Here is a 72,089-nt window from a genome sequence, read left to right on the forward strand (position 1 = left end):
AAGAGGTTTCTGGGGACAGGTACCGTTTCTCCTGACAGAAAACGGAAATGTGGGCGAAAAAGGAAAAGTACACTTACTCAAGATCGTTTACTAGTTAGGAAATGCAAAATAAATCCAAGATTGTCTGCTGTAGACTTAAATAGACATTTAGCAGCTAGTGGGATTAATGCTTCTGACATGACAGTCCGTTGAAGATTATTGGAAGCAGTGAGAAGTGCCCACAGACCAAAAAAGAAATAACTGTTGACGAAAGCTATGCAGAAAATGGGGCTGCAGTGGACAAAAGTTTACAAAGATTGGACTGTTGAAAAGTGGAAGAAGGTCATATTCTCAGATGAGAGCCATTTCCTTCTCCAAGGAGAGCGAGTACCCTGTGTACACAAATCAGCAGCTGAAAAGAGTTCTCCTACCCACCTTCAGCAAGCTCCTAAACACCCAACTAAAAAGATTTCTGGGGCTGTTTTACACATGATGGCCCAGGATCACTTTTGCCTGTTGACAGTATGATGAAAAGTGACCATTACATAAAAATATCGGAGAAACGAGTGGTCCCACATATCCAGAAAGACAAAAAAAAAAAAAAAACATTTTCCAATAGGATCTCGCTCTATGCTACACTTCGAAAAAAAGTTAAAGAGTTTCTCAAAACTTACAACATTCATTGGCCACTTAACTCTCCTGACATTAATCCAATAGAAAATTTGTGGGCCATAGTAAAAAAGAGATTTGGAAAATTAAATTGTGATACAAAGGATAAATTAATACAATGTATTATAAAATTATGGTTTTGAGATGTAGAAACAAGAAAAATATGTTCTACGTTGGTAGAATCCATGCCTAAATGAATTAATGAACTTATTAGGAACAGAGGAGCAGTTATAAATAATTAGTTAAAGTTGGAGTTTAATTTTTGTACTTATTTTCTTGCGAAATAAAAATTTTTCTTTAAAATGTGTGTTTTAAAATGTAATTTGTTCGCTACTGTATTTTAACTCTCTAACTTAACTTTTTAACTTACGAACTTTTTATTATACCCTCTAATAAAGTTTAGTTCATCCAAATGCAACAAATGCATGTTACATATTTATGTCTTGAATTAACTTATGAACTTCAATTAAAACTCCTCTATTTTTCCTGTTACATAATTCGTCAAATTTTAACTTAACTAATCGATTCTCAATTGTCATGATAAAACCATTCATTCCATATACTCTGAATACCTTCGATTTTCTTTACAACTACTAACCTTGTTGAGTAAAGTTGAAAACAGAAATCCAGTATTTGATTGACTAAAGACTTATATAATGGTAGCATTACTTTCTTTCTCCTATTAATATGGTTTCTTTTAACTAATCAATCTGCCGAACTTTACTACTTGTCTTACCCATATGATTTCGAACCAAAACTAGGTATCAAACAAAATGTTAAAATTTTTGTATTCATCAACTTTTTTAATGACTGTTTATTTAGTTTATATCTATCTAATAGTATGTTCTTCGTGAATCAAAATTGTGCATTGGCTCACATTAAATTTTAAACCCGATATTTCCTTCCACTTTTCCAATATCTTAAGATTGTCCTTGAATTATTTGTTGTACAAACAATTGACTACGATGCCCAGCTTTACATCATCGGCAAAGGAAGAAATTTTACCCTTAATGTTTGAGCCTAAGAGCCTATGTAGCTCAGTGGATGTGGCGGTTGCACACCACAGCGCTTGACCGCACGAAGGAAGTTTCGTCTAGTCGGTGACTAGAGGAAATTTTTGTAAGCCTTTTTTCGACCGATTCCCGAGTTGGTCGATCTCTGGCATGGGCAAGCGGGTTTTTTCGTCCCATAAACTCAAGAAAATCAACCTAGAACCCACACTATTTCAGACATTATATTGTATTTTTTCTCTTCACTAGGTACCGTTTAATTAGTGAGAGCCTTGGGCCAGCTATTTCTGATTGGGTACCAGTGGAGATTGAACTGCTCACTCAGTCTCCAAAAGTTAGAGGGCTAAAACGGCATCGCCTACTCCCTATATCGGAATAAAGACGTTAGATGATTTTTTTATTTTTTATGTTTGAACCTAGCTCATTTATGACTACGCTGACCATATTTTGATTTTCCCAAACCGGGATGCTTGTATTTCCATGTTTCAGTAATTTCCTATATTTCACTTCCGCAAAGTCACAAAAATCTTTCAGCTGAGATACGCGAACGGTATAAATGTAAAAATACTTGTATACTTACGATGTATATAACGATCAAAGCGTCAATGTCTATTGGAAGAACATCTACTGCAGTTTGTAGACAATTGTGGACAATGTGTGCTCCAAAGCCAACACCAATAATGTTTCTCCCCAAGTCTTTCTTCAAACGTGCGAAAACATTATTTTCACCTTGGCGTTTTACACCTCCAAAGTTGGTGTTGCAATTATCGCCACAGAATCCAACAATTTTAGTAGACAGTAATTGTGACAAAACTACATTTCTCTAAGTCCTTATAGAGTTCATCAATTACTATGGGTCCGATTCAAGTCAAGTTCACGTCGTGAACAGCATTTGAATTACTACTGAAATGGACGAACAGCGTTGTAAACACGTACAACGCTATATTATGGACACATGATTTGCACACCTGTATAGATTCTGCGTGCGCATAATTTTATAGTTAGTAGTGGTCTAGCCACAATCGAAGTGGCTTGATGCAGATCGATTACACATATTCTAGAGTTTAGCGCAGCATCGTTATTTTTATAAACTTATTTGTTTTTCTGTTTTTACTTCCCTCCCACTCATATTAATGTACAATTGCAATAGTAATAATATGTAATATTATCTTTTCCCGGGACAGTTCACAAATCGACCGGGACAGGACCTTCAAACCTAGACCGTCCGATCAAATCGGGACGTATGGTCAGCCTATTTATGACTATAATAAACAACACGGAATCCTGTGGTACTATGCTCTGTACACCCTGGATTTTTGAAGACTCTACTCTAGACATCACTCCTTGTTTTCTTTCATTCAACCAATTTCCTGCCGGTCTCATCATAAAGGTGGTCTATAATTCTATTCTTTGCGTGATAAAGTTACTATTTATCTTCACAAGTGTTGTTCAAAATTTAGTTAGGGCTGGAGGAGATCCACTATTTTCTTTGAGAAATAAACGGATTATTATTTTTTTTTTTTACTTCTCATTCTGTTAACTATATGGAAATAATTGCAGCTGTTGAAATTGTAACCCAATTCCTTATTGTTTTAAAATATTGAGAATGTGTTGTGAACTGTTTTCTGAATCAAGAGAAAAGTTTCTCGATTCAGTTTCTTTCTTGAGAAAAAAGAAAATAATTTATTGAAGTAAAAAATAAACTAAAAGAGAATACAAATTTAAATATACAGTTTAAAACAGAGGATTTTATAAATGATTATTTCTGTTTCCAAAAATTGAAAAACATGAGTAAAAAAACTCAAAAAACGCACTTCCAACCTTAAGAAATTCAGTGCAATAATAAACCGCATTAAGTATTGAAAAAAAAAAAACAACAGAAAAATCTGTTAGAGTGCTACAAATAACAAAGAGATAAAATTTGTATATCTTTTCCAGAATTGTAGGCGATTATCTTAAGAGTAGCAGACATGAGATTACATGCTTCAGGTTGGTTGATGATGTACTTATAAAAAGTAAAGTAAAAGACGTATATCCTCAACTTCTGATAGCTAAGGAGAAGGTTTGTTATTTTATTTTATTTTATTTTATTTTATTTATTTTGGTATATTATTTCACTGTTAACGTTTCAATTTTTTTCCCCTGTCTTTAAATATATTACTTTTGAATACTTAGGTCTTTCTTAACTTTTTAATGATCATTTCTGGAGTATGTTCCAACAGTAAACTGAAAACCGTCACTGAATATTACGTTGTATGTAGTAACTTATCCTTCAATGAATATTAGCAGTCTATTATTGTCTTCAGTGTTAGGAGCAAGCTCTTAGGAGCAAGTTGGAAGTACATGGAAGTTTTTGCATCCCTCTTTCATATTTCCACTAAATATAGAGTTTATATTTAGTGGAAATCCATTAAATATATTATATTTAATGGATTTATATATTTAATGGAATTTAATATATAATTTAATGTAATGCATCCTACTTACCTAATGTAATACATCATATATTTAATGGAATGCATCCTACTAAATATGTTTCAGAGAAGCAAGAGGGATTAAAAAATACTATTCAATGATTTAGAAGCACAAATTTTGTAATTTCAACAGATTATGTTTATAGCTTCACTATGCTATGCTGGATTGGATTTCCTTCGTGATACAAGGAGGAATATCTGAATGACTTAAATAGAATGGCGATATAGCCGATAATAACACTGTATATGGAGATGGTAGCAGTTTTGTTAAAACATACAAAACTGTCCAGAAGGAGACACAGTATACATGAAGATTAGAAAATTTATTTGACTGTCTTCCACTATAAACCTATTTGAACTGCCCCATTTCCAGTTCTTTATCATATTGATATTTGTATGTGTTCTACTGTTGATTTTGCTCGTTGCGGATAAACCAGAATTTACTTGCACTAAAGACGACTTAACATTTTAAAACCTTTTTCTAGTCGTTGATGTGTGTGTGTGTGTGTGTGTGTATGTGCATGCAGATTAATAATAAATTCACTGTGAATACTATTAGAAAGTTAAACTAAATGATATATAAACAACTAATGCCTTTTATTCCCTTACAGGGAGTAGGCAAGGCCTTTTAACCCTATCTAGCTTTTTGAAAACTGAGTGGATAGTGCAATCTCTATTGGTAGCCAATCAGAGATAGCTGGCACATGACTATCACTAATTATAAGCGGCAACCGAGGAAGAGACGGACAAACAAGTGCTGCCATCTTGTTACCTAATCCTAACAAGATGTGTTACTGTCCAAAATGATGTGGGTTCTACGGTCAATTTTCTTGAGTTTATGGGACGAATAAACCGAGTTTTCGGGAGAAAAAATCCGCTTTCTCGTGCGAGAGATCGACTAACTCGGGAACCGGTCGAAGAAAGGTTTAGAAAAAGTTCCTCCAGTCGGCAACGACTTGAACTTAAGTCTATTTTCTGGTGGCATAGCGCAGAGGATGCAAGCCACTTCCACTGAGCTACACAGCTATTAGAACGTTAATTATTACAAAGTTAATAGTATATTGATTTCTTTGTAATATATTCATTTATTTTATAGTCAGTTTTATGATTTCCAAATCATAAAACTGACTATAAAAAAACTAAATAAAAAGTTTTTATTTTTGCCAACTAAATTTGCAAAGTCACGCTTAGCTATGAAATGAGGTTGAAATGTGAAAACATGACACATCAGCTTAAAAATCAGAAACATTTTAATAATCTCGATTATAATAATAAACTCTACCTTGTATCCGTTAGTATTCCGCTTTTGTACCACGTTTGTACCTGTATTCCACTAAATATATGAAATATATTTAGTGGAATGCATCATCAGATGCATCCTACTAAATATGTTTCAGGGAAGTAAGAGGGGGTTAAAATAACTGAGAAATTGATACTATAATGCTTTTTTGTTGAATAAGGTCGTATTGAATATAAAATTTAGAGTATTGAACCTCGCTGAGTTTAAGACAGCATTAAGAAGTCGGTTGTAATCATTTCTTTAACATCATTCTCAAGAAGCATTTGCAGGTATGTTTCCAACTCGGACAATCGCATGCTATTTTACTCAACTAAGCGTTATTATCTGCCATAATTTATATTCTTCAAGTATTGTCTATGTTGCGATTCTTAGGTTTGATTTCTGTGAAGCATATTTGTTATTCTTTAGAATTAGAGCCGAAACAAGCAAAATAAGAGACAGTATATTATATATGATAATTGCGAGTGTTCTTCTGTTCTGTTTTGCTGTTTGGTGGGAAGAACGAAAGGAAAACTTCTACTTCCCTGTGAGACCGACTAACTCACATTTAGTTGAAAAGATAGGATTCAACCATATCTCTCCATCCAAAGGTATCGTCGATAACGACTGAAGTATTGAACTATTGTATTGTATTGAAGTATTGAACTACGGCGGCACATCAGTACTGAGTATCGCTTCTAAAAACAATAATCAATATTGCTTTATTGTTATATTTGGCCACACAGATTCATAATTCTTGATTCTGCGATTAAATTTTAATGATCGTTTCTTTTCTTTCAGATTACAAATTCTCTTGACAGTTTAAAGCAAGAACTGGAGGAAATTAGAGAGGAAATAAAGAAATATGTTGATAAATATAACATTCATATGGATAGTAAACTAGCTTCATCCAATGTGATGGCGAAACGTTATACACCAATAGATCTATATGTTGCATTTAGAAAAAAATGAAGCTATCCAGTACTTCAAGCATTCTCAATGCTAGCAATGAAAGAAATTTTGCTACTAAATTTTTTTACTTAGTTTTTGTTTTACATGCTATTTTGCTTTAAAAAATATGTATATTTTTGTTAATTTTGCCAGCTAGTGAATAGCTGCGGAGTGGACGAAATATGTTTTTTAATTAATAAAAAAATATAGGCAAGATATTTTAAGAAAACACAGATGCAACAAAATAACATTAAATAAATTCACTGACACCTTTTATTCTCCCAAAGGAGTATGCGAGGCCGTTTAGTCCTACAAATTGGGAAAGTGGGGGAGAGCAAATCTCCACCCCTTAGCCAATCTCAGATAGCTGGCCAATCCATGATTGATTTTCATTAGTATCCGAACCAGGGGACGAGAATATGTCAATGTAGTCACCTTATTGTAAATGCTTGAATATAATAAATGCAAAGATCGACATACTGTATGTACCTATAGGTCCAGAGTTTGGACCGTTTTCATGTTAAATATATTTTACTATAGTTTGATACTGTTCTTATTTAAATGCATCAGTAGAAATTCTACTGATATTTTTAAGCTCACTTAGAAAACACCTTTAACTAGACAAAAATGTATGATATAAATAACATTTAGTCCTAAACCTTAATTTAGTTCATGAAATCCATAAAAGATTGAATGAAATGTGAAAACTAGATCATTTAGTCCAGTTTTCTTTGCATATTTCTGGACTTATAGCAATTTAATTAACAAAATTCAAGCCGAAACCAATTTTATTGCTCAGCCCATGATAACGTTTAAAACTGTAGAACACAAAAATATATTAATTAAATAAAACATGAAATTAAAAAATAATAATAATTGATATCTTAAGTCCTAAACAGAATTGGTTTTCTTGAAATTACCAGAATGAAAACACCATCTACCAAGATGGCGACAGAATACGAAGAAACTTAAATGCGTATTTCGTTTCAAAGAGAAACGAAATGTTCGTTCCTAAATTATTAAGAGAATGTAGAAACCAGGAAACTTGCTAAGACTTTGGCCTAAGTTTCTGTTATCACAAATTAGTTTTGACATATAACACAATGCTCATGAATTTAATTTGAAAAATTCATTGATGGATATATAGATATCCCTGGATGTGTAATGATAGCAACTAATTTGTCCCTCTACTCAGAAAAGTGATCCTCCGCATTCCAATCTTGCAAGCAATTGGATTTGCTAAAATCATGCCTTAACAATCGAGTGGATAATGTCACAGCCCATTTCTCAAGAACGTAACCATGTTCTATTTTTCCTGTCATTGAACGATTAATCAGTAACGATCACTAGTTCACTCGTTCCTATCTGGTTGACTACTAGTCATTATCAGTCAATAAGCATTTCGCTCTTATTCTACACAAGACGAAGAACAAGTGAAATATCTACATAATACTGCAGTCATTTGAAATGTTTCGTCTTAAATGGCAGATTAAAAGAAAAGAAATAACCGAGTGATGATAATATTCATTTGAACACTTACTAGACCGAAGTCATACGGATTTTTAACTCTAAGAAGTAAGAAAATAATTGTAGACAATCATAAAAGAATGGTCAAGTTTGTATTCATCGTTCTTGTAGCGATACAATTCTTTATCACGGACAATTGAACCTAGAACCGTTTTGAAAGGAGTGTATCCGCTCTAGATATCACTTTATTTGACTTAATTTTTCCTATATTGCATATTTATATTACATCGGTGCTGAGATTGTTCCAAACAGATATTAAATATTTGGTTAGCAAGTCTCTGACTCCCTGGAGGTCTCTCTTAATAATAATAATAGTGGTGCAAAACTATATTAAATGTAATAATTTAAAGTTTACTCAGAGTATGTTTTGAAAGATACATTAATGTGCAGACATACCTCACCATCATTAAAAGAAAAGATGATAATAATTTTGTAGTATCTTCTAATTTAATTTCTGAAAAGTTTTGAGTATTAAATTTAATAATACGATCTAAAATCAACATAAAATGAGAAGGAAGTGATAAACCAAAAATGTATAATGAGATAAAGTATAAATGAGAAACCTGAAATAATATGAATATATGGGGGGTGGGGACTGGAAAGTTCTGTTAAACACCTAGAACAAAAATGGTATTAAAACAACTGATATTACCACAACAAGGAACATACGAGGATATAAGAACATAAGTTGCCTTCATAACTGTACTATTATGTTCTTTCTTGTGGTGATATCAGTTGCTTTAATATCGTTTTTGTTCTAGGTGTTTATCAGAACTTTCCAGACTCCTCTCGTAAATATTATCAAACTAAACAAAGTATGCAATAAATGGTATGCAATGATATTTCAGTTACAGATTTTTGCTATTTGCTGCGTTGTTTTTTTTATTTTATTTTATTTTTATAAACCTTTGTGATTTTATATCACTGATCGGATATGGAGATATTGTAATCACGGTAATGATCACGTGAACGTTATCTGAGACAAAGAACTATGTACCCGATCTCTCCGGTATAAACATTATTACATTATAATGTTTATGTTACAATATATTATTACAGGCAAGGATGTGAAATGCTAGCGATTTATGTTGTTTAGTGGGATATCAAAAACAAACGAGCAAAAGCTGGTATTGCTTAATCAAGTAACAGAAGTTCAACCGGATCATATTCAAGACTAGAAATTAATCAGTGAGCTTTTAATGACGATTATTGTAAGGAAAATGTCGGATTTACCATGATTATAACACACGGGCCAACTGAAAATGAGACTCGTGTACGTTTTGAACAAATGCAAAACATATGTGACGCAACTTTTGTTAAGAACATCCTCCCAGGGGAGATTTCAAGTCAATAGTAGGAAACAGACCAAAACTGTATCGAAATGTAATTGGAAAAAAAATGACTAAGAAATACAAATAATTGGAAAATATGGCTAGTCGTTTGCTTTGATAACAATCAAATAATCACAAATACCAATTTTTTTTTACACAAAGACGTAGATTTACACCAGAGTAGAATCTGGTAGAAAGGTAAAGTCAATCTTCTTCTTTCACTATGCTTTATCCCATGTTAAACGGGGTCGGCGCACCGATCTTTAACCTTCCTCTTCCAAGTTCTCCGGTCCAGGGCGTCCTTCGGACTCCATCCTTTCTCCCTAAGATCCTCTGTCACCTTATCCCTCCACCTGAGCTTGGGCCTGCCTCTTTTCCTCCTTCCCTCCAACTCCACATACTCCACTCTTTTACCAACATACTCCTCACCCTTCCTCTCTACATGTCCAAACAACTTCAGCCTACTTTCTTGTATCTTCTTGCCAGTTGGTCCCACCTTAACCTTCCCTCTGATGTAGTCATTCCTTATCCTGTCCTTTGTCACACCACTCATCCATCTCAACATCCGCATCTCCGCTACCTCCATCTTCCTCTCCTGAAGTTATAGGCCACGTCTCCACACCATGGAGCATCGCCAGCCTCACCACCATCTTATACAGCTTTCCTTTCCTCTTACAACTCACTCTCTTGTCACACAGGACCCCGCTCATCTTCCTCCAATTCATCCAACCGCATGTTATTCGGTGCTATATTTCCTCATCCAAGTCACTATTCCTCTCGACAACCGACCCAAGGTACTTGAATTTCTTCCCTGAAATTAGCCTTTCACCCTGGAGTCGTATGACCATATACTTGTCACTCCCCATTGACATATATTCAGTCTTCACCCGGTTAATTCTCGTGCCTCTCTCTTCCAATGCTTTTCTCCACTCTTCCAGGGTATTTTCAAGCTTCTCTCAGGATGATTCGCATAGAACAATGTCGTCGGCAAACAGCATGCTCCATGGTACCCCCTTCTTGACATCCTCCACTAGTACATCCATGACCAGGTCAAAGAGGTAGGGGCTCAGAGCTGACCTTTGGTGTAGCCCTACGACAATGGGGAACCCTTCTGTCATGCCGACACTAGACCTGACTGGAGTTTTTGTTCCCTCATACATCTCCACCAACCTCACGTACTTCTCCGACACTCCCATACCTCCTGCCTGGCCACTCTGTCGTATGCCTTTTCCAGGTCTATAAACACCATGTGCAGATCTACTTGCATCTCTCTATATTTCTCCATCAATCGCCTTAGCGTAAATATCGCATCCGTTGTCCCTCTTCCTGGCATAAATCCAAACTGCTCCTCACCAATTTTCGTTTCCTGCCGTATCCTTCCTTCAATTACTCTTTCCCATATCTTCAGTGTGTGTGACATCAGCGTGATTCCTCTATAGTTGCCACAGTCTTGAAATCTCCTCTTCCTTTGTAGATTGGGACGAGAATACTTTTCCTCCATTCCTCTGGTATCTTTTCCTGTTGGGCTATTTTCCTCATCAGATCCCATAACATATCCACGCCCTCACTGCCCAAACATTTCCACACTTCCCTAGGTATAATACTACTCCTGAGGCATCCTTTATCTGTTTGACTGATGTTATGTCTTTCGAGGCCTTATCTCTGGCTTTCGCTATTCTCAACAACTGAGCTTCACCACCGTTTCTCTCCAGTTCTTCATAAACCTCATCAACTGCCCTCGCTTTCGCCCTTGCCACAGCTCTCTTTGAATTTTTCTTCGCTAATCTATATGCCTCCTTGTCGGCTCTAGTTCCAGTCATGTCCCATTTTTTCTTTGCCTCTTTCTTTTCCTTGATCTCCAACGGCACCTCCTTATTCCACCACCATGCCTCCTTATCCTCAGGCGGTCCCTTTCCTGATGTTATACCAAGCACCTCTTCTCCAATTTTTCTAATATTCCGACTATTAAAGTCCCACCATTCTTCCAGATCCTCTGGTAACTTCATTTCTTTCAACACCTTAAAGGTAAAGTCAATAATCGATTATAATAGTCAGGTATGAAGCTGTGAAGTAAGGGAGAAATGGTAGAGTCGTGAGAGAACCAGAACTAAGAAATAAGAGATATTTCTTACTAGATATAAGAGAGCACTGTTTTGGTAGAATTCTTGTGGGACACTACCAAAATATCCCGAAGAATATCAAGGGAATCGATTTCGAACATTATTTATGGAAGATCTTGAAGCTTGGAATATTTTAGTCGTGGTTGTCAAATGAGTATAAAGAATAAAATGTTCTGTCATTCATGAACAAAACTCTGAATATGATTTTTGTTAAGTGAATGTAGGAAAAAAAACCTCATGGACGTACGGAGCCTCTGGGGTACTTCATCATTCGCAGCGAAATCTGAAGGGAGGGGACCATCTAGCTGGACACACAGTAAAAACCGAAGAGGAAATTAGAGATATATTTGCAAAGAATAGAAAGTACACCGTAAGTAGTAATTTGGTAACTAGATCTCCGTGCTAAAGACTGTCCAATTGTCTTAAAAACGTTAGAAGCGATAATAGCATATTTTCTATCCTGGCTAGGAGATATGCTGTGGATGGCCAGTGGCAAGACGCCTATTCATCGCGACTAAATGATGGTAGGTCTCCAGGTGAGAAGTTGGATGTCAAAGACTTCCATTATTTTCTAGAGGAATGAGGTGAAGATAATCTTCCTTTTTTGGGATAGTTGAATGCTGGCTTCCTTTCAAGCTGCAGGATAAATGCCACAAAAAAGGCTATCTGCAGCAAAAAATTGTTCCCAATTAGAAATAACATCAGGCTTTCAGAAACCTTGTATCTATGCTATTCAAGATTTTACTGATAACTCACTGGGAAAGACTGTAAGAGGTATACAGTGAGTTGTTCTTGATATTGAGGAAATAATCTGCTTGGACATTTATGCTGGAGCTCTAGGAGAAGAATAATGCCAAAAGATAAGCCTTTTCTATCGCTGATGTTAATACCAATCTGGATGTGATAGAGGTGGTAGGGTGAAACAGAAAATAGTTGTTCCCAACAGTTTCGCTAGGAACTACAAATCCACCAGTCGATTGATGAGGCAAATTTTCTGCATTTCTTCATTTCAGAGTTGGATTTTATAGTCCTTCGTGCAAGACTGATTGCAAAACTGTAATTTTGTATTCATCCATTTTAATTAGTTGTTATTTCTCAATAATTATTTCGGGTATTTGGTCAGATAAGTTTGAATTAAGAGGATAGACGCTGTAATCAGACCAGGAAAGGCGGAATAAAAATCACAGGATCATCTCACTTAGCATGACTAGCAAGAATGGATAGTAGGTGACAAAGAATGTCTGTAGAAAATCAAGAGAGGACAGCATTAGTCTGAGTTACTAATGATAGAGCTGTATATACTGTATGTTTGGAGGGAGTTTTTCCAAGGTGGGGAGAGAGAGAGAGAGATAGTCAGTATTATCTGGTATTCTGGTGGGTAGATATGCCATTTGTGTTAAATCAATCAGCAAATACTTCGGCATCTCTTCCAGTTTAATCAGTCGGATTAGAGAGAAACAAGTTTGAGTTGTAAACTAGAAGTGGAAAGCGAAAGTGATCTCAATGTTTGGTTACTTTAACTGCAGAAAATAAAACTTCTGAATTAAATCATCAAAGAACTCTATAGGATTATCAGAATTTAGAGAGTAACAAAGATAGAAAATGGATGCAACAAAGTGTGTCAGTGAAATTTTGAGCCAGAGTAGATTAAAAAAAAAAAAACGATTTCTTTGACGTTTGATATGAGATACTGGGACCGCCTTAGTGAGAAAAGTAATTATGATGTGTGTCCTTCAGATAGTTGAGGTCATGTCGTGGGTAGTTATTGAGGCTTTCAGATGAGATTCTATAAGAAATAACATGCCTGGTTTAGCCGTCTGTAAGTGATGGTGCACACTGTTTATATTTGTGTTAAAGCAAATTTCATGTACGGGTGGGCTGAAAAGTTCTCGGGCTCGACCATAGATGGTAAAACTATCTGCACGATTTTTTTTCTAAGTTGATACATCTGTCATAAGCATCCATGTGAAATTGCAAGTCATTCTACCAAGTAATTTGTTTTATACAACTGTCTGAAGAAAAAGCGTTGTCTGTATCCCTTGGTATGGATAAAATTGAGTATCGTGCGTTTTATTATAATACAATTCTTTGTAAAAGAAGGTTTAAACCCAAAAGAAATTCAGTCGAAGTTCATACAAGTTTATGGGCACTCTTCTCCTTCGTTTTCGACAATTACGAAATGGGCTGCCGAATTTAAACGTGGCCGTACCAGCCTTGAAGGTGATCCCGCGTGAAGGAAGGACGTATGAAAATGGTAACAACACCAGAAATCATTGATCAAATGCACGATATGGTACTGCATGACCGGCGAGTCAAAGTTCGTGAAATTGCTGAGACTATAGGCATTTGAAAAGAACGTGTAGGTTATATTTTGCATGAAGAATTGCATATGAAAAAGCTTTGAGCAAGATGGGTGCCTCGCTTCCTCACAGCAGTGGACAGAAGCCGGTTGTTCAGCGCCAAAGAAGACAAAGTCGGTTCCATCAGCAGGAAAGGTCATGGCATCGGTGTTTTGAGAAGCTAAAGGCATTTTGTTTATTAATTATCTTGAAAAAGGTAAAATAATAACCCGGGAAAATATTATTCCGATCTTTTAACCAGACTGGACGAAAATATTCGTTAGAAATAACCCGGTTTGCATAAGAAAAAAAATCGTCTTTCATCAGGACAATGCACCTGCCTACAATGGTGTTTTGGCAATGGGAAAAGTAAGGGATTGTACTATGAATTGTTGGAACATCCACCGTATTCCCCAGATTTGGTTCCCTCTGACTTCTATCTCTTCCCAAAACTAAAACTCTTCTTCGCTGGTCAGCGGTTTTCTTCGAATCAAGAGGTGATTGCAGCTTTTACTGAGAACCATTACAGGGACGGGATAATAGCGCCCAAGCATCGCTGAAATAAATGTATTAGTCTTAAGGGAGATTATGTTGAAAAATAAAAAATAATTGAAATTATAAATTCACTTTTTCATTGTTAGGCCGAGAACTTTTCAGACCACCTTCGTATTGGTTTCTCAACATCTGCGCTGCGAAGTCGCATTTTGTGAATTTTTCTGAGTACTTAAAAAAGGATATGATTAATATCATAGAATTTTGATTTAATTATACTTTTAATTGAGACTTAATCAGTCTAGTATTTTTATGTGAACACATCAAGCATCTTCTTTTTATTAAATACAGTACATCTATTTTAATTTCACATTTTTTCTTTCCTTAATTTAATCCATGAAGTAATTGCAGTAATAAAAAAAAATCTTTTGAAAACTGAAAATATGTATCTGGCAGTGCTTCATCATTGCTTATATATATATATATATATTTAATTATAGGTATGCTTCCTTCTTGAATATTTTGTCATTTTTGCTGTTGAGTAATTTTACGAATAATAAATCTTGTACTATGAAGGGCAGCTTTTCTCAAGAGAGCGAATTTTTTTTTATTGTTGTGTGTTTGTTGAAATATTGTTGATTGTTTTGAAAGTTTTTGAATGCATTATGCAACTAATTTTCCACGAATAAATATAAAAGTACAGTATGTCTACCCATCGAATAACACAAAAGAACGTCACAGGAAATTTTTACGCATAACATGAAGCCGATAATAGCCTATGTTTCCTAGAAAAGCCGGATGTTGCAAACTCTCACCTGAAACGCCAGTAATTCTACTCGTGAAATATGTATATAAGAACAACAAGACTGCTGTGTAAAGCTGCGAACCAAAAAAATCTGTAGACACGTCGTTAGAACAAAAGATATCAAAATGTATGTATTGTTTTTAATTTTATCAAACATTTCTTACCATGTCTAGCTCTGCGCTACTAGTTATGATATAGGTACAGTACGAGGTATAAAGTAGGTGTGTGTGTGTTTCGAGAAGGGGGGGGTTGTTTTTATTTCGACAGTACGTAAAACTTGAATTAAAAAGTTTCCATAAATTAGGCTTTGTTTCTGTAATATTAACCTACTATATGACAATGACGGGTGTCATTCACTGCTTCAGAAAACTATCCTATCCTGCAGGTTCGAATTCGCGAACTTTTCTCTGTTATCCTTGTATCAGGTGCTCTTCACGTAGATATCCTATTAACTAGAATTGGGGGATCGCTTAAGCAGCGATCCCCCCAGTAGATGCTGGGATCTACTGGCTTCTGCTTCGTGGCGAACATCAGACACTGGTTAAATGTCAAGTTCACAATGCTCTTAAATCCTGGACTGCTGTACCAATTTTCCATACACGGAAAGAAACTTTTGAAGCTGTAGACTGTGCACCTTATCCTCTCGCACTCGATTTCTGTCATTTCTGAAGTAAATTCGATTTTTTTTTTTCAATGATTATTCTGCTTCTACTAGCACCTTCTTAGTATTTGCCACCGAAACAAGTTGGAGGTTGATTATCCATACTCACACCAAAGAAGGCCATTTCTTTAGTCTGTATACAACTCCGGAAGCCAGTTCTGTTTGTTCTAGATTAGATGACTCTAATGCTGGACGTCTTTTTTCCCCTTTTTCATGGTTTTAAAATGCACACGTGCGCGCACGCACACACACACACACACACACACACACACACACACACACACACACACAAACTAAAAATAAATTGAAAATATTTATTAACTGGCTGTTATCACATTAAGCTGTCAAAAATTTCAGAAACCGTCATCTTCAGCTTCAGTCTAACAACCAAAAGCGTGGATAGGCAAGTTCGTAACTGAGTGCTCTGCAACTAGCGGACTTCTGACACCGGCACTTTTGGCAATTGCTTCAATGACAAAGAGTCCCTATGCTTCTCCCGATAACTGTAAAATCTTCGTCTCTACAACTCAGAGGGTGCCAAATTACGACTTTAGATCTTTGTCAGTTACAATTCGAATAGCGTCCTTTGATACTTTTCGCATGACAAGTAGTTGTAACGAGTAATTGTGCTGTGAAGATGCTGGCTTGAAATCCAGAGCAATATAAGCCAGTTAATAAATATTTTTCTATGAATTCGCGCATATGTGTGTGTGTGTTTAATAATCTGAATTTAATATTCTAATTCATCTTTTATGAAACTAATTTCTATGTATTATTAATAATCAGTCTACTTATTATGGTGACTTGAAGTATGTTTATGTGCTAAATTACATCTTTTGTTACAGGACAAATCGACATCTGCTATTCGAATTGCTTATTCTTTCATGTGCAGTAATTCCTTTGTAAGTATGAAACATATTCTCTTTTAAGTGTGTGTGTGTGTGTGTGTGTGTGTGTGTGTGTGTGTGTGTGTGTGTGTGTGTGTGTGTGTGTGTGATTCCTACATGCTCCATCGCATACAATGCATATATTACATGTAGCTTCCAAGTACTGATTAACATTTATATTTATATTTTTTGTATCAACATTCATATTCGTATTTATATTTTTACGTCTCATATGTACGTATTCCGATCTTTACAAATCCATATTTATATTTATATTTATATTTTTATACTGTATGTACACATATTTACACTATAATTCACACAACATCAGTAATTTATGTTATATTACAACGACTAGAAGCTGAATAATACTTTTCGATAAGTCTCTGTTATGACACTGGCCACTTGTCTCCGGAAATGATGACGTGTTGTATTAGGGCATCCGGATGGAGCCCAGTAGCTGATAGTCGTAAAGTATGTGATCGAGTGTCTGTTGAAGATGTGGAACAAATGCATGATGGGGATTCCTGGATATGGAATCTATGTAGGTAGTGGAAACCACGCAACTTGGTTAAACCTTTTGTTTTCTTTTTTTTTTTAAGCCAGTGTCTGCTTCTGATACTATTTCTGCGCTAATGGGAGACAGATGGAGAATTTGTCCAACCTCAGAATCAAAATGATGCATTTAAGAAGTTTTAATTTACAAAATATAATAAAGAATTATGTTTACCATAATTGCGAGAAACCAACATGAATGCAAACTTACGAACACAGTTTTTGATATAATTGAATTAATTGTACTGCATTTTCATTCTTTCATTTTTTTTTTTGGATTTTTCTGATGAAACCGAGGTTCTTAAATGCATAGGCTTAAATGAACATAGAGATTTTGTGGGGGGAAAAAAAAAACGAACGAAATGTAAATATTTTGCCACTCATACTTTCTTCTTCTTATGTTTAAATTGCAGGTATTCTGTTACATATTATTTTTCTATTTTATATCCCACATTATCTTTCAGTATCCTCACTTTCACTTGTCCTGCATGCGATCAGTTACCACCATGTGAGAAACCAATCAATTGCACAGCGGGTATCGTTATGGATCCTTGCAACTGTTGCAGAGTTTGCGCCAAAGTAAGTACACATTCATTTAGTTAATGATCTTGCAATTAAATAACTGATTTACCTACACTGTATGAAGCATGATGTGTTTCATTTCATTCTGGGGATGAAGAAAGTTTTTACCCACTACTCAGTCCCCGCCTGTAGCAAATGCCGGATCCAATTGGAATAGTTTTGGTGGAGCTCGCAATGTAAGATACTTTGGCATCTGGAATATATGCGCGTAAACAATCTTAAAAATTAAACAATACATTATGCTTTTACAAATAAATAATTAATTATAATCAAATATTTCTTGCTGCTTCTTAAACAAATCTTATAAAATTTAAATTGTCTAGGTTCGGGACCCGATTATGCCAAATCTGTTCAATCGGTTTCAGATCCATCCTTCTACTACTGCAAATATAATTTTATTTTGCTTCGTTTTGTCATTGAAATAGTCCAGCTGCAACAGCAGATTTTATAGTGATTCTAAATAGGAAATTTCATTCAATTCCCGAGAGTAATTATTATCAGTATTTCGAATGTTTTTTTCCAATTTATTTCGTCATTGTAATTTTATTATTATATCTTGTTATCATTACAATAATTAAATATGTTATTATCATAATTTTAATTTTTTAATAAAACGATGTGAGGAACCTTTATCTGGTCTCTTTCGACTAAAGGTGAGTCAGCTAGTCTCATACGCAGGTAGGATTTTTTTTTCACCCAAAAACTCGAGTTTTTCGTCCCCAGAACAGACAAACCGACCCTGTGAACACACACACACACACATCGACAGACATAGGAAACACCAGAAGGCGTAGGGCCAACCACCTTATCCTCGAGACGATCGCGGTTGTGAAGTCCACAGCTAAAGAACCTGAATGGTTCGTGAAAAAGCTTAAGACAAGACAAGAGAGTATCTTATATAACTAAGTTTTGCAATTCTGTAAATTGAATTTTTGATTCGTAATTTTCTTTCTTTGTTTATTTATTTACTTTTATTCTCAAGAACTGATGCTGTAGAAAAATTGTTTGTATTGAAAGCAAGCGATTTAATGTTGGTACTTTTGTACAAAAAATATCGGCAATAGAAAATTTTCGACTCTGGCCGATTTGAAACTATCTTTTTATAAATAATTATAAAATCCTGCTCGGTCAATGATTAATTTGTCATGTGGAGACGTTAAGGTACGATAATCTTCATCCTTCAGGTAAAAGACTAAAAAAGTAATTAAACGCTATTTGAAAAAAAAAAAAAAAAGGATTTTTTCGCGTTATGATTTCGTTTTCATTAGCAAAAGATTTGAAATTCCATATTATTTTTTTCGCTATAATTGGATTACTTTTATTGATAGTTTTTTTTTTTTGTTTTTTTTTTTTCTCAACTGAAGGTGAGTTAGCCGATCTCATAGCAGGGGATTGTTCTCCCCCTGAAAGTCAGGTTTTTCATTACACGTACAGCCAAATCGGCCATGAAAACACAATTTACAGACAAAAATACTCTTTGTGGTGGGCAGTAGAAGACATTGTGTGTTGATGAGGGTAGTGTCGTGTAGGTGGTGAATCAAATAAAGGAGATGGCGAGTTGAATGTAGTGGAGTAGTGTGCCCTCCCGTGATAAGTCCTTCGATTCTCTGTAGGTTTACGTAATAATAATAATAATAATAATAATAATAATACAGTTTAAATTATAATAACAATAGTTCTTCCTTCAAAATTTAACGAAGTTGAATATTTACATATTAAAATTTATCGGATTGTTTCAATTAGGCAATTTTATTTACAAAATTAGGAAACATATAGTTCGTATAGCATAAAAAAAGGTTTTTGAGTTTCAATTGTTATGAAAATAGCAAGATAAAAAATGGCAAGAATGTTAGCGAAGTACGAAGGTTTGCCAAGCCAATACTTTCTTCATTTTATGTCTGTGATCATTTCTTTATTTAAACTTTTTATACAGATCTCTTTTGCTTTTAGGCACACCATGAAGAATGTGGAGGACTCGGTGATTCATATGGATTATGTGGAGAAGGTTTAGTATGCTTTAAAAGGAACCCCTCCGAAGAAGAACCAGATCCAGAAATGTTCCCAGGGATATGCGTTTTCATTTAGAGACTTGCGAATATTTCTTGTAGCTGTATCTCAGTTGCATGAAGAATAAAATAAATTGTTTCTGTGTGAATTCAGTTTCATCGTTTATCCACATATACTAAAATAAACGGAGGAACATAAGGTAATACTTTAAGTAATAAATATAATATTATATTCACAAAGAAAAAATAATATCGGAAACTACAAGATAGTTAACGCTAGCTTATGATTTTTTTATATTTTTGCACAGCCTAATCTTTGATAGGAAAGATCTGAGGATCAATAGAATTGCTAACCTGGTATAAGGTAATTTTTTTACATAATCAATATACACTGCTTGGAAAGAAGTCAACTGACACCCCCCCCGATGGGCAAGGTGCATCGTGCCATGTAACGAATAACGTGCTTGTACCCGGTATAAATTGGAGGCATGATACACTCAAGTCAGTGCAACTGTGTCCGTGTAAAAATGGCTGCGAGAAAGGAACTGGCGGAATTTGAGAGAGGCGTTGTGATAGGATGCCATGTTGCAGGCCTATTTGTTGGGCAATCTGTTGACAAATTGGGCCATCACAGGACAGCAATCAGCAATACTCTACTGAGATGGAAGCGCAGAGAGTCAACTGCAAGTTCCATCCGCGGCGGATAACAAACCACTCACTGAACATAACCGTCGAATTTACGAAGGATAATATGATTTAAAAAAATAAAAAAAAACTTTTGTCGGCGACACGTTAAACGTGTAGTTCCAGGCATCGACTAGAACAGGAATCTGTACAAAAACATTCAGAACCGAGGCTCACAACATGTTTCCATAACAGGACTTCAACATATGTCTCACATTGCCATAGCCAACATGCAGCGTCGTCTTCAGTTGTGTAAAGAGCGTGTACAGTGGGACGTGGAAGCTTGGTAAAGCTGTGTTATGCAGCGACGAATCACGCTATACCCTTTATCGAGCAGATGGACGTGGATAGGTGTGGTGGATGGCCGGTGCAGTCTCTTACCAGATTGTGAACTATGAAATTCAGAGATTACGGTGTGATGTTTCTTCATGATTTGGCCTCGGACCTCTGTTTATAGTGCAACGAGCGCTGAGAAGTATCTGAACATTCTGGACAATGCAATGCTTGCTATTTTCTCCGGAAGTGATCATTGTCTCTTTCAACAAGACTATGCACCGCGTCTTAATGTTGCTGCTGCTGCAACTGCCTGGTTTGTAGATATGAACGTCATCGGACTTGACTGGCCTCCGCAGAGCACTGATCTTAACTCCATCGAACATCTGCAGGATGAACTAATGAGGTCAAGGGACGTCTGTCCCACAACAGCCCAGTACCTCGTTACATGCCTGCAGGAAAAATGGTCCAAAATTCCCATTGATCGCTATCGTACGCCTGTGAAAGGTATGCCCCCATTCGATTGCTGCAATCATCGCAGCGAAAGGTGGTCCTACATGCTATTAACGTGGGCGCCACGGTTGTTTGTTTCTCACACTATGTTGTCCGTTGAATTTCTTTTCAAGCGTGTATTCTAAAAAATAAGAAGTTTCTGGTATGACATTTGTTGCACTATTGGACAATATTGGGGTAAATATTGACTGTGAGTTGGAATTTAGATTGAGGAATTAATTTGGAAGAGTCAATAACTTTCCTATTTTGTGCCAAAAGGAACGCGCTCGCATTTTTTGAAATACCCTACAGCCTTTCTTTCTCTCTGTGGGACCTGCTAAATCCCATTCTGTCGAATATGCCTAGAATGCGTGTATGTGTGTTGGGGGGGGGGGGAATAGCCCGAGGAAAGGGAGGGGAGAAACAATGGAAACAAGCTGGAAAAATTATTAAAACTCTTGATTAATTAATAGTCCTAATTAACGAAGCATCTTTTGTTTGTCATATACCAAAGGAATTTATTATTCAAGCTTATGCATTTAATTATGCTTATTCTCAACATTTTGAAAGTAAGCATTACCCACAAACTATATTGCGGAGGATTGAAATCAATGCTTCGTACTTGAATAATTCCTTTGGAAAAATTATTTTCAGACCGAGAATGAAAGCTGTGGAAGTCCTTCGAATATTTCGGGAACATGCGGAGATGGGTTGACCTGCGAAAGGAGACGATTCTTATAATATTGCTTTTCTGAGCCACGAAGATGTATATATACGAAAAACAAACAAAAAAATAAATAATAAACAAACCCATGAAAGTAAGAAAAGTTATGTGAACATATGAAATTTCAAATGTCAACTGTGGAAACAACTATGGAAAAAATTGGTGAGTATTTTATTTTCTTTCCACAAATAGTCTCTTCTAAAGTCATAAACTCTGAAATATAGCAAACGCGTCCGATGTAACTAATACTTCCTATAAAGAGAGGTCCGATTATTTCAGCGCTTTTGGACGTAAGGCCCATGCAGTAATGTTAAATAAACAAAGGACTATATTTTGGTTATAACGAGAGGTCTATTTCATAATATAAAATGCACGTGAGAGTATCATCTTACTAGAAGTTTAATCGGTGACATAAAGCATTCGTTATAGCAATGACCATCGCGAACTGTGGTATCTCCATCTTCTGTTACATACGCATCTGATCAAAAACGCGTTGCCATCAACTCTTTCTCCTTTAAGGTTGTAATATAGTGATGTGTATGAACTGTTACTGTTCTACTCATTTAGATAAAATCGCATGTTGTGGGATTATTACACTGACGAAGTCAATAACAAAGTTTTTCTCTTTCTTTCATGCAAAAGAAATCGAAGGTGAGAAGTAAATTGGTTATTTGGATTTAGAACCGAAGCGAGTAACGATATGAAACCAGAACATTACTTGTATGTCTGTTAAATATATATCTTTCTCTGTAAGATTTGTTTGTTTGTTCCGAAGAAAAACTCTGCATTCTGTATGACCAGCTATCAAACTTTCATTTAAAAAAAAATCATAAAAATGATTCTTCTCGTCACAGACCAGATTTGCACCTAGGTTCATTTTAACCAAAGGCATCGTTGACCGACTGAGCTATCTCACGTGGAAAATTCGTTCGGTTAGGTTAAATGATCAGCAAAATCATTCTGTTTGAATTGTAGCAAAGATAAAATCGAGTTTAGCTTTATATTAGAACAGATTTGTTTTCCCAGTGAATGGCTATGGAATAATAAAAATATTGGCAAACGTGGCTTTTTGTTAAGAAGATTTTCTTAGGAACAACTGCCACATTTTCCGCGTGACGTCTTTTTGTTTTCAAAATTTAAAATAACGCTTAAAGAAACAATTATAATGTCGGTTTTTATAGAAGAAAAACATTAACGTGGTAACCTTTTTTAAAACAGCTTTTTGGTTTAAATTTCAAGAAAATAAAGTCCCTAGCTGAACGAAATGCCAATTAGACCACAAGTGTAGATGATTTTAACCATCCATTAATTAATGTCATGTTTGGGTTTCTAGAGTGGTGGTGGTGGGGGGGGGGATCTACCTGAAGTAGTCCTGGTCAGAATATACCTGACGCAGAGAACGCTGTAGAGAATTATGACTGATTTTAGAGGTATCGGGGAGAGAGTACGGGAGGAAATTGTCGCCATCTCGTGGTACTAAATCCTAACACTCATAATACGGAGTTAAAACCAGAGTTTCCTGGAGAAGAGAATCCATACTTGCATGTTTTAAAGATTGGCTGCTTTTGAACCTGCAAGAAAGGCCTGGAAAATGTTGCCCCAGTCTCGTCGACTACAGTCGAGTCCATTACTTTCTTCCTAAAAGTCTAACATAATCTTACATAAAACGTTTCCACAAGGTTTCTCCAACACCATCATACTCCTCTCTTTACAACTACAGGGTGTTCGGGATAAATTTGACAGTTTCGTAAGGAAAAAGAAAATCTTCTTTGTATCTATTAAATTTAATGAATTGACAAAAAAACATTACAGGCAGAGTTAATTACAATACTATCAACAAGATTTACTCAAAATAACCACCATTAGCATCGATCACAGCTTCAATTCTGCTTCGGAACCTCGAACAAGCTGATGCTACAGTCTCCCTGGGAAGGGCCGCAAAAACTGTTTTAATTTTATCCATTAACTGGGCTTTTGTATTACTGGAAGTGCGATTGGTGTCTTTTTCAACTGCGCCCCATACAAAATAATCCATGGGGTTAAGGTCTGGGGAGTTTGGAGGCCAAACATTTGGACTGGTGAAGTCGTAGAAATTTTCAGACAACCATTTTTGACTTTTCCCAGAGGTGTGGCAAGGGGCCGAATCCTGCTGCCATACATACGGCCTACCATTGCCTACCCTTGTTATCCAGGGCTTGACTACAGTTAGCAACTCCACGAACAAAGCCCGAATTCCAATGCCAGGGTTCTTCAACACCTGTTCCTGCAGATTTGCGAGGAATTCTGCTGTACGAACGCAATCAGATCGTCTGCTAGGGATCTTTCTTCTTGCTACATCCTCGTAGTCACCATTGCAAGTCTCTAGTTCATGCCTGATTGTTTTTACTGTATTCAGGGAGCATTGGGCAGCAGTCGTAATATCCTTATTTTGATGGCGGGCACGAATCATCATGATACAAGTTATTCTCTTCCATGATTCAGGTGGGTTCCAGCTATCCATCCTTTCTGACATCTTGTATGTGAATGAAGAAGGGTCCAAACTTTTAAATGAAGAGAAGTGTGTGTTAATACATGTAACTTACGGAAAAATATAATTAATTATAAATATGTCAAATTTATCCCGAACACCCTGTATAAACAAATTACATTGGCCCAGCATCCGTTCACAAAACAATAATCATGATTTTTAGTTCAGTATCTTACTTTGAAAATCTCATTAAACTGTATTGGAAGTCTCTTATGAATACTTCGATATGAATACCTAATATTCCAAGCTTATATTAAGCCTAACTTTATATGTATGCGAATCCTACTTATGGAATGGCTATAAATAAACCATTTTAAATTCGGTATTGTGAATAGTATAAGAATTACCTAATCCTTAGGCCGCTCACAGTAATAGCAATCCAGTAACTCTGTTTTGGATACAGAATAGAGTTACTGGATATTTTGCATGGTACGTTACAAGCCATTTCAGGCCTCTAGCAAGCAGGATAGTTTGTTTCAAAATTGAAAATAAGATTAGCGCCTGGGTAGCTCAAGAATCACATACGACACATAACAATCAGAAAAAGCATCTAACATGGTATACTTCCTACCCATTTCGTTTTCCAATTACACATCTCATTTATTACATCCTCAATGTTACATCCCCACGAAGGATGACCAGTCAGTGACGGAGTTGTTCCATCTAGTTCATCGAAGAAGGTTCGGCTTGTCTACAATGCGTAGCTAGAGGGGGGGGGGACCTTCCCGAGCGGCACTTTGAACTTTTTTGAACTTTTAGAGTTAATTCTAAAATACAGTCTCGAGAACTCAGTTCCAAACATTGTAATACTACTGCGAATTTTCCTCACCATTGCTGTTAGCGTTGCTAGTTGTGAAAGGAGTTTTTCTAAATAAAATTGATTAAGAATTACCTACATTACTATGAAATAGACTTCGCTAATGTCATCGACGATTTAATAGAAATTTCTCGTATTTTGAAATTAATTTGTCTTTTAGTACTTAGTAATGGAAAATGTCAAATGGGTAATAGGAAATATTTTGACACAATGCAACGCCTTTATTAAGTACTAAAAGACATTGTATTTATATTGAAACCAAGTATAAATCATCTCTTAAAAAATATTGCGAAAATTTTCAAAAATTAATTTTAAAAAATTTCATTTTTAATATTATAAATTTTATTAATTTTTAAAAAAAATCTAAATATAAAATACAAAAATTAACATATTAACGACGTCCCGTTTATTTTATATTATACGCTATTTTATATTTTATATCACTGTACATTTATTGTTTAAATCAATAGAGTTTAAAAATTGTATAATACATACAAAATACTGATTTCAGTAAATTATTTCTTTGCCATAAATTCTTAAAATTGTAACAACGTAGTTTTGTTGGTTTTTTTTAGACTAGACTTCTAAAAATATGTATTTAGCACGAATAAATGAAATCTGAGAAGATCCAACTAGCAGTGCGTGAGGAACAGGAAACCTATCAAGATCCATTCTTCGAGCAACAAATTGAAATCTCCAGTTTCCAAGTATTTCTAAGAAACAAATAGGCTGCTCGGAAGTGTAGAAGGATGACTTGCTTGCCGTAAGTAATAATTATTTCATAAAATTAGTATTTAAGATAAATTCTAAGTTTATCTCAGCCTTTATTAGGACGGTGAAAATGCTACTATTTAAATAGTATTCTCTTTCCTAATTCTGTTTAGTCAAGCAACATAGTTAATTGATAGTAATACTGATTTAAACTATATTATCAGAATATTTACAGAGAATATATTTGACGTTTTTAATCTCCTTCAAATCTGTTTTCAGGAAGAAGATGAGTCTGGTAATTTTGTGGGTGTTGTTGTTTGATTGCGTTCAACGGTAAGTCACTTCTGGGAGCATTTTTTTTTTTTTTTTTTTTTTAGATTTAGATAATATCTATTTAGATCCAATTGCTAAAAATAATAAAAATAGAAACTAATTCTACTCTAATTTTCAAAAATAACAGCTCTTGTTGTTAGTTGTTTCTAATGAACGCGTTCTCAAGGGTTCTAGTTGTAGCCACACACCGCCATTTTGGAAAAAAGTGAACAAAACGATTATCCCAAATGTTTACAGAGATATTTTTCTCTGTAATTAATAACGAAATAGCGTTTAAGTAGGCATATATAAATATTTCATGTTATTCCATATAAACGTTTTTTGAAAGAAAGGATAAAAATGACATTAGTCTAACTCCTTTACAGATTTTTTTTTGTCCGTAGCCATCATTTGCGTATAGTGAGAAATGAACTTTTTTTAATTAATGCATACCTGGAGACATGTAGGACGTTAAAGAATTTAGAATTGTTTTACAAATATGTTGCATCCGGCAGGGAAAATATTTTAGGTACAAAACGACAGTAATTATTCCGGCCATTTTAATGGACGCAAAGTAATAGAGGTGGATATGTGACAAACAAATACGAGCTTGCAAAAACCTTTCAAGGTTCTCCCACTCTCCACTTTGAGAATTAAAGTTCACAGTCCGAAATTATATTTTGTACATCCTTTCACCATATGTATTCCGCTCAGTTTTATTTTATCTATTGGTAGTTAATGTGTGTGTGTTTTCTTCAATCCCATGGTTGGTGGAGCAGCAATACAACATTACTAGGGAATTATAAAGCAAACTGGTTTGCCGTTGCCTTCCTTGTCTAATACAGGGTGTTTCGAAGAGAATGTCCCGATTTGAAATTGTACATGTCTGCAACCACGAACCACAAATCAATGCGACTTGTACCATGTGCCATATTATACCATAGTTTATTATATCATAATAACATATATTATATTATAATATATTTTATTATATTATATCATATCATACCATTTTATACCCAATTACCTTTCATTGTTTTTGAAACACCCTGTAGTATTTTCTCTCTCTCTCTCTCTCTCTCTTTCTTTCTCTAAGTGTGTATAGTAGTAGCATGCACAACGCTTCTGATATGAATGTAATTTTTAAACAAAATACCGGATAGAGAACACTGACACACACACACACACACACACACACACACACGGAAATATTTATTTTTCTATTCACTTTTCACTTGCATTCAGTTCACTCTCCTCTACCTACATGAAATTGTCCCATAATGTTGTTCAAGAAGAAAACCGGTTCTCCGTTTTATTTTTAGATGGTGATTCCCTTAACACATATCAGTTCTATGGTTTCATGGGATCTGTAACAAGTAACTGCAACAAAGCAGGACTTCCTATTGAGAAGACTACATTCTGGCAAGATATTGCATACAACCACGCATAAATTATGAAATTATAATACATTTCATTACAACAGTGATTACGTAATCAGAAATCATCCCAAGAGTAGAACTGTAAAAAAAATACTGCTTCCATGTGGTGCTTACTCACGAACGCTCTTAAAATTGACTGCTTCACATTGCAAGAGATATATATAGTCGGATGTGGTGGTGATCGTAAAGTAGGTTTTAACTGCTCTGCAGTTTTTCACTTGATGTTTTTAGATATGCATCCGATAGCATGTTGTTTTTGAAATGTCGACAATCTACTAAAAGTTTAAAAAATTGCACTGAAGGCTGTCCTGGAAAACAGAAAATCTTAATTGGATAAATTCCACTGCCAAAATACTTTCTTCCACTAGAGATTTTGACGACCTACCGAACACAAGCAATGATGCCGAAAACGAAATACAGTTTCTCATGTATAAGACTTTAAATTAGCATACGCTGTAGAACTGTGAGTGTGATTACATATCAAACCATCAAATATCATAAACCTATAGTAAATTAGTCCTGGTGGTAAGCTAATTCTTTCCAATTATTTTATTTTTTTTTATTTATTTTATATGATCCAAAAAACATACTCTAGAAACGGACATCAAACGTTTTTCAAACCTATTCAGACATTTAAAATTGAGGCGATGTTCTTCCGCCGAACAATGAAATTCATCTTGGACAGGAGTCTAATACACGGCCTCATGTTCCTGGATTTTATTATAATACCACTACCACTATCACATCACACTCCTTCCAGATTTTTCCAAAATGACTCAAATCCATTTCGATTCGAGTAATAATTTTCCAAACTGCATGAATTATTTCGTCCCCCCGATAAAAAAAAATTATGTTGATTTAGTTGATGAATATTAATTTTAACGTACGTCAAAACATGTGCATTTTCTGAAATAAAATTGATTTGTAACTGCCATAATGAGAAGCTCACTCGTGTTGTATTAAGCCAATCAGAGGTTTTTAAAAGAGCTTCAATGATAACTATAATAATAACTGTCGTTTAATTTCTGTCATTTTTTTTTCTGTAGTATCCACTTATTATCATCATGTGAGTGCACTGGTAAATGTATAGAACCTAAGGGCTGCAAAGCAGGAATTGTCCAAGACGCATGCAATTGCTGCAAGGAGTGCGCCAAGGTATGTATCTCTCTCTCTCTCTCTCTCTCTCTCTCTCTCTCTCCCTGTGTGTGTGTGTGTGTGTGTGTGTGTGTGTGTGTGTGTGTGTGTGTGTGTGTGTGTGTGTGTGTGTGTGTGTGTGTGTGTGTGTGTGTGTGTGTGTGTGATAGCAACAACTAATTTAGAACTTAAAATGATTTTTTAATTATTGGTACAATTTTAGCTAAAATTAAGATGAAAATGTGGTTGAAGGCCATAGAATTGCATTGTCATGTGGGAAACCACTTTATTTATTTATTCGTGCGGGATTCCACACTTTCCTCAACCGTCCCTTAGGATTGGTTGAGCCCTCCTAATTTAGGCATGTATTATTGATTAGGCATGTATTTTATGACTGTAGATCCGTGTGTGTGTGTTCACGGGGCCGGTTTGCCTGTTTTGAGGGACGAAAAACCCGAGTTTCCGGGTGAAAAAACCCGTGCCTCCGTATGAGAACAGCTAACTCACCATTAGTCAAAAGAGACCAGATAAAGGTTCCTCACTTAATGGACAGGAATAGAACCCAGGTCTGTCCGACCAAAGGGCTCAGTCAGTATAGACTGAGCTACTAAGGATTTTGCGAAATCACTAATCTGTTTTTTGGAGAATTGAAATGTCTTAAAAAAGTTCCGCTTTTTTTATTTGTCTGTAGAGCAGGGTTTTATGATTGTCTAACATTTAGCATAGTCAGGGTATTAATATTAATGTACTATATACGTTTACACCCTTTCATGAGGTATCCAAATAAACAAACTCAACTGGATACGAGTTTCACAAAATTGTGCCTAATAACACTTGAATTTAGATAAAAAGCCAAACGGCTATTTTTTCTGGCGAAGTTAATTAAATTAAGGCGATAAAAATCCCTTATTATTAGCATACTGGCTGTAAAATAATAAGGGATTTTTATCCCCTTAATTTAACACTTGAATTTATTAGTGCTAACATTTTGCTTTCTTGTCTTGATTCATAAACTATGAGTTTTTCCCCATTGTTTAAGATCAATTATTTTATAACGTTAAAACATATTTGATTAGAAATTTCTATTCCTTATCCAATTTTAAATATTTCTGTCTTCATGAATTATCACGCTTGCTCGGAATTGTGATCCATGCCGGAAACCAACAACCAACATATAATAGTTTTCAAGTGCGCAGCTAAATCGAAATAATGCTTATCTGCGCATCTTCACTGTATATTTGCTTTTTAATCAAACTTTCGTAAACACCTGAATTTTTTCGTTTAAATAATTAGTTGCGGATATATTTCTTTATTGAATTGATTGTCGGTCCTTAAACTACATAACTACAAAAATACAATTTGCTTTATAGTAGAACCTTTTTTAATTAATTTTTTTTTACGTTGTAATAATCTCTTTATTAATATTTATTTTCAGGCCGAAGGTGAGAGCTGTGGAGGTGTTGGTGGACTTGAAGGGAAATGTGGATGGGGAATGAAATGTGATACCGGAACTGGTAGTAATGAATTTTCACAAGCCAACACAAAAGGAGTTTGTAGAAAACAGTAAATGACGCAAATATTGATTGCACGACCATGTATTGAATTCTCCTTAACTATAACAAAATAAACAATTCCATGTAAATTGTGCTATTTTTGCTTTCTTCCTTCTGACACCTTTCTCTGGGTTCATCAACGGTTAATTGTTGAAGTACTTCATAGATATTTTTCATGGGGACTTCACGAGTCTATATGCTAAAAATCAGCAAGTAATCTCACAATAAAAGACATAGACAACTTTAAAGTTGTCTATGTCTTTTATTCACGAATTAGTGAATTTATTTCACTGGGAAACAGTTAAATAGAAAAATGGAATATTTATTGAAGATTCCTATAAGATGGCGGTGTAAAGACGAACTACTACTGTGCAATAGCAGGACTTATTGTTACTATGGGAGCATGATTATACACTCGTCTTTGTACACTTTTTTTCTGTACACTTTGTCAACAACGGACAAGTGTACAGACATAAGGTATATTTCTCAGTGGAGTAAAAAAATTTTCATTGGGGAAAGAGATATTTAGGTTATGCCATCCACAGAGAGATGGTGTGTAGCTTGTATTATATTATATTATATTATATTATATTATATTATATTATATTATTTCTAAATTTGTCTTCGCGAAATGAGGCCCCGTGGACTCTTGCTATGTTTCTTAAAGAGTTAGAGGTTGTACTTGGTGGGAAAGTATGGGGAGACTGGTCCAAAGAACAGAGATGGATGGAATAAAGGAAGATGATGAGAAGTTTGTTCCGTGTGTTTCCAGTTGGACAGTGTACGGATGTTGGCCAATGGCTGCTCTAGTTCTTCTATGGTTTGACGGAATGATAGCAGTCAATTTAGAGGACCAATGCCCATGGAAGTACCTATAGAAAAGGCAGAGTGCCAACGATAAAGTGATTGAAGGGAGTCAGTAAGGGAGGAGGTCGTCTATTAAGCGGATTGCCTTGTTCTGAACATTATTAAGAATTATTAGAGAGGTCTTCGGTACACCACTACAAATGTGGGAACAATATTCCAAGACTGGTTGGATCTGATACTTAAAACGGTTTTCTGTTTAAAACGGAAAAGAATATCAAGCCTTTGGGAGACTGGGGAGGTTATATAAGTATAGTTTATGGCAGGAAAAACTGGATGTGATAGTCAATCCAAGAAGAGAAAGCTGCATTTGAAAGAAAGTTGAAACATTATCAAAAGTCAGAGGGAGTGAAGTAGGATCTTTCTTGTGGATAATAAGGCAGGCCTGAGTTTTTATGGCATTGAAAGTTACTAATTTACTAATTGAAATTAAGTTGTATTCGAGGATGTTGAGAAGATTAGTTTTTTAAGTCATTCTTTATGTAGCATCTTCAGACTTCTATCGTTTGAGTACTTAAGATTATCTTGAGTGAGGAAGAGGAAAGAAGAGTACTGTCATAATGTTCAACATGAGCTTCATAAATCCAATATTCACAATAAACATCTGATTACTAAAAACGTTTGGAGAACACCCAAGGAAGCCTACCGTCCGGAATGTGTGGTTTCAGCAGTAAAGGAACGGGTGCGTTCTGTGATGGTCTGGGCAGCAATATCGTGGTATTCTGATGGTCCCATTATATACTCTTCACGGCAGAATTACTGCAAGTGATTATTTGGAGTCCGCGCGGTTAGCGTAGTGGCTATGCGCTTCGCAACCACATGTCTGGGGAAGGAGTGTCCTAGATTCGATTCACGTCGACGACGTGAGGGGGCTTCAGGATTTTCCTCGGCAATAGCCAAGTTAGCAGGTCTTGGGCGTGGACAGCAAGGTTTTTTCCCCCAGCATATCTAGGGCTTTCATCCTCCCACAAGCAGGCAAACAGGCCGCGTGAACACACACGGATTACAGTCATCAATATCGTCATTAGAGGATGCAGCAGAGGAGTGGCGAACCGGTTATATTAATACACCAGTAACACCTCATTAGCAGGGGACTCAACCCGTCCTAGACGGATGAGAAGGATAGGATAGGAGGATTATTTGGACATTTTGGGTAATCGAGGGAGTACCATGATTCAAACGTTATTTCCAAACAACTATGCAGTATTCCAAAATGACAATGCACCCATTCACACAGCTTGAACTGTGCAGTCATGGTTTGAAGAAGATGAAGGCGAACTTCACCATCATCTCTGACCAGCAGAATCACCAGATTCGAAAATTAGGTAACCACCATGGTCAGTTTTGAAGACTAGCATAAGAAACAGATTTCCACTTCTGTCTTTAAGACAGTTTGTGGAAATCTGTTCTGGTGGAATGTTGTACCAAGATGTTGGTACAACATTCCACCAGAATCTATTCAAAATTTGAGTCTATTCCAAAAAAAAATTCGGGCTATTCTGATAGCAAAAGGTGGTCCAACTCCATATTAATAAAGAACAATGTATGCATAATATGCGCTTCCATTATTTTGTCCAACCCCTGTATCTATTTGTAATTTTTATACATATTTTATTTACATATATTTCACTTTAATTGACATAGATATTGTCAATTGTCGTTAATTTATAATATTATGTAAACTAATCTATCTCCGTTATAATCTTTCTCCGTTAATGACACATGCAATGTAATTTCATTGTAATATTATATCTATATTTTTATATAAAGAGGAAAGATTTAGATATTTAACGATATCCATCTCGTCGTCCGGTAGCATCCTCTCGCAAGAGGGTTGCAGCAGATGAGCAGCTCTTCTCCATTTTTCTCGGTCTGTCGCCTCCGTCATTCTTAAACCAGTCCATTCCACGATGCCATTGAACCACTCTCTAGTTGGTCTTCCACGTCTTCTCTTCCCCTCAACTTTCCCTTGTAATATAGTTCTTGTCATGTGTCCCGAAGAACCTCTCAGAAGATGTCATGCAAATCTGGTCTTTCTTTGCATAATATTCTTGAGCAGTGTTCTTTCCATCCCAACTCTTCTTAGAACTTCTTGATTTGATATTCTCTCTGTGTAGCTAATCTTTTCCATCTTTCTATAACAACACATTTCCAATGCATTAATTCTTTCCATATCTCTCTTTCTGAGTGTCCATGACTCACTTCCATAACTTGTAATACTCCAAACTGTTGCTTTAACTATTCCAACTCTAACACCTATTTTAATATTCTTGTTTATTAAAATTCTCTTCATTTCCATAAATGCCAATTTAGCTTTGCCAATTCTATTTCTAATGTTCAACTCTGAAGTTCCTTTCTCTGAGATCCAGCTACCCAAAAATTTAAATCTTATTACATCTTATCTTTGCATTATCTCCTATTTTTCTGTCCATTATCATTATCTCCTATTTTTCTGTCCATTATCATTATCTTGGTCTTCTTTGTGTTAATCCTTAGTCCGTACTCTTTACAGGAGTTTTCAATTCTTTGAAGAAATTGTTATAATCCATTTTCACTTTCTGCCATCACCACTACATCATCCGCATGTCTTGTTATTAATGATTCTTCCATTTATTTTTATTCCTTTTTCTACATCCTCAAGTGCCTCTCAAAGCATTTGTTCACTATAAAGGTTAAACAATAATGGTGATAACTTGAGTCCTTGTCTAACTCCTCTCTCCACTGGGAATTCTCCTGGTTCCTCTCCATTAACACATACTGACGCTGTTTGTGTCCAATATAATCTCTTTAAAATTTCCAAGTCATAAGAGTCAATATCAGTATTTTCTAGAATGTCAAAAAGCCTTTCATGTTTCACTGTATCAAATGCCTTTTCAAAATCTAGAAATCCCCAAAACAACTTTCCACCAGGGTTTAGTGTATTCTCCCCAATAATTCTTAGACACGTTGTAGCCTCTCTAGTTTTTCTGTTGGTTCGGAATCCAAACTGTTCCTCATTCATTTCTTTTTCTATTTTGCTCTTAATTCTCTCCAAAATTATTTGTGCCAGAATTTTTGCTGTGTGAGTTATAAGACTTATCGTTCTAAAATTGTTACAGTTCAAAACTCCGGCCTTTTTTGGAATGGGGATAAAACTTGATCTTCTAAACTCCTCTGGTAATTCTTGTCCCTCATAAATTCCGTTAATAATTTGCCATACCACTTCCATACCTTTTTCACCTATATTCCTTATAAGTTCTATGTGTATACCATCTATTCCAGGGGATATCTATCGATCAAGTTAAAAAAAAAATTACTGCTTAAAAATTATTATGTACTGATATGAAGATTGGTCATTACTGATTCTTCCAATATAATTTTATTATAATATTATGATATAAAATATTTAATGGCCTTTTAAATATTTAGAAATTATTTTTATATACATTTAAAATTTTTGAACTTTCTTTTGTAAATCAATGTCTTCTTATTAGTGAAATACGAGTTTCATCATTATTTATGGAAATAAGGAAAAAAATTAAATAAAACTGACTCTAATTTCTTCTCAAACAAATTTCCAAACGAAACGGTTTCTATAGGAAGCCAAAGAAAATGAACTTATTTGACAATTTTGTGCTTTTTTTAACTTTTCCAGAAAATATTTCTACTTTTGTGTTTTTAATAATCATAAATAATATCCACGCAACTAGACTGTAAATAATTTCATTTAAAAATTGTAAAATATCCAAGAAAATGATTTGAATATTTTGTACCTCCATGATGAAGATATATTTTAATTGAATATCTTTGTCCGATCTTTTTCACAATTTATTTATTTTATTTTATCTTATTTTTTTAAATATTTTTGCTAAACTACAAACTGGTCAAGATTATATGTATAATAAGCAATGAACAGTCATAAAAAGAAGATAATACATCCAAGTACGAATATATAGCATTAATGAGAAGTAAAAAAATTAATTCCTTACAGTAAATGATTCGTGTAACGTATTCCTTGATCATCAATAAATTCTCACTGAAGAACGTAATGCCTATATGTATACAATATTAAATGTGGGCAAAGTAATCCATGTTGAATGAAATACATTAGCAATCCTAGTGATATGTGTCAAGCAGCTGTTTTGTAAGTAAAAGACAGCTTGTTTCCAAAAGACAATATTTCAGTTTAAGTGTGTAAGCTAATGAGCAAAGTTCCGGACATGAGCAAATTCGCACTTCGGATGAGAGTGGAAACCAGACGTGTATTAAGATATCTGGGAAACAATCGCTCTGCATTATGGGTACGCACGAAAACAGAAAATATGAAATCCATGTAGGCCATGTAACAAGAAACAATCTGATTGACTCGACAGGATTACGAAAGCTCACTTAGAAGCAAGCAACAGCAGTTTGTGAAACGGAGTACCGACATTGCAATAGAGGTATCTGAATGCTCAAAATATTCCACTCTTCCAGATGGAGTACGATTACAGCCCATCGAGTCCACGGCAGCTGCCCAACAAAGCAAAACACTGCCCTAAGATGGGAGAGTGGAACATTAGCTGTACATTAGAACAGTGTACAAGCCAGGCTGAGGCCTGTACCGGAGCCCTGGCATCAATTATACATCAACGCGAAAGGTTCTTCTGGAATTTATCATTTTAGTTTTCTAAGCATTTTTCATGAATAAATATGGGCTTTCTGATGACCGAATAACTTAGCTGTCTGCTACTGAATAATGGCGAGATTACTATTTTTATTATTATGTTTTCTCAGTTCTATTTTCACGTGCAGTTTTCCACTATTACATGTGAAAATTTACCATAAAAATCAGGAAAATACATTATTGGCGATTGTAAAAATTACGTTCTAAGTGCTTGATACGAAATAGTAAAACTTACAAACATTAAAGTTTGGTATTTTTCAATCCCTTTTATTTAGTTATTTTTGGGAGTGCGATGGTATACTGTGAGCAATTACCACTAGCAAACTGATTTCGCTGTATGCGGTATGGGGAGATTAAGAACAGCTGGGACAAATAATATATGCTTTAAATAATACACCACACATTAAAATTTAAGGTTTATAGAGAATGGCATGAAATAGGAAGAAAACACTTGAATATATGCTTTTTCATATAATCACGAGATGCGTCATACATGGAGATCGTGCAGCGTTTTATCAGTTCCATAGATTTATATATATATATATATATATATATATTTTTTTTTTTTTTGCACATTATAGACATCTGCAGCTTGAAGATAAGTACAGTATATTTGAGAAATATAAAAATTAGCAAATCAACTATGCGTATGCTCAGTTTTGCATATTATAGTTGCTTGAATACTCACAAAATGAGGTGCATTGAAGTAGAAAGAAGTTTGAATGATAGTCTTGAAATATCTCTTTTCTTACACACCCACTTCTTGTTTTAGCAGGAAGTAGGCTTTTCACCTGCATACATAATCCGGTAATGATATACAGTAATTTCACGTCATTAGCGCATCATTATCATCTTATTATATCGTATGATATTATACAGGACATCAAGAACATTGAAAATAGAAAATAAACATTACACTATATTTAGAGCGGGTACCTTTACTTATAGAAATATTATTAAATTAAAAACTAGAAATGTAATATAATATGAAAAGATAAATATTTTATTTAAGCTTTGTTATATTTTAATTAAAAGGTGTAAAAAGAATTAATGTATAAATTGAGAAATTAAAAAAAAAAATTATTATATTTTCTCGTAAATCTACAAGGTTATTTTCTTTCCTAAAATTTTCTTAAAATGGTCTTTTCATAAAATCTAGCTAGAATGTAGAGCACAAACATCCATTAAATTTGTAACACGATAAAATTATCCAACACAACGGACAACTGCGGATAAAAATCAATACAATTAACTAGCAAAGTGATAATCCTAATTTTTCTCCATAAATGAATAAAAGTGCATTGAAATGTGAGTGTTTTGCATGGAACCATAAAAAAGTATGGCAGCTATAAAGAAATCTTTATTATTGACCTGTAAAATTCTAACTTAGTTTCATGACATCCAGGGCTCTAATCTTTTTTTGAATATGCTTTCCTATAAGGCATTTACGATGTTGTAATATTTTTACATATTCCTTCTCCGTTGACGTCTGCGTAGTAATATTTACCATATGGAGAGGATGATCGTTGTCTTGTATCACATGCAAGACCGTTTCCACATTTTCCAAAAACACCCCAAGGACCTCCACATTTCTCACCCTCGGCCTGAAAATAAAGTTGAAATTAATAAAAAAAAAAAAGGGGGCGGAAGAAGTATTAAAAGATTGGAAATTAATCATAGCTAGCTATATAATAACACATCTGATTTTTTCTACGAGGTTTAATGTGTAATCAACCCAAACAGCCAGAAAAGAATTTAAAAGTAAGAAAAGATGTCATGTAAAAAAAATTAGTAGATTACATTACAAAACAATAACACTATTATTGAAAATGCTGTGAAAACAAGAGTACCACAGAGATTTAATTTTTATATTTCCTATTTTATTTAACAAAAGGTCTCAGACAAAAAAAGCAAGCAAGCCATAATGACTTCATAATTAAGAAAATTTTGATTAGCTTTTTTTTTTAATTTTGACTTTTTTTAAATATGTTTATTTAAAATAAGCATAAGCACAGTTGCCATAATAAAAGCTAAGGTTTTGAGTCAATAGCCGGAAAGAATACTATACATACTTTGGCACATACTGTACAGCAACGGCATGGGTCTTGAGTTGTGCCTGCCGGACACTCAGGAGAATCAGGACAGTTCACATCTTCGCATGGTAAGCAAGATAGCGACTGGATGCTGATATAAAAAGAAGACGTCAATAAGAATGGTACATAAGGAAACAAAGATGTAAAGAATAACACACACACACACACACACACACACACACACACACACACACACACACACACACACACACACACACACATTTATATAATAACTTTAATGTATTGATGCGTCGCTGAACTGGAAGCCTGAACGAATATATTGTGTGTCATTAAGTTTGTATGGTATTTTGGGTGCGTGTTTCTTGTTCATAGTATGTCCTTAGAGCTCTTTTCAAGCTATTGTAGTTCGTAAGGTTTCTGTATTCAAACGGTAATTTGTTTATCATGTCTGGGATGTAGAAGTTTCGCGTGGCCTTTCCGTAGTGATTATTGTATTTATATGTGATATAATTAGATTAATTATTTATATGTGATTATTAGATTATTTATATGTGATTATTAGATTATTTATATGTGATTATTAGATTATTTATATGTGATTATTAGATTATTTATATGTGATTATTAGATTATTTATATGTGATTATTAGATTATTTATATGTGATATAATTAGATATAATTATTTAAAATAATGTTTTAGCAAAGCTGCATAGTGGCATAAATGTTTTGCTGTCAGTATTTTGTGTTCTGACATTGCAGTGTATATAAAGTCGATATTGTCTCTTTGTTCCCAAAAGTTCAGTTTTATCATTTTGTACTGTAGCGACATTAATCTATTTAGTTTGTAGGGTGTACCGAAAGCATACGTTGTCATGGCGTATCTTAGTATATTTTAGCATAGCGCTTTGTATATTAGTGTTTTTAGGCATGTGGGAACTATGTCTTTTAATCTGTAGAGTTTGCCCGTTATTGTTCGGAGTTTCTTGTGTAGATGGTTTATGTGGCTATTCCAGTCCATATCTGCATCGAAGTAAATTCCAAGGTATCGTATTGTTTCAATCTGAGTGATTGTAGTGGTTTCGCGGTTCTGTGTTTTTTTTATGTGTTGGAGAGTGGATGTTGGATGGTTATATGTTTGTTATCAACTGGTCGAGTCAGTGGATTTCTGAATACATTAATTTTGTCTTATCTGAGTTTAGGTGAATGGAGTTTTTGGTGAGCCAGTCTATGATTAGATTTATGTCATGTTGCATATTTGTTTGGGTTATGTTTGTGTTATTATGGATGGATATTATCGCTGTATCGACTGCGAATTGGAAGATCTTACCTTTGAGAGGTAGCTGAGTAATATCGTGCGTGGAAATGTTGAATAGAGTTGGGGAGAGTACAGCTCCCTGTGGTACTCCACAGGTTACTGGTAGCTCTCTGCTTCGGTTTGACCCGATACGTGTGATATGCTTTCTATTTTGAAAGTAGTTTGTAAACCACCTGTGAAGAGTCCCGTCTATTCCAACATGCCTCAGCTTTTCTAACAAGGTTTGATGTGTGAGTGTATCAAATGCTTTAGTTAGATCAATAAAGACTACCATAGCAATTTTGTTTTTGTCTAAGGCGGTATTAATTACGTTTGTAAAGTCTTCCAAGAGAGATGTTGTTCCCTTATTTTTCTGAAAACCATATTGTGTTTTGGGGATAATATGAAAGATCTCAGTGTATGCTGTGAGTTTCTTCAGTATGATCTGCTCCATAATTTGATTGATAATTGGTAATGTTGTGATTGATAATTGGTAATGTTGCTATGGGTCTGTAATTGCTAATTAAATTTCTTTTTCATGTTTGTATATGGGTATGATTATGGCGGTCTTTAGCATACTTGGCATCTGTCCTGTTTTAAATATTTTATTTATTAATTTTAGTAGGATAGGACTAAACTAGTTGCATGTTGCTTTATATCTTTAGGTCTGATACCATCAATTCCTGGACCTTTTTTTGGTTTGATTTGATGTATTACAGAGAGAAGTTCTGCTTCTTTTATGGTCGGGAACCATAATGTCTGTTTTGATTGTGGTCCAAGTGGAGGGTCTCGTTTTGTGATTCGGGGAATATTTCTGTGCAGTTCTTGGATGAAGTCTGCAAAATATTGGTTAAAGTCATTTGCTAGTTGTTGGATAGGTTTTGTCTTTCATGAAGCTGTGTTTTATGGTTTCGGAGGCGGTGGTGTTTGGAGCAAAATCTAGCATCTCATTGATCAGACGCCAGGTTTGTTTCACGTTGTTTTGTGCAGAGGTTAGTTTGTCTCTGTAGTAGCTTCTTTTTGCATTTCTGATTTGTGTTGTAAGGCGATTCCTTGTTATCTTATATTCAGTTTTTAAAGCTGTGTTATTTGGATATCGCTTTAATTCTTTCCATAAAGCGTCCTTTCTGTGTATTTCTAGGATTAAGTTTAGTGTTATCCAAGGATATTGTGTTGTTTTTGAACGAATTCTGACTTTCTTTGTAGCTTTCTTATATATTTCCTCCAGTGTGAGTTTAATGTTGTTGTATAAGATATCTGCTGAATCTGATGCCAGCTGTTCCCAATTGGTTTTTCTTATTTCGTGGTTGACTACTTCTTCGTCTATTATTGTTTTGCGTTGCTTTTCTTCTGTGGGGAGTTGCATGGATATTGTCTTAGTACGCAGGTTTAGAGCTGTGAAGTAATGATCTGATACTTTGCATTTTATGACTGACGCAGTGTAACTATTTGGTGGTGCTCGGACGTTTATATGATCTAGGCAGGAAGCAGTGATAGTATTTCCGAATATTTCTTCCTAGTACATGATGTTATTGTTGGTATTAGATTATACATGGATAGCGTGTCTAGGTATTTTACAGTGTTGTTCTGGTTTTCGTTTGCAATATTAATGTTTATGTCGCCGATTATCATTAGGTATTCGGTTGAGCATATTTCTTGGCTTGAAAGCCAGCAATTGAGTTCGTACAAGATTTTTATCATGTTTAAGTTTGATGGCCTGTAAATAGCATTTAGTATTATGGGATGCTGTCTGTTTGTTGTATTAGTGATTTCGAGGCAAAGGGTTTCAGCATGCTCAAATTGATAGGCAGTTTCTTTTGCTATTCATTTATGTTCATATAATATCAATATTCCACCCCCTCTTTTTGTTTGGCGGCATGATCTATGTTGTTGGAAGCCTGGAATTTCGAAAGCAGTCGCTTCGTCCTTAGTTATGGATACTTCTGTTAGGACCAATATATCAATAATACCGGTGTAATTCCTCAGATAAGCCTGTAACAATAACCAATGTTTTCGGATGCTTCTGATGGTAATATGCAAGATTGAGAGACCTCTCGCTTCTACTGTGCGTTGTCTCCATGCATCAAGCGAGTCGAAAGTACAATTGCTGTTGTATTCTGGTGTGATTACATCTATCCAATAGTTCACATTCATTTTTGTTGTGTTGAGGTCTTCTTTGTGAACTAAATTGGAGTCTTTTATTTCACTCTGGCAGCCTATCTATGTCTTCCGAGCTTTTTATTTTTATAGACTTTGAAGTTTGTGACTTTCTCAAGAGTATCTTGCAGTCTTTGATCCACACACATTGATAATTTGTTTCTGTTTTTGCTTTTCTTGCTTGGTACATCAGATTCAGATTGAAAGGTGTTTAATACTCAGATAGAAAGAGTGGTGTATTGTCGTGCGTTGCGTTTAAGTCCTTGACAACTGGTTTTTTTCAGGCTGCCGGCTTTTATGAGATTATCTCTTGTAGCCTTGCTTGTCAGACGATCTATATAATAATAATAATAATAATTTATCATACTATAACTCGCTTCCATACATCTCAGACCAGATAGCATGTTATTACAATAATTTAAGTTTGCTTTCGTCTAGTTATCAAAAATATAAATTTTCTGAAGATAAAATCCTTCGAAATTTGTATGAGAATGGTTAACTTATCTTCATTTGACAACCTCTTAAGTATAAGTTATCTTATAATAGAGGTTGAGTGGTGATGACATTCAAAACGATACGTGTGTGTGTGTGTGTGTCATGCTCTTTCAAATCCTGTCTAGGAAACGTGCATGTACATGAATAGTTCTGAATGTCATAATGAGGTGCTTTTCCAGAAAACATGACAACCCTCAAATTTATTTTTAAACCATTCTTTCAGTAGCCAGTCCCCTAAAACACTCGTGACCTGTATAATAGTTAATAATAGTTATCGTTCAACGAATACATTGCCGATCATTCAAAAATTACATAATTCATTAAATCTTAAAACGAAGATGCATACATTAACGCCTGTATACTTTATACAGGCGTTAATGATAACAGTGGGACTTCGTTTTCTAGATATGACGCTTCTTAGCCTCGGCACAAATTGATGCGAAGGAATAGAGAATCTAAAATTTATTTTATGTAACTCAAAACTGAAATAACTAAAAAAAAAATAATTTTCAAGAAATACTAAATTTCATTAAAATCCATCAAGCTAAACCTCGGCACTTTTATTTATCGACGTATCAATAAATCGGCCTCAACTAGTGCTTATTTATAATTACAAATTACAAATTAAATTTCCACCCTCCAACTATAAACATTTCTCTCTCTATATATCTGTCTCTCTCATTTTAGAATTATGATTAAAGAAGAATGAATGAATGAATGAAGAACAATTTCCACCCATTTAAAATGTAGGAAATATCTCTTTTACATAATACTCACCCTCGAAGATTGATTAAAATGAAAAACATGCAACATACTAACACTGTCTTCTTCCTGTAATGAGAATAAAAAAATATTACTGCATTGGTTCATTTAAAATTAAAATAATAATAATAATAATAATAACAACAACAACAATAATAATAGCTTTAAGGTTTGTATCGGCTGGCTCTCTTTCAACGTCTCCTTTGATTCCCTCCAATCTTTTCTTTCAACGGCCAAGTAACTTGAAATTCTAAAAGCCTGCAACTACTTATATGATGCCAATTAATTAATGCTATCTGTATTGTCTGCTGTAGCTGTAACCTGCATTTTCCTCCTGAGTTTCGAGGAGGAAAAACTTTTTTCCCACCTCCGTATGAGACCGGCAAACTCATCTTCAACTGAAATGTTCCGATGAAGGTTCTTCGCTTCATAGACAAGAATCAAACCCTTTTCTTTCTAAAGTAATAGTTTCGTCTGATATACAGAGGCTGCGCCTCATTTGATGTTTATTAAAAAATACATTTCTTTAATAACTCGAATTAAAAAAAAAAAATCAGCTAACGCCTTTACATCCAGAAAACTCTTGGGAGACTTTGTCATGTAAGTTTTACGTAACAGTATTCATAACAGTGCTTCACAGTAAAAACAACTAAATGAAAAAATAACTATTGAGTAGTTGATTCTACTTTCTAATGTTTCGCTGTTTTCCCAACCAGTATCATAAGAAGACAAATTAGAACTGTGGTGACACGCAGCACTCAGTCAGAATGTTATAGATACAATTCAAATTGCGACTAAAAAGGAGGTCCTGGAACTCATGTCCTAGGAGGAACCCTCTAGGTAGGCTCCTTTTAGGAGATTACTTCCAAAAAACAGTGAAGTAATTCTGATAAGGGCGTACTAATATGGTCTTAGAATGACTATCTCCCAGATTTATGGATTTATTGCAGGCATATAAAATGTGAGGGTTAAAACTGAGGGGTCTATCTAGTTGTATACCTAGATATTTGATCTTGGTTTGCCATGGAATAGCTGCATTGAACACTTTAACTTCTCCGCAGTGGGATGTTTTCCGTCTTGTAAAAAGTATGACCGTGCTTTTTGTCAGCATTAACATCTATCTTCCATTTCTTAAACCATTTTTCTAAGTTTGTTGCTGCATTTTGTAATTGCTGCGTAACTAAGTGCGGCCTGAGAGATCTTGTCAAAATTGCAATATCGTCGGCGTAGCAAGCCATGGTTGATGCAGTGCTTGGGACGTCTGCAACGTAGATGTTGAAAAGCAGCGGGGATAGCAGCGAGCCTTGGGGTACACCTGCAGCGATTATTTTCATAGAGGATCTGAGTCCACGAAGCTTAACTTGGAATTTCTGGTCTTTTAGATAAGAGTCAATGAGTTTAGTAATCTAAAGTGGAATGTTGGCTGTAAATTAATTTGTAAATAAAGCCTTTGTGCCAAACCTTATCAAGACTTTTGCAACATCAAGAAAGATAGCTCCTGTATGTTGTCTCCAATTAAAACCATTTGTTATAAACTGTATCAATCTGTGGACTTGCCGAGTTGTGCTGTGCCCAGTACGGAACCCAAACTGCTCTTCTGGGATAAGGCTGTTTTTGTTCACATCATCTTGCAGACTGTTTAGAATAATTTTTTCCTCAATTTTCCCCAGGCATGACAAGAGGTTGATGGGCATATAATTCTGAGGCACTTTCCCGGCTTGTAACAAGGATTATATCTGCTTGTTTCCAGCGAGTGGGAAAATAACTGAATCTGAGCATTGAGTTCATAATGGCTACCAGATGCATAACTGCTTTATGTAGGAGTGCCTTTATAGTTTTGTTAGTAATCTCATCAGGACCTGGAGCCTTTTTGTTGTTGAGTTTTTTGATGATAGAATAAACTTCCCTGACGGAGCGCGCAGCGAACATGCCTGTGGATTTTCTCGACGAATGGCAAATCCGCATGCGTGTAGTTAGGACTACATTGAAGCTCCAGGGCGTCCGCGAAAGTTTCTGCCTTTTCATCATCTCTGTAAGCTATGCCTTTTTCACCGTGAATGGACTGGATGTTGGAACAATCCATGCGGAGAGCTTTAGCTAATTTCCACGAGTTATTCTCAGCCTTTACGGAACACAGCTTTCTTCCCCACTGTTGGCTCCTGTGATCTTTCAGCGCATAACGAATTAAATTGGTTGCCCTATTTAGCTCTTCACGGTCTTGGGGAGTAATGTGTTATGATAACGGCGTCTGATTGTGTTATTATTACGGATTAGATCTAGAATTTCTTCCGGAAGCAGGTTGGCTTGAGCTGGAGTAGTAACGGTGGAGGCTGCTGCCCAGCCAACATGAATTGAACTTTCCAGATTATTGACCGCTGCGTCTATTTCTTCAAAGGAGGAGATACTTAGTACTGAGCCTATAAGAGTACGGAGTGCGACATTGAATTTAGTGAAGCTTGTGCAGGTCTGACTGGGGATGAGCTCAGGGCCCCCTCCTAGGCTAAGTAGTACTGGGTTGTGGTCAGAACTAAGATCGTTAATCACGTGTAGCTGGAATTGATGAGAGGTGTTCTTGAAGATGGCTGTATCCAGTACATCAGGTCTACCTTGCTGTTCCGTAGTGCGTTGGTTCAACCGGACCTGCAATGACAAGGTTTCTTAGCAAAGCAAAGTTGTAAAGAATCATCCCGTTATTATTGAAGCTTTTACTGTTCCGTAAGGGATGTTTTGAGTTGAGATCTCCCTCCACGTTTCTTGCTTCATTAGTATCGAGCAGTTGAGAGAGGTTGGAATTTAGGAGAGGTTTGCGAGGAGGGTTATAAACTGAGTATAGTTTTAGGCTGTCTGCATTATTGGTATAGATTTCAATACCAGTTTCTTCCAGATTTTTTATAGTGGTCTTCTTGATTTCGTTATAACGGATGTTTTTCTTGGCAAAAATAGCTGTGCCGTCACTTATGCCATTGAGTCTATCATTTCTAAGTAGCGAGTAATATCTAAGTTTAGGGTTGTCGCTGGGCCAAAGATGCATCTCACTGATTCGCAAATCCGCAAATTCTTGTAGCTCCAGGAGTTTGTTACTGAGACCGTTAGCATTCCAGAATGCAATCTGTATGGAATTGGGGTAGTCGGATTATCCATTAAGCATTAAGAATATGGCTTGGATATTTTTCAAGAATTTGTTTGTATCACTCTGGTTGGGGGTATCATTTGCTGAAAGCACATGTTCGTCCATGAGTTTAGTAAGCCGACGGTAGTCCGATGCTCATTCTGGTTGAATGCGGACTCCTTAAATCGGAGTTTATAGCCGATGTGAACTTAATTTCGGAGTTTTTCATCATCTCCGGAACTGTTGACCATTTTTCTTTGGCTCTTAGAATCACCGGTGGGACTTTCTCTTTGGGCTGTGCCGCAGTGTTCATCGGTGCTTCAGGCTCTGCGGCTGGAGCATTCCTACGCTTTTTCCTGCTGACTACCTGGTAGTCGTCAGTGTCTTCTAAGGACTGAGCGTCGGCTGTTGACACATCTCTCTGGTGTTGTCTTGAGACCTGCTGGGGTCGAGAGGGTGTAATCCTCTGATTGAACTGCAGAGATCTTATGGAGCTCTACTCTGCCCAGCCATTTGGTATGTAGCAATATTCCGACTTGTCTGAATACTGCGAGCAGTTGTTTAAAATTCAGGTCTTCGAACGGAAAGTCCATGTCTAGGTCGGACCTGTGATTTAATGGGATTTTTGTGTGGTTCAGGACCTGCCTTGTCCCTTCCCACAACCAAGTGTAGACCGGCAGTCGAAATCTCCTTCTAGAGGCGGAAGACTACTGACGGATACAGGGCAGGGAACAGGAGAAGGCCTGAGAAAGTTGCATTAAAAGTCAGAAATCTTACCTTGTGCTAAACAAATGCTGAAAAAAACCTATGCTATTAATCTGAAAAGTCCAGTCAATCTTCATAATCGACGATCTCCAATTACTCTAACCTCAAACTCGAGCTAAAAAATCACTCATTTATAGCGCAATGACTACTTATCTGAGAAAGAGCGCGTTTTCTTACACAGAAAATAAAACACGTTTGTCCACATCAAACTCAATCAAGAATCTTTTCCACTAACTCTTCGTAAAATTTTCCTGCAAACTGATTACAGAAACGGGGCGTTGTATCCTTTGTTCTTAAAACTGAACGAATGAACATCTGTATTGCAAACGTCAATGACCAATCAGCAAGAAAGTATAAAGAAACATTTTCCACTAAAATTAAAGATCAATTGGAGTCTATATCCGTTTCTCAAATCTAGTAATATCGAATTCTATTTCTTCCCAAGTTCGCATTGCAGTGTGTAAGTGCTTGTTTCGAAACCCGAGTGCCGTTATTTTTTTGAAAGTAATAGGCCTACAGATTTAAATTTTAATATGAATAAGAGACAAGGGACTTTGTTTAATTTTGGTGTTAACAAATCTCGTATGGAAGGCCTTTGTGACGCAACAAAGTTATTCATCCACCTCAAAACTATCGGCACACAAAAGAAAAAGTCTACATTCACTCGTAAGTACATGGACAGATATTACAGCTATTTAAAATTTGGTTTCATACAATACCCTGACACTGACCAATTGCCACGACATCAATGTGTCATTTGCACTACTGTTGTGGGAAGTGAAGCTATGAAAACATCGCGACTTACCCGGCATCTCAACGCGAAACATTCCGATCTAGTCAACAAACACATTGAGTTCTTTATGCGTAAAAGAGGTGCACTTAAAATAGAAAAGAAAATTATTTCCCAAGTTTCAGCCACTGGCACTTCACTTCTGACGGCATCCTATTTAATATCATTACAGATAGCTAAATGTAAAAAACTGTATTCCATTGGCGAAGAACTCATTAAGCCTTCTTTGATTGCTGCTTGTAATGAAGTATTAGGCAGTCTGCGGCAAGTAAAATGAAAGACATCCCATTGTCGAATAATACATTTGTAAGGCGGCTATCTGATATTGCAGAAGATACAGAAACGCAACTCATTGATAAAAAAATTAATAAATCGAAATTGTTTGTATTACAACTGGACGAATCTACAGATATTCAGAACAACAGCATTGTACTTATGTATTTGCGATATATTGATCATGATGAAAGTGACATGAAGAAAGACATTTTAAGTCTTTCTGAATTACCCATGCACACTACCAGCAGTGAAATTTTCAATGTTTTAAATGGTTTCATTGAAAGGAGAGAGGTCTCGAATGGAAAAATTGCTTTGGAGTTTGTACTGACGCGCCGCCTGTCTTACAGGTCGAAATTCAAGTTTAGTCACTGAAATTAAGGATAAGGCGGGCAATAACTTATTGTCAACGCATTGCTACATTTATAGGCAAAACCTTGCCTCCAAAAATGGCACCTGAGTTTAATGAAGTCCTGTCTGAATCTGTTAAAATTATTAATTATATAAAAAAACAGTGCTTTAAATACAAGACCGTTAAAAGAAGGGTGCGATGAAATGAGCTCTGATCGTCAACATCTTTTCTATTCCGAAGTTCGTTGGCTGTCGTGTGGTAAAGTTCTCAAGAGGTTAAATAAACTCTGAAAGGAAGTTGAGCTGTTTCTAACTGATAAAAAAAAAGAAGTGACCTGTCCCATTATTTCCAGGATAAGAAATGGGTAGCCAGGCTGGAATATCTCACCGACATATTTTCTTACATAAACGAGTTGAATTTAAAAACTTCAAGGTACAGATACAACAATATTTAATGCTTGGAACAAGATCGAATCATTCAAAAAGAAACTCAAGCTTTGCTGTAATATGATTGCAGAAAGAAATAAGGAATTTCAATCGTACTTAGATTATATTATGGAAGAAGATAATTTCTGTTCACACAATTCGGTTTCACGTATTATTGCAGCTTGCTTGAAGATGTTGTTGTCGTTTGAAAAGTATTATCCCGAAAATGAGGATCCTCGGACGCAAAATATGTGGATTGTGAATCCCTTTGTAGAACACAGACAGCCCTTTCCCGCGAAGAAACGTTTCAACTTATTGAATTATCATCGGACAAAGGACTGGAAAGTACTTAATTCTATGAGGAATTCGAAATTCTGGATGAAAAGTTTCTGTATGTGAAACGTTTTTTACCTTGGGGACAATATATATTAAGGATACCAAGGTAAAAAACTTTTCACATCTTTATCTCATCCAGAGTTTCTTATTCAAAGTAAAAGCACCTTGTAGCAACTTTTATAGGTAAAGTTAATAAGACTCTGTATTACTAAAAACCTTGGTATTTCAGGGTCTAGCTACTCACTGAGGAGACCTCAAAAAAGGTTGAAACCGGTCTGGGTAGTGACCCCCCCCATCCATAATGTATAACAGTATACATCTCTTAGTGAGATGTGTTTTACATTATGGGAAACACTAAGAATAGTGATCAGTTCTTTATCCACCTTTACAACGAGTTGTCCTGGTGTTGCACTACCTCTAGACTTGAACTACGTTCAGGCGCAAACTTAACTGTTTGCTTACTTGGGAGAAGGAGTAAAAAAACAAGTTAATAAAATTACTTGGTATCCTTAATAAAGGGTGTTCGGGATAAATTTGACATATTTATAATTAATTATATTTTTCCGTAAGTTACATGTATTAACACACACTTCTCTTCATTTAAAAGTTTGGACCCTTCTTCATTCATATACAAGATGTCAGAAAGGATGGATAGCTGGAACCCACCTGAATCATGGAAGAGAATAACTTGTATCATGATGATTCGTGCCCGCCATCAAAATAAGGATATTACGACTGCTGCCCAATGCTCCCTGAATACAGTAAAAACAATCAGGCATGAACTAGAGACTTGCAATGGTGACTACGAGGATGTAGCAAGAAGAAAGATCCCTAGCAGACGATCTGATTGCGTTCGTACAGCAGAATTCCTCGCAAATCTGCAGGAACAGGTGTTGAAGAACCCTGGCATTGGAATTCGGGCTTTGTTCGTGGAGTTGCTAACTATAGTCAAGCCCTGGATAACAAGGGTAGCCAATGGTAGGCCGTATGTATGGCAGCAGGATTCGGCCCCTTGTCACACCTCTGGGAAAAGTCAAAAATGGTTGTCTGAAAATTTCTACGACTTCACCAGTCCAAATGTTTGGCCTCCAAACTCCCCAGACCTTAACCCCATGGATTATTTTGTATGGGGCGCAGTTGAAAAAGACACCAATCGCACTTCCAGTAATACAAAAGCCCAGTTAATGGATAAAATTAAAACAGTTTTTGCGGCCCTTCCCAGGGAGACTGTAGCATCAGCTTGTTCGAGGTTCCGAAGCAGAATTGAAGCTGTGATCGATGCTAATGGTGGTTATTTTGAGTAAATCTTGTTGATAGTATTGTAATTAACTCTGCCTGTAATGTTTTTTTGTCAATTCATTAAATTTAATAGATACAAAGATTTTCTTTTTCCTTACGAAACTGTCAAATTTATCCCGAACACCCTGTATATATTATCCCCAAGGTAAAAAACTTTTCACATACATATATATATATGTATATAATATAATATATATATATATACAGAAATATAATGAACGGTTTGCAGTATACATATTTTTAAATATGATGCCCTTTCTCCCTATACCTATTTCAGAAGACGAAACACAAATTAGGAAACTCACCGATCAATAAAATATTACTTTCATTGTATAAGAATAAAAATCTTACCAAAATCTAATTAAAATCTAAACATTTTGTGAAATTTATCTTTCACTTTTCATGTATTGGTATCAATGCAAAATGATTTCAATTTTCTAGTGAATAACGTTTTCGGCGAATCTTTTCTGCGATGAACTTTCCTCTCGATGAATTTTCCCTTTGATAAATTTTCGTCTCGATGAATTGTTTGTGAACCAAGGTGAATATATGGACGCTTGGGCAAGTGCTCATGTCTTCTATATGGTCCGCGCTAGGGAAACTCGTAAATGCCAGCGAGTGTATTTCCATAAACTCTCTGATCAACTATTTTACGAAACTTTCATACTTTCTACATTCGACTTTGAAATAATGCTGGATCTAATATCCACTTGATTTATATAAAATATCGTTAATTTTCATTTTGTGAATAACTGATCCACTGATCACGATAATCATGATCGTCTTTCTTCAGCAAATAAAGAAAATCTGCTTTTGTAAATATTGGTTATGGTAAAATCAATAACATCAACAACAAAGAGCTTGAAAACTTAAAAGTAAAAGCTAAAATAACGATGGAATCTAATCTAATGTTGAAATGGATTATTTTGAAAGAGAATATTTAAGATTGTAACCGAGTTCTTTTAATAACATAAAAAATACAAAAGTTTAAGTCAATTATATATTAATAATCATAATACTTACTCCATTTTGATATACGTTTATCTTCTGATGGCGTTATTTTGGGGTAGCCTATAGCTCGTCTGTAGATATATGCATATCACGGGCTGTCACTGCTATTTGTAGTGGTAGTGGATTCGATCTACAAGTGGATTCGATCATCAGCTCTGCAACGTGTATCCTGTATGTGCAATCCTGTCAAACAGGATGCACGTTGTACAGAAAGTAGCGATTCTGAAATTTTAGTAAACAACAATATCTAAAATATAAACAGAACAGAAGCAAGAACTATTCCACTCTTTTTTTGCTGTTGATCAAATTTGTAACAAATGCAATATTATTGGGTGCGTGTGGTAAATTCAGAATGGTTCATAGTTTTAATTTTAAGGTGTTGCAAACATAATTTATATTTCTAAAAAAAATTAAAAACAGTTTAGCAATCATCATTATTAGCATAGTTCTATTAACATCCGCAGTGGCTGCTCGAAGAATAACGTGTTAACCTTGTAATGTGACATTTGGAACTGAATATAAACAAAATCTTATACTTTCATATCATATTAATGCGATAGCAGAGTTCCAAGAAATTTGTCGTATGATAATTCGATGTGGGCACAAAGTATAAACAGTTATGAAAACAAGAACTATTACATTGACCAGAGTTATAACCAGAACAAAGGTCTTCATTTTTACAGCATCGATCTTAGAACTTCCTAGTATATGCTAAAAATTTCATATATGTTAACATTAAATGTAAACTTATTAACACTAAATTGACTGCTGGTGCGAATAAGTACAATTTTTTACTTTCAAAAATAAATTTAATTTCTTAAAACTAGGAACACAAACCGCTAACTCTTTTTCAACCAGAAAAAAGAAATTTGTCAGTAAATATTAAATATTGAATGATTTTTTCCTTAGTTGGTATCAAAACAACCAATATATGAAAATATTTATGTAATGTTTACTTTCGTAATCGCAGTTAAGATATTATTGATGTTCTCAACTGAGTTTTGGTTACACTGCTTGCTTATTATTATTATATTATTATTATTATTATTATTATTATTATTATTATCATCATTATTATCACATTGAAAAATAAATATTCTTGACCACGCTTCTTCAACCTGTAACACATATCTTGATATAATAAATCAGTACAACATAAACCCTACCATTAACTCCCCAACAAGAGAAGAAATACTCAATAACTCACTTACACAATCATGCATTGATCGTATCAACATACGGGCTCACATCTATACATATACATCATCAGTAATTAACGTCAAAATTGCCGATCACTACTTTGTCTCAACTTCGTTTTATTATGTTACCTACACCCCCCCTCCCATCACCACAAAAGTCGACAAAACTCGATCATACAAACGGGCATTGTTGATAACCATGTAAAAAATACAGACTGGAATTCCCTACTTAAAATAAATGATCCTGTAACATTATACGAGAATTTTCAATTAAAGTTCAGAGAAATATACAAAAAGCAACAAAGCCTACACAAACGAGGCGACAAACAGACAACAATCCATGGATAAATGACCACATACTAAATACTATTACTGTAAAAGAAAATCTATGGAAAAAAACACAAAAAGTCACCCAGTGACACACATTTACAAACCTTATACAAAACACAAGAAATCAACTAACAACAAAAATTCGTAGGGCAAAGAGACGCTACTACTTCCGAAAATTCATGGAATATAACGACAACATTAAGCAAACATGGGCTACACTCAACGAATTAGTAACTCTAAAAAAGAAAACTTCAGCACAAGATTTTATTGCAAAAAGCTTCGGTCAGAACACAAACCAAGAGGAACTAGCAAACTCATGCAACCATGCTTTCACAATTAATATTAGAAAACTCAAAAAATGACAAACTACCAACGATTAGAAAAAAACTACCGACACAAAGTCAACAACAAACGATGTATTTTGCACCCGTAACAAAACAAGAACTGAAAGAAACACTCCAACTAAAACCAAAGACCACTCCAGGAATAGAAAAAAATAAGACTCACAGACCTTATAACACACTTTGAACAAATAAATCCAATACTTTTGAGACTCGTGAACATAATATTCGACACAGACATTATTCCACAAACTAAAAACTGCAGTAATTACGCCAATATACAAACGCGGCAAAAGAAACGATACTCAGAACTACAAACCAATATCTATCCTACCGGTCATCTCAAACCTTCTAGAAAAAAGAACACACACCAGACTACAGAACTATTTACAGAAGTACAACATCATCTCACAAAACTACTCAATACGGCTTTCAGAAAACAAAAAGCACCATCACTTTATTAGAAGACATCGCCGACACAATAAACAAAGCTCTCGACAAAAACAAGTACGCCGTCCTTATACTGCTGGACCTAACCAAAACATTTGATACACTTGAACATGACATACAATCACCAAACTATACTCAATAGGTATAAGAGGAACACTGCATACATGGTTCAAGAACTACCTCTCAAACAGAACACAAGTAACAAAAATAGGTACGTCACAGTCGGGGTATACAAATAAAACAAAGTGTACCTCAAGGTGCCATATTATCAACCACTCTATTCAACATATACATTAACGATGTTCATAACATATCCATAAGAAGTCAAATATTTCAGTACTAAGATGACACTGCACTACTAGCAATCCACACAGACATCAACACGGCTCTCTGCAAAGCACAACAAGACCTAAATGAAATCACAACATACTTCCACCAAAACGCAATTCTAATCAACGGCATCAAAACACAGATGTTGATAATACACAACCCAAGAATCAAACGCCCCGCATCACTATCGATACACTGTCACACATACCGCTGCATCAACAACTAAAATACCTGCCAATGTTCCGAACTCAAACTTGTAACACATGCAAAATACCTCGGTCTCTATATAGATTCCCACCTTAAATGGACAAAATATATAGAATACCTACACACTAAACTCCGGATCATCGCAGCAAAACTCTTCCAAGTTAAAGACATTATTCCATCCAACATAGAAAAAACTACTATATCACAGTATCTGCGAATCCCTACTCAGATATGGAATAACAGTCTATGCAAACACATCAAACAGCCACCTAACAAAATTAGAAACATTAAACAGGAAAATCGTGTCAACGGTGATCTGGGCACCTTACATGCAAAAACCAGTATCCGACAAGCACATGGCGATACACAGAATTCTGAGCATTAAAACCTGAAATGCTACATGACATTAACAGGGAATTACTTCAACATCACCTATCGAAACAACAGGGACACATATCGTATAACACGACCCACAACAACTCTCTACATCCCTACACCCTTCAATTCATACGGTTCTTTTGTGAGATCGCATCAGATACCCATGCAACTCAGCAACCTACAATGAAATTTAAAACACATAGATAACTACAGAACATTAAAACACAAACTCTGGAAAATATACCAACAAAGTTAATATACCCTTAACACTAATATACACATCACAAATCACCAGCATCTAGTGCCAATATCCCATACATAAACAGTAGCAACAACATAAACAGTGAAGCCTAAATCCCACTCTCTTCACAAAAGCTAACCCAAGCTTCGAAGTAGGTGGGATCAATAATGTGGTAATATCATTAATATGTTACTCTTATGTAACATGAAAAAATATTGTAATAAATTATTCTTATAATCAAAAAATTATATAAAGAAAAAAATATTATACAAAAAATTCTGAATAATCTTAATTGTTAACATTAAAAGAACATGTGTTGTAAATACATAATATAGAGGCAAAACAAATACTATTAAAGATTTTAGTTGAAATCAACGTAGAAAATGCAGCACTTAGAGCTGAATTCTGTAAAATTATAAGTTGCAATGACACTCAAGATGTCTATTGTATGTGGAAATATTTTAGCAATCAATAAATTACTATTACTATATAAAAAAAAATTAAAAATAAATAAATAAACACTCGAATTTATATAATTAAGTGAAACCGACTGATACAGCCTACCAATATAAAACACTAACCCTTCACATACTTAAAAACAAGATAAGAAATCACTTAAAAATTATATAATGGAGATCGCAAGCATAGACGAACATATCCAGTCAGACAATACAAACTTCAAGGTCTTTGACTCTTTGAAGAAATGGTCGGACAACATTTCCACGAATACCAACTTCACTATCGTACACAAAAACATAAGAAGTATAAAAAAAACACTGGCCTACATTGATAGCACAGCTCAATTAACCATGATAAACATAGATGCGCTAATACTGACCGAAGGTGCAATAGTCGACACAGAAATTTACGCATACAACATAAATAATTACCCAACCTACAACTTATGTAGACCAAACAAAAGAAGATGTGACATCGTGGCATTTATCAAAGAAAAATACAATGTGACTGAAAAACAAACTCGCTTCGAACATGCGGAAACACTAATTTTGGAAATCACAAATAGCCACAAGAGTATCAAATACACGATAAACACAATATACAGACCCCTAGATAATAATCCACTCAGCTTTCTTCATGAGTTAGAAGCATGGCTAAGCGGCATCGAACTCCGTACAACACACACACACAGGTTCATCCTAATAGGAGACATTAACATAAATACTCTTCCTCACGCTTCTCCAACCACTAACACATACCTTGATATACTAAGTCAAAGAGAAGAAATACTCAATAACTCACTTACACAATCATGCATTGATCATATCAACATACGGGCTCACATCTATACATATACATCATCAGTAATTAACGTCAAAATTGCCGATCACTACTTTGTCTCAACTTCATTTTATTATGTTACCTACACCCCCCTCCCATCACTACAAAAGTCGACAAAACTCGATCATACAAAGGGGCATTGTTGATAACCATGTAAAAAATACAGACTGGAATTCCCTACTTAAAATAAATGATCCTGTAACATTATACGAGAATTTTCAATTAAAGTTCAGAGAAATATACAAAAAGCAACATAGCCTACACAAACGAGGCGACGAACAGACAACAATCCATGGATAATTGACCACATACTAAATACTATTACTGTAAAAGAAAATCTATGGAAAAAAACACAAAAAGTCACCCAGTGACACACATTTACAAACCTTATACAAAAACACAAGAAATCAACTAACAACAAAAATTCGTAGGGCAAAAAGACGCTACTACTTCCGAAAATTCATGGAATATAACGACAACATTAAGCAAACATGGGCTACACTCAACGAATTAGTAACTCTAAAAAAGAAAACTTCAGCACAAGATTTTATTGCAAAAAGCTTCGGTCAGAACACAAACCAAGAGGAACTAGCAAACTCATTCAACCATGCTTTCACAATTAATATTAGAAAACTCAAAAAAAGACAAACTACCAACGATTAGCAAAAAAACTACCGACACAAAGTCAAAAACAAACGATGTATTTTGCACCCGTAACAAAACAAGAACTGAAAGAAACACTCCAACTAAAACCAAAGACCACTCCAGGAATAGAAAAAAATAAGACTCACAGACCTTATAACACACGTTGAACAAATAAATCCAATACTTTTGAGACTCGTGAACATAATATTCGACGCAGGAATTATTCCACGACAACTAAAAACTGCAATAATTACCCAATATACAAACACGGTAAAAGAAACGATACTCAGAAATACAGACCAATTGCTATCCTACCGGTCATCTCAAAAATTCTAGAAAAAATAGCACACACACCAGACTACAGAACTATTTACAGAAGTACAAAAATTGTAAAATATATATAACTTATTGTTATCCTACAAATGCTGTTAAAAATATTTAATTCATCGTTTGATGTAAAGGTTTCTTGCAATAATAATAATAATACAATAATAATAAAATATATAGGAATTAAAGAGTAAAAAATAAAATAAAAATAAAATTATTATAAAAATATATTACAAGCAAAAATTGTAAAATTTAACATATTATTATACCATAAATGCTGTTAAATGTAATCATATTCAATTGCAAACTATAAATTACCATTTATAACTATTATTAACACATTATATAAAAAAAGGAATATTTGTACGAAATTCTTTGTTAAAAAAAATAAAAATAATAAAAAAAAACTAGAACAACAACAACAAACTTTATTATTATTATTATTATTACCAATTACTTATTTCTGCATTTGTTTTTCTCCTTATCTTGAAATTTGAGACTGCGTCAAATGTCTGAGCAAGACTGGTACATCATTACCTGCTATGGTCGTCTGCCACAAATTCTTTATTTGTGGCAGACGACCATATATATAGTTTTGGAATTCAGATGAAAATACAGCTAATGAGTAATTCTACTTTCTACAACTAGGCTGTAGATAGGCATCTCATGATCACTAAAATACTTGCCCACTGACACAATTCACTTATTAGTTATTTCGTATCACATTAGATGGCGTAACAATCATCTCAGAAGGATTGGACATTGTATGAATTGTAATTTATCTAAAATGCGTTTTATTAAATAAAAATAAAAATAAAAATAATAAAATAACTTAATCTCCAAGCAAAAACTAAATAATAAAAAAATTGAAATCTTTACGAACAACAAGTCATTTATTTGCGTGTGATGATCATTAATGTAAATGTAAAAATAATGGCTGGATTATTGTCGTGGCAAATGTATCCTCCAATAAGTATAATTTTTTTCTGGTCATATTTAATGATACAATAACAAATAGACCAAAGAAAGAAAGAAGAGCGTACAGTTGCCTGACATATAATTGTATTTAAAAAATAACTGAAACAAAAAAAAGAGAAAGAATGCATTAATATTGGGAAAATACATTTAAAAATATAACTCCTTCCTTTTGCAGAATAAACATTGGTAAAAATGAATAAAGGACTCGAGTTCTTGATTAATTGACAGCCTGGATGGCATTTGTGTTCTAGCATTGCGAATCGCTATGATTATAGCAGGAAATCAATTTTACTGTTTTGTACTACAGTGATTGTAAACTTTTAATTCAGTTTCTGCGCATACCTTGTTATCGTGTTTCTTGAAATGCTTTCATATAATTTCACAAAGATTAATGTTTTGATGTAGGAGCCATCTTTAAATTTGCTTGCTTGCTTGCTCTTATCCACAGTTTACTGTGCTGATAATTTATATGGCTATTCCAGTTTCGATCAGCATCAAAGTGAAAGCCTAGGTACCTTGTTTTTGTCCACCTGTGTGATGATTGTAGTGTCAGGATCAGCACTTTGTGTATAGGAAGATGAATGTCGGATGGTGACATGGTGCTTCTGAATATCGTGAACTTTATTTTTTTTTGCAGAGTTTTCAGTGTGAAAGCCGTTTTCGGTTAGTCAGCTGCTAACCAGATTAAAATCGATTTGTATATTTGTGTGGGCTGAGTTGGCATCATTATTGATGCATCCATCCGTAATGACGGCTACGGAATCAACTGTAAGTACCACTAGGGCCGAATTTACCATTAGGCGCATGAAGCTCAAGCTGGGGGCCTCACTCTGTATGGGGGGCCACATTTTAAAACCTTACTCCTCACAAAGAACAATAAAAAAACAGCATAGTTACAGTTGCAAAATAAAATACTTATTTTTAAATATTAAATTCATAATATAAAAACTAGAGGCCGCTGAAAAATTTGTGAGACCTCCCGCTTCCATTTGAAATACATTGTTCTTTCCTTAGAATATAAAACTAACAGGAACTCTGTATTCCATACAATTCATGTATGTATGCGTCCCATTTCTTCGCTGGACGTATATACACGTCCAGAAAACCTGGATAATATTCTGTCCACCTGCTGAAAGAACATTAATAAGAAGTGTAGTGTGACCGTCATGTCAATTCACGCTGAAAAGAACACTTCGCTAGATTACTTGGCGTACGTAGTAGCTCCGTTCAGTTGCCTACAGGAAGAAACGCAGTTGCTTGCCGTTTGCTCAGTAACCGGAATCTAAGTTATATCAGACTAAATATCTATGAGTTATTTTCATTTTGCTGCTTGTTTTTATCGTATAATTATAGTTTTTAATGCCAGCGCAAAATAAGAAATCCTTTCATACTTTCTTCACTTCATATTGTATCACTTTGGAAGATCAATGCCACTATCAATTTTTTTGCTAATTATTTTAATCACCAATACATTTTAAAATTCTCCAAGAACTTGATTGAAGATAATTATTTTTCTCAAAGCATTATTTTATAAATTCATGAAAATGCGAATCTAAAAATGAATACAGCCTCCATCTGTTCCAAATTAAGTTTTCTTTTTTATTCATAATCTTAGTTCGAAGGTTGGTTCACAGATTGCGCGAAGGTTCTCACTTTTAAATTTTGCTTTATAGAGAATCATATGTAAATGTTGAATCATATCATGTAATGCATAATTTTGATAAACGTAATCTGTAGGTTTTTGCATTTCAACTTTCTTGGTTTCCCCCAATCACTCCCTACAAATCGAAATAAATGGCAGTTCTGAAGTTAACTGTTATGTACATATTTTCGGCGAATTTCGATATTATGTGGCAGTTTTGAAGTAGCGATATTTTCCCTACACTTTATCTTTTGAAACATGTGTTGGTGCATGCGTCAAAATGAAATTTTATTTCCAAAATATTTTCATAACAGAATTAATTCGCCTTTAATGGCTAACTCTCACCTCCCAAAATTATTATCTCTCTCTCTCTCTCTCTCTCTCACACACACACACACACACACACACACACACACACACACACACACACACACACACACACACACACACACACACACACACACACACACACACACACACACGCACACACACACGCACGCACACACGCACGCACACGCACACACACACACACAAAATACTGCTAGATAACATATGAGGACTTTCTTTTTGTTTGAATTCGTTATTTTTCCAAAGTAATTGTACTGTTGCAGTTTTAAGCAAAAGACAAATGCGAAGAATATCTGATAAAATACCACTGGATATAAATTTTTGATAATAAAAAGACTCACAATCGGAAACCCCGAGTAATGCAGTTTAACATTATTTGTTGTTCATTAAAAAAAAACGTTCCTAAAATTGTTCAAACATTCAAAATTAAATGTGCGACCCATATAATTTCATTTTCAAGGAAAGAAAGCAAAATGTCATATTTATTTCAATAAATGCCATTTAAAAATATAAATATTTGATATAATATTTCCAATGCAAACAAACGTTTTGATTATTTATTTTCCCACATGTGGAATTCGTTTTTATTTCGGAAGAGATTTTTATATTTGCTTCACAATAAATAAATGGTGCAGCAAAAAAAAGGTCAAATATCGTAGGACAGTAAAGAAATTCCAAGTAATACAGTGCACATAAACACAATAATCCGTTAACGGCGGGGAGGGGGGTAATTGTATTTTAACAGATAGAATGCTGATGAAGTTTCATCAGCGTTCTACATTTTTATTAGCTCAAAGGAATTTTGAGTATACTGTATTTGCAAACAGGTATATTTAACATAACTTAGTCAGTTTTGTTGTAAAATGTGCCGCATTTGAAGAAATATTAGTGGCATAATAATAAAATAGCAAAATTCATAATGCTTCAGAATAACTTGATAATTTTGATAATACCAAAAGAAGATGAGACACATCTGTAGAAATCTATTATTATTATTATTATTATTATTATTATTATTATTATTATTATTATTATTATTAGAATCCTTTTTATGAACTCTATAAAGATATATTTAATAAACTGGTTGTATTTTTGTGTTTTTAATTAAATAAACTAGTTTCATTTTGTCACAGATGGTTTTCGCATCTGAACTACCTGGACTATTGTTCTTATCAATATTACTAAATTCCAATCTCCTTCTCTGGAAATTTTCTCTTAGTAAATGTTTGACTTGTGTTGACCAATCACTGACTTAGCAGTTTAATCCAGAAATTAAATATATGGTCAGTTTAATCCAAAACGTTCTTAAGAATATTTCACCCTGTGATTTCCCAGAATCCTGTTAGGAAAGAACAGATCGCTGAGTATTGAACTTGCGATAATTTCGAAAGACGTTTCTGAGACAACAGGTTTTTTTTTTGTGTGTGTGCTGTTGCTATTTGTATTAATTAGTGGATAAGAGCGGTTTCTATATCACATAAACAGATCATCTGATTTTCAAATTTATTATTATTTATAAATTAATTTGATTTTTCAGGTCTTTTTTTGTGCATTAAGATTTTAATTATTTTAGGGTAAAAAGTCGAGTAAAAAAGTGGATGTTAGCGAGCATAGCAAATGTTCGTTGCTATTGATTGACTCTACGTTTTAACTAAAGTTCGATTTATTATGCTTATTACTGCAACTTAAAAAAAAAATCAAACCTGGAGTTGAATAAATCTTAATAATTGTGCGATAAAGTTGGAATTGAATTAATCCTATATATATATATATATATATATTATATGCTTTTTATGTGAATTCCAGGCCTCCAGTAAGTAAGGTGGACTCGCACTATATATATATATATATAGGACTAGGAAAAAAAATATATATATATAAATATAAATATAGGACTAGGTGGCAAAATTTATTTTACCTTTCATGAAAACCAGATACGTTAACCATTCTATCAACTAGAGAGACATACTATGCATGTTACTGCAAACTGAAACGTTTTATATTGATGTTTCGATCCATGTTGTAATTCCATAATTATAATGATTTTTGCTGCAATTTTTATTACCGTAAATTCCAAATTTTTATTTTTAGTGAGAATATCTGAACTTTATATATTTTTACACTTTTCTAAATCATGAAAAAATAGTTCCTATTTTTACCTTGATTAGCAAGCTTAATCTGATTGCATTTAAATTCTTTTCTTTTCTTTTTTTTTTTAAACCATACCTTTTTTATTACCATACCTTTTAATATTTTTTCGTTATTCAGAATTTTTGTAGCAACTATGATGGTTATCAAACAGAATCAACGTTCTCAAAATCAACAATCAACACTGCAATTGAAATCTTTCGCAGAAAGATTTTGAATATATTTGGATATAAACTTGGATATATTTCAATTAGTGAAATATATCCACGTTTCGATGGATATATTTCACTCAGTGAAATATATTTCTTTATATCCAACTTTCAAAGCCAATATAGCGTCAAGAGCTGACGCTATATTGGCTTTGAAACGTGGATATAAACAAATTAAAGACGCATTACTCGAACTACCCATTTCTCCTCATGAAAAACCTATTTCTAAATTAGAAAGTTCATCATTGGCTGAACATTTTGACAAAGCAGAAACAGCAATTTTAATTATGTGGGACAAACTTTTACAACGAATACATGCTACTAGTAAATATTTACAAGATCCCGATATGGATTTGTTTTTAGCTAATAGTTTGTTACAGTCTTTAGTTGGTTTTATTTTAGATATAAGAAATAGTTTTGCTCCTGCAAATGAAGAAGCGAATTTATTAACAGATGAGACAAAAATTAAAGATGAAAAAGGAAAGAGTTAAAAAACGAAAAAAAATGAGTGACGGAGTTTCACAATCTAACAATGAGATTATATTACTTGGGAAAGAAATTTCCCTGTGAACGCTTTTAATGTCATTTGCGATAAGCTAATTTTGGAAATTAATGAAAGAACAAAAAGGTATTTCGGCATATTATATATGTTTAACATTTTTCTGAAGAAACAAGGTATAGATCAAGAGAAGTACAAGACTAGTATTAATAAAATTTTACAAATTTATATGACTGATATTGATCCAGAAAAACTTACTGATGAAGTTAAGCAATTTTTAATAATGATAAACGAAGAAAATTCTTCAATTAAAAATATGTACAAATTTATAAACGATGGGTTAAGGTCTACTTTTCCGAACGTAGAAAATATTTTTGACGATGCCTATTTCAAATGCAAGTGTGAAACGAATAAAAAATTATTTAAGAAGCAACTTGCACCAAAATAAAACATGTGACTTGTTGTTATTATGTATTGAATCAGATATAATGGATTTGATTAATTATGATGACATTATAGATATATTTGTTAAAACTAAAGCCAGGAAAAAAAACTTTTAGTTATTGATTTTTTTAATTTAAATTTGAACAGATTTATTTTTATACTCTTTTTAAAATAAAAATATATGTATACCAATGCTGTATTGTGTTATTAAAATCAGTTATTATGGAAATGTTTACTTTTATTTTCAATAAACTAAAAAAATTGCTTATTTTTGAGGCCTCATAATGATGTTGCCTCGGGCCTCCAAAAGTATAAATGCGGGCCTGAGTACCACCACTGTGGATAGCACTTGCAGTTGACTCCCTGCACTTCCATGTCAGTATGGTGTCACTGATTGTTGACCTGAGATAGCCCAACTTGTCAAACAGATAGGTCTGCAACATGCCATCCTATCATAATGCCTCTTTCAAGCTCGGTCACTTCCCTTCGGGCCGCTATTTCAATTGGACATAGTCGCATTGACTTCAGAGCATCATATTCCTATCATTCATATCGGCTTCAAACTCGTGACTCGTTACATGGCACGATGCACCGTGCTCATGCGCGTGACCTGCGACTTCTTTCCAAGTAGCATATATCGTCTCTTATTATTCAATATTCGGCTTCTTCCAGAAATTTTTGAGTGTGTAATTTGAGTGGGATGTAGACAAGATTTAATATCTAAAAAACGTGATCCTGTTTAGTATTGTTTACTTCGATGCGTATGTTGTCCTACCAATTCTAATTTATAGCTTACATCTTTTTTCTGCTAACTTTTCTTGCTGAAATTTATAATTAGACATTCTCGCTTAGTTTGTTTTGAAGCGCTCTGTTGCTGTAAGTTTGGCCTTTCAAATAGTTAATACTTGGTTAACTATGTATACTTCTGTTAATACCAAAAATTTCTATATCGTCAACCTATTCCTTGAGATAAGCCTGAACTCTAAGTTAGTACGCATTTCGGATGATTGCTGCTGATGTAGAGAATGGATAGTACTTTCCTTCGGAAAGTCTACTTTACCAACATAGTAAATTCCGTCCTACAGCTAATGACACATGTAATGTGATTTTATTTTAATATTATATCTATATTTTATATAAAGAATAGAGATTTAACGATATCTAGTAAAGAATATAGCGCTGAAACAGATTGTCTATGATAAAGTGGCTGAAGGGAGTCAGTAAAGGATGGGTCGTCTATTAAACGAATCACTCTCTTCTGAACATCATCAAGAATTATCAGGGAGGTCTTGGGTACACAACTTCAAATGTGGGAAGGGAAGATATTCCAAGGTTGGTCCGGATATGAGACTTATAAACTGTTATAAGTTGACAGGAAGAGAAGTAATGTTTAGAACAGAATCAAGCTTTTTGGAGAATGAGGAGACTATGTGAGTAATATGTTTCTGCCAGGATAAACTGCATCTGACATTGTACTTAAGAAGAGAAAGCTGATCTAGAAAGGAAACTGGAACATTATCAAAAGTAAGAGGGAGTGAAGTAGGATCTTTCTTGTGAATAATAAGGAAGGCAAGCCTGAGTTGTATAGCATTGACATTTACTAATTTACTAATTGAAATTAAGTTATTTTCATTCCGTTTGAGGATGTTGAGGAGTTAGTCATTCGCTATGTAGGTTCTTAAGGGTTTCTCGAGTGAGGAAGAATGAAGAGGACTGTCATAATATCCGACATGAACTTCCTAAATCTAATATTCACAAAAAACTTCGGATTACTAAAAAAAAAGAATTCTCAGATGCTAAACAAATATGCCTCGTTCAAACCTGGATATTAGAAAACTGGAAACGTGTAACATGGTCAGATGCGTCGACTTTCACGCTTTTTCCTACATCAGGACAAATTTACGTTTGGAGATCATCAGAGGAAGCCTACAATCCAGAATGTGTGGTTCCAACACTAAAGGAACGGGGGCGTTCTGTGATGGACTGGACAGCAATATCGTGGTATTTTGTTAGTCCCATTATTACTCTTCATGGCAGAATTACTGCAAGTGATTATTTGAAAATTTTGGGTGATCGAGTGCATACCATGATTCAAACGTTATTTTCAAACAACAACAATGCAGTATTCCAAGATGACAATGCGCCCATTCACACAGCTTGATCTGTGCAGTCATGGTTTGAAGAAGATGAAGGCGAACTTCACCATCATCTCTGACCAGCACAATCACCAGATTTGAACATTAAAGAACCACTATGGTCAGTTTTGAAGACTAAGATAAGAAACAGATTTCCACTTCCAACGCCTTTTAAATGACAGCTTGAAGATGTTGGTAATACATTCCACCAAAAACTATTTTACATACACATATTTTATTTACATATATTTAATTTAAATAGACAGAGATATTGTCAATTATCGTTAATTGATAATATTATGTAAACTAATCTATCTCCGTCGTATGGTGCTAAGGTTCGTTATTAATGACACATGTAATGTAATTTTATTGTAATATTATATCTATATTTTTATATAAAGAGTAAAGATTTAGATATTTAACAATATATATATCTACCAAAGTAAAAAAAGTACTATTGCCGTACGTACGGCGATGAAGATTGATCATTACTGATTCTTCCAATGTAATTTTATTATAATATTATGATATAAAATATTTAATGACGTTTTGGGATTGGATCACCAGGGAGCACCACCTTCCCGTCGTGCTCCTTGTGACCTTCCGTAGGGTATACTCCCTACAAGGATGCTAACGGACAAATTCGCGGAAGAGGATTGATATCCCAACGGTGAAATGTGTGGAAGGAGCAGACCTCTATAAACAACCGGGCTCAGCTGGTACCGGCTGTCTCTGCTTAGGGTTACAAGGAGAATTAAAGGATTCAATCCTCTGACAAAGGGAGGCAGCTTTGTAGTACTAACACAAGGCTGATATAAAATTTATCTTTTATATCAGCTTGTGATATAAAAGATAATTTTTTTTCTTTTGTAAACGTAAACGTTTGTTGACGATAAAGCTTGTGATTAGAAAATTGCAGTTGAATACAGTTTATTGTGTACGTCTGTAATACTGCGGAACAGAAAGCAAATGGAGAAACTATTGTTCTATTCTCTCCAGACTAACCACCGTGCCGAGAAAATCTACACAAATGGTCCCGAGTTCCCGGTGTCCCTTAAGTGGGACAGGGGTGCAAAGAATCTCCAGGTTCAAAATGGTGTGTCTACTAAAACTAGGAACCTTGAATATCAGAACCCTGTATGAAGCAGGTAAGCTAAGAAATGCTGTCCAGGAAATGAAAATACTTGGAATTGAGATTTTAGGAATGAGTGAAGCTAGGTGGCCAGGATCAGGCAAAACTCAAGTTTAATAACATGACAATGCACCACTCGGGAAGTAGTGAAAACAACCATTAAAACTGAGTTAGAATAGTATTAAACAAATATCCCAATAAGTCACTGTTGACCTTCATCCTTCCTCTACTCAGATAGCATGATGTTATTAAAACTGAAAGGTGAACCACTAGATGCTAATCTTATACAGGTATATGCTCCAACTGGTGACAAGAATGATACTGAGGTCGAAGAATTTTATGATCAATTAAAAGAACTAATGAAAAACACAAAGAAACGCGATATTAACATTATCATGGATGATTTCAATGCTAAAGTTAGGAAAGATAGAAGTGGTGATATAGTTGACGAACATGGACTGAGAACAAGAAATGAGAGAGGAGACCGTCTTGTTCAATCTGCCAAGAAGAGGAAATAATAGTCACAAACACATGGTTTAAGCTACCATCCCGAACAGTATAATAATATAAATATAGTCAGAAACTAAATCTTAAGAAACTTAAGAAATCTTAAGAAACCGAATTTTAAGAAACAAAGTCTTAAATATATGAAATGTATATACTTAAGAAACATCAACAAAAAAGGTATGATCTAGGAAAGTTAAAAAACCCAGAGATAAGAAACAAATTGTGTCAAGATCTGAATCAAGAAATAGCACTTATCAAGAATTATGACGTCATGAGAGTTGATGAATCATGGGACAAATTAAAATCTGTCTTCATAGAGAAATGTACCAATATCTTGTGTCCTAATAGAGCAGTAAACAAGAAAGATTGTATAACTGATGAAATTCTTTCTCTCATGGATCAAATCAGTTCATATAAAAATCATAGTCCACCAAAATATAAAAAGATTCAGAAAATTATTAAAGGCAAGGTTAAAGAAGCAAACGAAATCTGGATGAATTAAAAATGTAAAGAAATAGAAATTCTACAGGAAAAGCATGAGAGTTTTAGTCTATACAAAAAGCAGAAAGAGACTCCAGGATTATAATTAAGAAAAAAAAAACAACTATGCATCCTTCGAAACAAAAAGGGAGAAATAATATCCGAAAAGGATGACAAAATACAAGAATGGCAATATGTAGAACTATTTACTGATAACAGACAGAACTCAAAAAATACTTATGAACAGATGGAAGGTTCATGCATTCTGAGATCAAAGGTAGAATATGTGCTGAACGCAGCTAAAAATGACAAAGTCTATACCAGCAGAAATAGAAACGTTATTAGAAGGTGACAACATTACTATATTAGAAAAGTTATTTAATAAGATCTATGATACAGACATAATCTTTCAAGACTGATTACAGTCGACCTTCATCATACTACCTAAAAAAGCAAATGCGAAAACTTATAATGACTATAGAATGATCAGCCTAATGAATCATGTTCTTAGAATGTTTTCGCAAAAATTTAAAAAAGAATATACAGAAAATGTGAAGACACCATCAATGATACCCAATTCGGCTTAGAAACGGTTTGGGAACGAGAAAGGCTCTTTCCTGTTCTCAAATCTTATTCCAAAAATGTAGCGACCAAAACAAGGAGGTATTCATTTGCTTCATCGACTTTGAGAAAGCATTTGACAAAGTTCAACATATTGAAATGATTGAACTATTAAAAAGAATTGAATTAGATGATAAAGACATCAGGATCATCGAAAACTTATATTGGAACCAAAAGGCATCTGTTGAAGTTGACGACACAATTACAGACTCCATTAACATCAAATGAGGAGGAAGGCAAGGATGTGTGCTGTCACCTCTTCTTTTTAACATATATTCAGAAGCCACATTTCAAAAAATCTTAAAAGGAAGAAAGGAAGGGATTAATGTAAATGGTGAAATCATCAGTAACATCCTATATGCTGATGACACAGCTCTCCTGACTGACAATATTCAGGATCTTCGAAATCTTCTCGAACTAGCGAACGAAGAGAGTGAAAAAATAGGATTAAAATAAATATCGCTAAAACTAAATTCATTGTCATAAGCAAGAAAACAATTCTTAATTCAGCACTTTCTTTAAATGGAGAACAAATAGAAAGAGTGAAAAAGTTTAAATATCTAGGATGCTAGTTAAATAAAGAATGCAATCCAGAAATGGAAATAGAATTTCGAATTGAAATGGCAAGAAAAAATTTTCTCCTAATGAAATCAACGCTGTGTAACTGCAATTTAAAATTAGAGCTTGGAGTACGCATGGTTAAATGCTATGTAAATACAGTAACTTGGACCTTGACAATAAAAAAAAAACTTCAAGCCTTTGAGATGTGGTTATACATCATCATCATCATCATCACCGTTGGTATCCGATGCCTCCTTCACTATCTTCTTCCACCTTTCTCTGTCCAGTGCACAGTGTCGCAGTTTCTGTACATCCATTCCACACCAGTCCTTTATGTATGGTCTACCTCTTCTGTTTACACCATCCATAATACCAAACATGAATGTCTTTATCTTCCAGTCCTCGCTCCTTCTGCAGATGTGTCCAAATAATTGCAGCTTACGTTTTATAATCTTCTGCATTACATTCTCCTTTGGTTGTATCTTCCGATAGAGTTCTTCGTTTGTGACTTTCTGTACCCATTCTATTCTTAGAATCTTCCTGTACAAGTTCTTTCAAATGCCAAAATTCTTTTTCTTGATTCTTTATTTATTACCCACGTTTCAGATCCGTACAGTACACCGCTGAAGATGCATGTTTCCAGTACTCTTAGTTTTGTTTGCAGGCTGATCACTTTACTTTTCCAGATGTTATCCATGGACTTCATATTTGTTCTTCCCTTTGCAATCCTGATCTTTATTTCTTTTTTTGCAGTCCAAATCATATCATTTTACTTCCCAAATATGTGAATTGTTCTACATTGTCTGTATCAATTCCGTCCACTTTGATCTTTGGTTTCATGTTCTTCTCACCAAATACTATTGTCTTTGTTTTTTCCAAGTTCATAAAAAAGTTCAAATCTTTTCCCTTCCTCATTTAACAGTTTCAATGTGTTTTGTAGTTCTCTTTCGCCTTCTTCAATAATAATAATGTCATCTGCAAATCTCAGATTGTTGATTCTCATCACTGATATTCCTTTTGCATCTTCCTTCATTTTATCCATTGCTCTTTCTAAATGTGCGATGAAAATGCTTGGGGATATTGGGACCCCCCCCTAATAGTACTTCTGCTTGTTTTAAACCATTTCCCCAAATCATCATCTATTCTAACTACTGCAACTGCATTCTTATAAACATCTTTTAATATAGCTATTAGTTTTCTGTCAATTCCAGAGGAGAATTCTCTATGCTTGCTATGCTTGCTGAGAAAGAAGTAATATTTATTTGTTAATAAATGCATGCATTTATTAACAATAATATTATTAACACAAGTAATATTTTTTAAATAAATGCATGTATTTATAAGCAATCCATTTAGGCTTTTATTTTTGTATACCGAAGACGTCTTAAGCTTGCGCGTTAATAATTGAACTTTGCGTTGTATATCGAAGATCGATGCTTGCTCGTCTAGTCAAAGCTACCTTGGCTTGCTCGGTTGTGTGAGCTTCCAGGTTCTCTCTACAGATCCATTTCCGCTCGCTTCACGGCGTCTTAAACATAGGCCATACGCAGTGAAAGTAGCTCTAGCCAGTGAGCTTCAGCCAGCCTTTACAAGTGTGCGTGTTGCTTGGGAAAATGAAGTTACAACCAACTTTTTATGACGATGTTATTGAGCAGTTCATAAAGAAGAAACGTAGGGTAGAATTTGAAAAAGTAGCTAAATTGAAAAAGATAGAATATCATTTGTAAAATAAATGTTGTATTTGTATGATTAAATGTACGTAAATTTCTAAATATATAGTTTTAAATGGTCAGTAATTCATTATTCTGCTAATCAGACTTCAATCACACCTCTCACTCCCTGAATGATGACAAGAGCAACCGTGAATTTCAAGAATTTCACGACCAGCATTCGCCCCTGATCAATTCCATATGATTCTAGCCCTGCTAATGTCCCTTTTTGATCGATACTGTCAAATGCCTTCTGAAAATCAACAAAGCAAGTATATATGTTTTTGTTTTTGTTTTTCTCTTAGCTTTATCTGCTATTAACCGCATTGTCAAAATCTGTTGAATTGTGCTTCTATCGTTCCTAAATCTTGCTTGATCATCTGCAAGGTATACTATACTTCCAATTGTGTCCTCAATCTTTCTGTCAATATCATCATCATTATCACCTTAACAAGATGACTTGGCAATTGTTCTATCATTTTTACATTCTAGCTTATTTCCTTTCTTGTGTAATGTCACTAATATCGATTTCGCCCGCTCCTCTGGCATTTTTCCTTCATCCATGCCATATTTCATGTGGTTATACAGATGATTAAAAATCCCATGCAGAGCAAAAACATAAAATCAGGAAGTACTGGAACAAATAGAGAAATCAGGTGAACTTTTAGATACCATAGAAAAAAAAGGAAAACTGTATATGTTGGTCACCTACTTCGTAATGAAAAATATAAGATACTTCAACTGATTATAAAAGGGGAGATAAATGGAAGAAGAAGACAAGCAAGAAGAAGAAAACCCTGGCTGACAGACATCAGACAGTGGACTGGAATGAGCTCTGAGGGACTGTTCAGAGTGGCTGAGAATCGCTCAAAAATTGCCAAGGTGGTCGCTGACCTCCGATAGTAGATGGCACTCGAAGAATGCGTTTTAAATATTTTGAAATTATTTTTATATACAGTATTTAAAATTTTTGAAGTTTTTTTTGTAAGTCTTTTATTATTGAAATATAAGTTACATTATTATTTATGGAAATAAGGAAAAAATAAATAAAACTGACTTCACTTTCTTCTCAAACTTATTCCCATACGAAACGATTTCTATGAGAAGCCAAAGAAAATGAACCTATTTAATAGTTTTGTGCTTTTTTTAACTTTTCCAGAAAATATTTCTGGAAAATATTTTCTGTAAATAATTTTGTAAATAAATAACTAGACTGTAAATAATTTCATTTAAAAATTGTAAAATATCCAAGAAAATGATTTGAATATTTTGCACCTCCATGATGAAGGTACATTTTACTTGAATATCTTTGTCCGATCTTTTTCACAATTTATTTATTTTATTTTATCTTATTTTTATTTATTTATTTATTTGCTAAACTACAAACTGGTCAAGATTATATGTATAATAAGCAATGAACAGTCATAAAAAGAAGATAATACATCCAAGTACGAATATATTGGCATTAATGTGAAGGGAAAAAATTAATTCCTTACAATAAAAGTGTTAGCGCAATGTATTCCTTCAGACCTATGATCATTAGTAAATCTACTGAAGAACGAAATGCTTATATGTGCAATATAAAATATAATATGTGGCCAAAGTAATCCATGTTGAATGAAATACAGTAACAATCCTAGTGATATGTGTCAACCACCTGTATTATAGGTAGGTGACAGCTTGCTTCGAAAAGTACGCACGAAAACAGAAAACACGAAATCCAAGTAGGTTATGTAACAAAGATCAAGCTGATATACTCGACAGGCAGCTCACTTAAAAGCAAGCTGCAGTTTATGGAATGCAGTACCGGGATTGCCATAGTGATTTTTGAATGCTTCAAGTATCACACTCTTCCAAATGGAGTCCCATTACATCCCATCGAGGCCACCGCAGCTGTTGCAACAAAACTAGTACTCTCTTAAAATGGGAGAGGGGAACATTAGCCGTACATTAGCCATGTTTCT

The 72,089-nt window shown here is 34.6% G+C and overlaps 3 protein-coding genes across 3 annotated transcripts; 2 read left to right on the forward strand and 1 right to left on the reverse strand.

The window, feature by feature from the left end:
* Nucleotides 1–14,973: 14,973 nt before the first annotated feature.
* On the forward strand, nt 14,974–19,814 carry LOC150108252 (venom protein 302-like). The gene is made up of 4 exons (XM_090415701.1): nt 14,974–15,103; nt 16,483–16,539; nt 17,544–17,658; nt 19,612–19,814. Coding segments are annotated over exons 1-4 (309 nt in total). The 5' UTR covers nt 14,974–15,101; the 3' UTR covers nt 19,747–19,814.
* Nucleotides 19,815–25,852: 6,038 nt separating this feature from the next.
* LOC150108253 (venom protein 302-like) lies at nt 25,853–30,422 on the forward strand. Its single transcript, XM_090415702.1, has 4 exons — nt 25,853–25,947; nt 26,175–26,228; nt 28,693–28,801; nt 30,216–30,422. Exons 1-4 carry the CDS (start codon nt 25,934–25,936, stop codon nt 30,345–30,347), a joined length of 309 nt encoding a protein of 102 aa, XP_090271828.1. The 5' UTR covers nt 25,853–25,933; the 3' UTR covers nt 30,348–30,422.
* A 6,766-nt stretch (nt 30,423–37,188) lies between these two features.
* LOC150108254 (venom protein 302-like) lies at nt 37,189–51,134 on the reverse strand. The gene is made up of 4 exons (XM_090415703.1): nt 50,978–51,134; nt 42,621–42,674; nt 37,915–38,026; nt 37,189–37,446 (listed from the first exon to the last, which is right to left on the reverse strand). Exons 1-4 carry the CDS (start codon nt 50,980–50,982, stop codon nt 37,288–37,290), a joined length of 330 nt encoding a protein of 109 aa, XP_090271829.1. The 5' UTR covers nt 50,983–51,134; the 3' UTR covers nt 37,189–37,287.
* Nucleotides 51,135–72,089: the final 20,955 nt, after the last annotated feature.

Source organism: Typopeltis vanoorti, chromosome 3, assembly GCF_054136105.1.
Source record: "Typopeltis vanoorti isolate ZY-2024b chromosome 3, IOZ_Tvanoo_1.0, whole genome shotgun sequence".
NCBI classification, from domain to species: domain Eukaryota; kingdom Metazoa; phylum Arthropoda; class Arachnida; order Uropygi; family Thelyphonidae; genus Typopeltis; species Typopeltis vanoorti.

Coding starts and splice junctions, on each gene's coding strand:
- LOC150108252 (XM_090415701.1), top strand. Junction 16,540..17,543: donor TCATGTGCAGTAATTCCTTT/GTAAGTATGAAA, acceptor ATTATCTTTCAG/TATCCTCACTTTCACTTGTC. Junction 17,659..19,611: donor GTTGCAGAGTTTGCGCCAAA/GTAAGTACACAT, acceptor TTTTGCTTTTAG/GCACACCATGAAGAATGTGG.
- LOC150108253 (XM_090415702.1), top strand. Junction 26,229..28,692: donor TTGTTTGATTGCGTTCAACG/GTAAGTCACTTC, acceptor TTTTTTCTGTAG/TATCCACTTATTATCATCAT. Junction 28,802..30,215: donor GCTGCAAGGAGTGCGCCAAG/GTATGTATCTCT, acceptor ATTTATTTTCAG/GCCGAAGGTGAGAGCTGTGG.
- LOC150108254 (XM_090415703.1), bottom strand. Junction 38,027..42,620: donor ATTTTAATCAATCTTCGAGG/GTGAGTATTATG, acceptor TTTTTATATCAG/CATCCAGTCGCTATCTTGCT. Junction 37,447..37,914: donor GCTGTACAGTATGTGCCAAA/GTATGTATAGTA, acceptor CTTTATTTTCAG/GCCGAGGGTGAGAAATGTGG.